At 28.9% G+C, this 72089-nt stretch overlaps 7 protein-coding genes across 7 annotated transcripts; 2 read left to right on the plus strand and 5 right to left on the minus strand.

The window, feature by feature from the left end:
• Window positions 1–5376: 5376 nt before the first annotated feature.
• On the minus strand, window positions 5377–5724 carry LOC113856110. The gene has a single exon (XM_027487786.1). It carries the CDS (start codon window positions 5722–5724, stop codon window positions 5377–5379), a length of 348 nt encoding a protein of 115 aa, XP_027343587.1.
• A 2569-nt stretch (window positions 5725–8293) lies between these two features.
• Window positions 8294–9250, minus strand: LOC113855853 (pentatricopeptide repeat-containing protein At4g21065-like). Its single transcript, XM_027487482.1, has one exon. It carries the CDS (start codon window positions 9248–9250, stop codon window positions 8294–8296), a length of 957 nt encoding a protein of 318 aa, XP_027343283.1.
• A 2520-nt stretch (window positions 9251–11770) lies between these two features.
• Window positions 11771–17123, plus strand: LOC113856109 ((S)-2-hydroxy-acid oxidase GLO1-like). Its single transcript, XM_027487785.1, has 12 exons — window positions 11771–12038; window positions 12815–12996; window positions 13209–13333; window positions 14034–14080; window positions 14257–14334; window positions 14775–14899; window positions 15033–15099; window positions 15213–15275; window positions 15359–15428; window positions 15535–15635; window positions 16149–16253; window positions 16799–17123. The coding sequence occupies exons 2-12, from the start codon at window positions 12857–12859 to the stop codon at window positions 16982–16984; spliced, it is 1107 nt and encodes a 368-aa protein (XP_027343586.1). The 5' UTR covers window positions 11771–12038; window positions 12815–12856; the 3' UTR covers window positions 16985–17123.
• A 4634-nt stretch (window positions 17124–21757) lies between these two features.
• On the minus strand, window positions 21758–23078 carry LOC113855854 (protein TIFY 5A-like). Its single transcript, XM_027487483.1, has 3 exons — window positions 23014–23078; window positions 22764–22881; window positions 21758–21964 (listed from the first exon to the last, which is right to left on the minus strand). The coding sequence occupies exons 1-3, from the start codon at window positions 23076–23078 to the stop codon at window positions 21758–21760; spliced, it is 390 nt and encodes a 129-aa protein (XP_027343284.1).
• Window positions 23079–28316: 5238 nt separating this feature from the next.
• On the plus strand, window positions 28317–31636 carry LOC113854439 (pyruvate dehydrogenase E1 component subunit beta-3, chloroplastic-like). The gene is made up of 4 exons (XM_027485411.1): window positions 28317–28689; window positions 29054–29157; window positions 29269–29309; window positions 30252–31636. The coding sequence occupies exons 1-4, from the start codon at window positions 28587–28589 to the stop codon at window positions 31222–31224; spliced, it is 1221 nt and encodes a 406-aa protein (XP_027341212.1). The 5' UTR covers window positions 28317–28586; the 3' UTR covers window positions 31225–31636.
• Window positions 31637–37592: 5956 nt separating this feature from the next.
• Window positions 37593–39772, minus strand: LOC113855855. The gene is made up of 9 exons (XM_027487484.1): window positions 39637–39772; window positions 39232–39534; window positions 39026–39158; window positions 38904–38916; window positions 38599–38805; window positions 38437–38529; window positions 38259–38360; window positions 37760–38095; window positions 37593–37667 (listed from the first exon to the last, which is right to left on the minus strand). Exons 1-9 carry the CDS (start codon window positions 39770–39772, stop codon window positions 37593–37595), a joined length of 1398 nt encoding a protein of 465 aa, XP_027343285.1.
• A 25537-nt stretch (window positions 39773–65309) lies between these two features.
• On the minus strand, window positions 65310–67200 carry LOC113855143 (9-cis-epoxycarotenoid dioxygenase NCED2, chloroplastic-like). Its single transcript, XM_027486645.1, has one exon. The coding sequence runs from the start codon at window positions 67086–67088 to the stop codon at window positions 65310–65312; it is 1779 nt and encodes a 592-aa protein (XP_027342446.1). The 5' UTR covers window positions 67089–67200.
• Window positions 67201–72089: the final 4889 nt, after the last annotated feature.

The raw sequence follows: 72089 nt of genomic DNA on the forward strand, positions 1-72089 counted from the left end.
TCTGTGAAAAGTTGGGTCACAAATGTCAAGGCCTTCCCCGAGTGTTATTGTCTATTGCAGCCTTTAGGAAAAGTGGCATGCAAGAGTGTCGGTTCTGCATTAATGAGCATGCTGCAACCACCCTGGTTACTGACAACATGAAAAAGATTCCCACATTTTTTATGTGTTGGGAGAGACAGAGAATCTTAGGGGAAATTCTCAATCTTTTTACCCACAACTTGCAAAGTTTAATGAGTAGTGTATAACAGAGAAAACAACAAGGAACAAGAAGGCCAAAGATTTCTCCTGCTCTCCCATTCCCTTCTGTTTGCATTTTCTGAATCTTTGCTTCATATAATTTTGTATGATTTTATGCTAGTGTGCAAGAACTTCACAAGCTATTGTTCAATCTGAAATAGCAATGTTATGTTGTTATTTCATTAAAAAAAATGATTACAGAAATATTGGTAAGACACTTGTGAACACATTACGTTGTTTTTAAAAATACCAAACTACTTATGTCATGAATTAATCAACTTTTAAAAATTACTTTGACATTTTAAAAAACTGATTAATTACATGAAATATATTAAAGAGTGTTCGGAACAGTGTGTTGCTAAATAATAGTTAATCAATTTTTTTAATATCTGATTAGCAGCTTGTCTGTGCCTTAAAAGAATTTTTCATGAAAAAACATGTTTGAATATATTCAATAACCATACAAGTTTTTAAAAAATGAAGTTTTTTTAGTGTTTTTGAGAAGTTGATATCAACATTTGTAAGAAAATTAAAACTATCATAGAATTGTTTTTTCAAACTTAAACAAACGTTTTCTAAATCAGTTAACAAGTGTGAACAAGGAAAATGTAGTGTCTATAATGAATTGATCGTTCAATTAAATCTCTCAAAGGACTCTCTTCGCCACTTTACACGACAGAATTTGTTACTTCACATGCACGATGCATCATTACAAAATAGAACAGAGCTCTATGATGGGATATAGTCATATAGAGCTTACGTTAACTTTATTTTGCAAACTAAATTTGCTAAAAAAAAAGTATATTTAATTGAAGTGCTTTGAGAAGTCTGTAGTATTAATTAAAAATAAATATTTTTTACTAACATTCAATGTTCTCACATATAGAATAATTATCATTTGTTAATTTGATATTAAATATTTGCAGTAGATAATGAGTGTTAGTAATTTATTTAGAAAAAATATAAATATTATTTAATATTTAAGATATTAGAGAAGTCACAAATGTTAATTTAAAAAAAATATACAATATTTAAAAAAGGCACTTTTATTTGTAAAAAAGAAGAAGTTGAGTGTGTAATTACCACAAGATTGTATAGATAATATTTGGTTTATCCGTTTATATATTATAAAAAAATTAAGCGTAGATCAGAGAAACAAGTTGTATCTCTACCGTAAGTAAATAATATTTACTAATATATAAATATTTAAGAAAATTATGTCATTCTTTTTATTAAAAATTTTAGGTCTTTTTTATTTGATTTTTCCAACATATTTTTTGGATTTGAAAATATGTTTGTTTTAGTGTATTGTTTATACAAAAAAAACATTAAAAATTATTTGGGTTATCCATTTTCAACAAATTAAAAGTTAATTTAGAAATATTTTTCTATGAAGTTAAAAAATAAAATTTGAAGAATAGAAATATATATATATATATATATATATTATATTTACTAATAAAATAATATTAATCTATTAGATGTAATCATTTTTATTTTTTTATTTACATAAGATTAATCACTCAAACATAGTATTTGATAATGTCGAAGTCATTCTCAAAGTTTACATCACTATCAATTTAAATATAAATGTACTAGATGGAGACGAAACTTTGATGATCAATAATTGTCACAATATTTATTGTTCATTGGCATAAAAGGAATAAACTCATATAATATTGATAAAAGGTGCGTGCTGTGTAATCCTGAAGTTTTTTTTATGAATATCATACTTAAAAAATTTAAACTAATAAACACAAAATATGTAATAAGTTAAAAAAAATATTATTATATATAATTTATTTAAAATTATATTATTTGCTATATGGTCCTATTATTATATATATATTGAATTTCTTATTTTTTTTTTATAAATTTTAATTTTAAATAAAATATAATTCATATTTAAGTAATTTTTATTTATTATAAATAAAAAATTATAATATAAATATATTAATATAATAATTAAATAATTGAATATTAATAATAAAATTAAAATATGAAAAATATATTAATATTTATTATTTTATTTTTAAATTTAAGTTTGTTTAGTTTAGTTTTTTAAATAAAATATAATTTCTATTTATTATAAATAAAAAGAATTATAACATAATATATTAATATAATAACTAAATAATTAATTATTAATAATAATATAATTAAGAATATAAAAAAGTATTAATATAATAATATTATTTTTTAAAATTTTAATTTGTTTAGTTTTGATTATATCTTGATATGAGCCTTAACTGCTTTTTAGTATATTTAAATGTAATTAATATAATAATTTATTATTAAATAAATTTATTATTTAAATAGATATCTAAATATTATTGATTAGAATTTTAAAAAAAATTTGTCTGAGTATCACAGAATTTACCTTAATAAAATCCTTAATTTTCCCTCCTATTCTTAGAACAAACATGCAATCACTCCTTTCTTATAATAGAACGCAAGCCACCCATTTGAACCAATAATACTTTATTATTACGTTTCCAATGACAAGAGTAAAACTTGTCAATCACCCATCATCTACTTTCTACATTACTGATTCGGCAAAGCAATTTCAGCGTATTAAGTATTAACCAATAGTAGCTTCTCTGAAAGAAGAAGTTGAGAAGTTAATGCAAAGAGGAGCATATGACAATATCAGTTTCTTGATGATCCAGAAATATTTCAGTATCACAATCCTTGTTGCCCATTGATATAAAAGGAAGAAAGTTTTCTAGTGCTGATAAAACCTCTAATTAATAAGAATGCAATACCTCCTTTTTAATAATGAAATTGAAAGCAACACCCTTTTGATCTAATTATACTTCACTTATACATTTCGAATGTGTTTCAAAACGATTTTAGTTGACAGGTTGGTAAATTTTTTAAGTGCACTTATTGATAATTAGATTTGCTTTTAAGGTTCAGACGATGAATTTTGTGAACAAGGTTATTGTTCCATGAAAAATATTGACTTGTGTTTTTTGTGAGACCTCTCATTCTTATTTTAGATTACTTTTCATCCTAACGAGACAAAAAATATTAATGTTTTGAGTCCAATTACCATTTGTGTGTTATATGAATTGGCTACAATAGAAAAGGAATGTGAAAATCAAGTTCTTTGTATAATGGGTTTTCACAAAATGTGAAAGAAAAGATGTATTTTTGTTGGATTTTGTAAACAAGATGCATACTAAAATAGACCCACCTAATTAAGGCCTCATAGAAGACACGCTCTAAACTAGATGTGCCTTCTGCATTCAAAGAGCTTAAAACGCCCAATAGGAGCAATACCCACTTGCAAGCTCACCAAGCTAATCAATACTTCAAATTCTTGCTTATCTAAGATGCTCTCATAGCATCCTTCAAACGTCTTTAGATATTATAGAGAGCGCTTTTGCTGGCTTGCCCTGATTAAGCTTAGACCACTAGCCATCACAATGACAAGAGTAAACTTTATCAATTGCCCATCATCTACAATATACTAATTCAGCAAACCAATTTCTGCATATTAACCAAGAACAGCTTTTGAAGTAGAAATTGAGTTGTTCAAGCAAAGAGGAGAGCATATGATGGTGTCCTAAGTTGAGGAGTAGATCGCCCTGAATTAGCAGCTAGTGGAAGAAATAGAAAGGTTCCTTGAGGAATTATGGAATTTGTGAAGGGAAAAAAATGAATGATTTCAGAGGATGAAGTAGTAGAAGAAGAAGCGATGCACTCAGGGCAAAGATACTCTTTAGGAGGGAAAATATTGACAGATATTAGAGAGAAGAGTGTCATGTACTTTTTTTAAAACTTATTTACAAGTTACCAAATTTTTGTTGTTGTTATTTATAAAATTTTACAGAGAAAACATTACAAATATTTTTTTTCCCCATATTTGAGCCTATGTTTTCAAGAAAATATTTCTCAAAATTCAACCAAACATGTTTTGACTTCATCTTTAGTTTCCGTTAAAATTGGAAATAAAAGAATGGACTAATCAAGCAAAGTCTTAATTAATTAATTGAAACTACAATTTACATAAATAGATTTTTTTCCACAAAATTTTTACAGAGAAGGGAAGTAAATAATTTTAAGTTAGTATTTCCTGTGTTAAAACGAGGGTTTGGTTAAGAAGTTTTTCTCAGTACAGCAGTTAAGATTTTGTTTTTCGTTACAGTTAAACTGGTTTTTTTAGTTTTTTTTTCAACAACTGGTTCTTTTAGGTGAACAATTACTAATTTCATCTGCTAAAAGTTAATGCAAACCCAGCAGAGGGTCCTTCCAAAGGTGAAGCCTGGCATGTCTCTAGGACCTTTGTCATAAATACTCGTTAGAATTTACTATTTTCTCCTAAAATTATTTCTTTTAATAGTTGTAAGGTTGATGTACAGAAGTTGAAAAATATTAATTAATGAAAAAATTACTATACTTTATCTAAAATATTTTTATTATTTATTTCATTTAATTAATTATCCACATAATTATTAAATAAAAATATGACCAAAAACTAATTTTGATCAAGCCTTAAATTAGTAAATTGAGAATAATTTTAAAAAAACTTAAAGAAATAATCATTGTCTACAATATCGTTATACTTTATATTAATCATTATTTTAAGGATAACAATTAAAAATTCAAAAATAAAAAGAGAACGAGCCTTATTAACTAAAATTTATTAATTAAAAATTTTAGTTAAAATTATAAAAAAATTATCTTGATATTTTTTGAACTTTGATTCTTTAATTAATTACTACATTTGTCAAAATAAAACTTTATTAGAAAGTATAATAATTGATATTATCGTTACATCTTTATCATAAATTCTATTAAAAATTTCTATTTATTGAATTTTTCCAATAAACTTATTGTTGGTGAGCAAAGATGGAAACTTAACACGACCACAAAATTTAGCTACAAGGGAAAGAGAAATTACAAGTTTACAGCAAAACATACCCAAATTTAATTTAAGACCCCATTTCACACTGACGGAGAATACACGTTACACTGTTGCAAGTTAACTTAGAAACACCTTCATCATGAGCTAATGATCCTAATAATAATGTACCCATCCATATGAAGTCCAAAATTAAAAGCACCCTACCCCTACCAAGTAACATGCACTTCATTTTGATAGCTGAAAAGTGAAAATATTATAGCCACATGCTAGGAAACAAGATGATGAAGGGAAGGTTGGTAGGAAATGAGAAAGAAAAGGAGGAGAAGAACAAAGGCAACACCCCAAGGAGAACCACCAGCTCTGTGGATAGCACCAGGCTCAGATCCTGGCATGGGAAAGCTTAACTGGGTACCAGTGGAAAGCCAGTGAACAATGATGATTAAGAGCAATGGAGATATTACCAGCAAACGTTGCAGTAACTCAGATGCAGTGGCCATGATGGCGTCATACACTATGTAACCCACAAATCCACAAATGAGAGCAGTGGCTGCCATTATGAGCCAATGCTCTGAGAAGCTGAAACCTGAAGCTGATCTGGTTCCTGAAGAGGCCATGGAGTGGGAAGAAACACTGAAGAAGCAAGTTTGAGTGTTCCAAAGTGCTTCACTTTGTCTTTGTGCTGTGTGGTGTGGGAGTGAACTCAGTACTCACTGTAGAGAGTGTTTGCTCAGGTACAAAGCCAGCTGTCCATTTGTTTTTATTTTCAGTGCATTTCAATGGATTTTATGTATCTTGGTTTGTGACATCAATAGAAACATCCAACTGTTTTCTTTTTCTTTTTTCTATTTTTGAGCTTCTAAAAAACCAATTATTTGACAGATATTTTAAGGAATGTTCACATTTAAATAGAGAAAAATAAATAATTGATTCGGTTAATTTAACTTTAGAATTCAATGTAAGTAATGAAGAATAATATTTTTATTAAAAAATGTTTATTATACTAAAAATATAAAGTGTAATAAATATTTTTAACAAAAACTTACCGTTTTAAATATTTAAACTTAATTTTTAAAAGTTAAGATTAATAAAATAAAGAGATAATAACATCATTAAATTATGAATTTTGTTAAACTAGAGTAAAAAATATGCAGTTAATAATAATAAAATTTTATTTAAAAAAATATTTATTGTGTTTTTATAATTTTAATATAATAATTATGTATTTTTTTTATAAAAAAATTTATTTGAGAATATTTAAATTCAGCTCTGAAAGACTGAAATTAAGAAAATTCTTAAATTATTTACAAACCAAACTTCAACAACTAAAAAAAAGTGTGTAGTTAGTTTAGAAATGATTACTATAAGGTTAAAAAAAACAGGAGAATCTGAGAACTTTGGTGGTTGTTTGCTTTTTATCACGTTTTGATATATTGGGAGTATAAAATGGTCAATGCATTTGCTCTTTTGCATGTGAAGTTGTGAATGTCATTAATATTACTCTGTGAATTTGGACCATTTACCAATTCTCATCGGAAGTGGGAGTTTCAGGGCTTCACCATCACTTGGGAGCTTTTGGATAATTTTTATTAAAAAAATAGTTATAACTTTTAAAAGTTTTAGATTAGTCATTGTTTTTATATTACAGTTTTTTATAATGTTATTTTAATTAAAAGTACCTTTTTATTTTAAAAAAATATTAATGAAGATATTCTTAACCAAGAAACCGTAAAAACCTGTCTCATGCGGATGAATTATTGTATGCGTACAGTACACGCACTGACCCAAGCAGTACCGCTAAATAATGAGAAATAAATTTAATTTTAATTTTAATATTTGAAATTACATAACTATAATATTATATATATATATATATATACAAAAAATAAATGATTAATTTATTAAAATTAAAGACAATTAATTATTAATTACAACTTCGTATTTTATTTTGAAAAATTCATATTAAAAGGATGAGCATTTCGTTGAGACAAATTTTATAATAAAATAAAATATTAAATAATTTTAGTAATATATGTTTTTTAATAATTAAGATAAAAATTATCTTTTATTTTTTATAAAAGAATCGAAGAAAACATAAGTTAATTGTTTTATAATTTTTATTGTTATAAATTTAAACTCAATTAAAATTACAATAATACTACGTATATCAAATACGATAAATAAGATTATATTTGAATTCAAATTTCATACGGAATTCCATGTGTTAAAAATGGAGAAACCTTGTCAGGCAATTACAAACACAACTCTCTTGGATTTTGATCTAAAAATGAATGACTTAATGGCATGTGCGACAAACAAGCAAGAACCAATTGAATTATGAAATGTATGAAGAGAATAACGCAAGCAAATATTAAAAGAAACCAATTTGGGACACAGCCTATTACTTGATCCTCCGAATAATCAACGTGTTATTTCAAATTGACAACAATAACATAATGCATACTTGCAAAGAAACTTCGATAGATACCTTGAAAGAAAGATTTAGATCCTCTTTTTTTGTGGCAGGAATTGACTATTCAGTTTATTTTTAAAGCAAAAAAAACATGATTTAAAAGATGAAAAATAATATAAAATAACTGGATAGTCCAGTCCTCACTACAATGAGAGAGATGATCTGAATCCCTAAAAGAAACCCACTTTTGACGAAAAGTTAAATCTGATCCTAAGGTAAATATTGGGATTTGGAACAAGGAAGGAAGTGCTGATGCTTTATATCTAAGGCCATATCGTGAAAAATTGGAAAGAAAAAAAAAATAAAACATGGTTAATTGTATTTATTTGTTTGGTTAAATGAAAATAAAAAAGAAAAGAAAATTTGATTCTTAAATGCAAAAATTAAAATTTATTCTTTCTTTTGTTTTTATTTACTCTGACTCGTCGCTACAGTAGAGCGCTGTGATTCCCCTTTGTGGCTTTACATATTTTTGCACCCGTCAAAGAAAGTTACTCTTCTGAATATGCCATTCATGCAAAAATTTTTACTGAAACCAGAACAAAATTTACTTGTAAGATTGAAAACTGAGTTATATTCACCTATATTTACAATTCCTGCTCACTCCTAACTCCTAATATTATGCATCTATTTGCAATCAATAATTCACTGAATATAGGAAGAATGTAGAAGGATACTCTCTAGTAGAGCTTCTTTTCAAGATATATTAGACATCAATTTGGCACCTCCACCCAACTAAAACCAGGAATTTTCTTCAACCCCTTTTCTTTCATGGCTAACCTCAAGTCATTGGCATCCTTCCAGGAATCACGGATGGAAAAAATATTAGCAGCAAGAACATAATTTGGCCCCAATTCAGAGTTCGGTTTAGACAGCAGATTATATTCCAAACTTGGAATCCACCCATGATTTCTGCAAGAACTCAGAAAACTCCTCATTATGATATCATTGGGCTCCATGGGCATGTTCTGGATGATATCATAAGCTTCTTGAATCAATCCAGCTCTTCCTAGCAAGTCAACCATGCAACCATAATGCTCAACAGTTGGCTCTATATCATACAATCTCACCATCCGATCAAAATACTTCTTGCCCTCGTAAACAAGTCCCATGTGGCTGCACGCTGAGAGGATCACAGTAAAAGACATACTATCTAGCTGCAACCCCATAGCCTCCATTTGGATAAACAGACAAGTACAATCCTTCCAACGCCCATGATCAGCAAGCACAGAGATCATGATAGTGCAGGATTGCAAGTTCTTCTCATGCATTGAATTGAAAACCAAAAGGGCCTGGTCAATCTTCCCACACTTACCATACATCTCAAATAAAGCCGTGCCCAATGCAACACCCATTTCAACCCAATTCCTTGTAATGTAGCAATGAATGGACCCGCCAGCATTGACATTGAGCATTTGAGTACAAGCAGAAAGCAAACTCAGCAAAGTGACCGAGTTCGGCTTTTCATTAACCACATTCATCTCTCGAAACACACCTAAAGCATCCAAAGGGGAATTGGAGGCAACAGAAGCCACAATCATGGAGCTCCAAGACACAACGTCTCTAACAGGCATTTCATCGAACACGTTTCGTGCAAACAGAAAAGCACCGCAATCAACATACATCTTCAAAAGGGTGTTGCCGATATAGCGATCAGAGGGAAAACCCATCTTGAAAATAAGAGAATGGAGGGTCCCACCATGGGCAATGGAGGAAGAGCGAGCGGAGGCCATGAGAGCGAAGGTGAAGGTGAAGTTGTCGGGGTAAAGTGGAGAAGAATGGAGGCGGCGGAAGAGGGAAAGGGAATGGAGAGGGGTTGGGGTGTGAGCGAAGGCTCTGATGAGAGTGTTCCATGCGAAGATGGGTGGGAGAATGGGGAGAGAGTGGAAGAAGGAAGTGGCGAAAGGGAGGGAAATGGATGATGCTGATAAGAGGAATTGAGATATGAGAAAAGGGTGGTGATTGAAGGAGGTTTTGATGAAGAGAGTGTGGAGTTGAAGAAGATGAGTGAGTGCTGTGGATCTTTGGATGAAGCTCGTTACAACACCAACACTAATCATGGGTACCCCATTCAACTCATTTCTGTGACACTTGAAGAACCAAAATTTTCATCTATTTGTTATTGCTCCACTAAACTACTATATATTACTTGAAGCTCATTGGTCCTATGTTACTTCATTGCTTTGATTCCACTACTTCAGTGTTGCTTCTTCACTTGTTTTATTGTATCCCTAAAACATAAAATATAAGAAACCCTTCCTAAATATTGAGACAAAAAAAATGTAGATTCACCTTATATGAGCAATTCATTTAGTTATATTAATTGTCGATTAAAGAAGCGTAGAACTGATAGTATAGTTTTAGAGAAGCTAATATTGATTGTCTTGCTTAAATGGCACATGACGCTCTTGATAGTTTTTGCTTGATAAATAAGGTTCTTTTTTTTTATCCCTTTACTTGGAATTGATTCTCTCTTTTGTTGATTAGGTTCTATTTATTTGTCTTGATTTTGTAAACCCTTTTAAATATAAAAATATATTATTATTAATTACATTTTCTAACTTTATCTAATATCTGTTTTAAAAAACTGCTTATGTTATTAGTTTTAAACATTTTATTGATAATACGTGTCTTCGTTATTATTGTCAAAAGCTTTTTTAAAATTAAAATAAATTATTTTTTAAAATTAACTATATTACAAGATATATTAAATGATGTAAATATATCATACATTAAAATTACTTTATTATAAAAAGTTAATAAACAATTTTATAGTTCAGAAAACTGAAAAAAAAGTAATTTTAAAAACACTATTATTTTTTGTTTTCTTCCGGTTGTTTTAAAAACCATCCTTAAAACGCCAGTTATAAAATATACAAAGCAGAAACATCTAAAAGCTGTTTTGTCATATATTTTCATTAAAATTTGCGGTGGATAATAATTTTATAATAAAATACACGGAGAACATTTATATTGATGGACAAAAAATTCACCCATTTTTAAAATCCAAAATGTTGTCATGCCAAACAAGCTTTTCATTCATTTTATTTTCAAAAATTGATGTTAAACAAAATTTTAAAATAATTTTAAAATCAAGTTTTGAAAATTGTGAACAAAAATTAAGCAAGGCTAGTCTCTATATACTTTTTTTCTTATTTTAGGCTTTATATAAAAATATATATTTTATTTTATCTGAAATAACATTTATAAATCAATTTTTGACATTTATTAAAGTTACAATGATATTAAATTTTCTTGAATTATTCACTGTATTTGCTGAAATGGCATGATGTCATATAGGATAAAACGTTAAAAAAATTGGTAAAATTTATTTCTATTATCATTTTCACAAATAATAAAGACCCACTTCTAAAATTTCCTACTTAGATATATTAAAACATGTAAGTTTTTTTATGTACGGACAAATATAAGGGCACAATTTTTAATTTAACCTTAATTATTCCAAATATATTCTCCAATTTAATATAAATTTTTAAATTTATATCCAATTTTAATAAATTTAAAAATTTTGCAATACACGTTATACTCAATAGTAGTATGTTAATCCTCCAACCTAAGTCCAACACATTTACAAAAGAATTTCAGCTGCCAATGCTAACCTATGAATTCTTGAAACTTCTGAACGTAAAATTCAACACATTTTTAAGAAATTTCCCAGTCACCAAATTTGACAATTATTTTTGCCTTAATTAATCTTGCCAACCATGAACTCCTTATTCTTCCATAGAAAGTAAGGAACTTTTGCTCAGGGTTTTTATTCAAATAATATAATCTTAAAAATTCATTGAATATATGTTAAAAAAATGACTGAAATATATTCATTTTTATATTTTCATACATTTTTATTTTATAATTTTGATTGCTATATTTATATAATGTATCTATTTCAATCTCATTTCCTATATCTTTATTAATTATATTATTATTTAGCAGTCAGTACAAATCTTAAGTATTGGCTTAAAAAAATTGAAATTTAAAGTAAAAAATATATTAAAGCTTAAAAATAATCTTTTAACATTTTGAAAAAAATGTCTTTAATAAATAAGAAAAGCATTATAATTTGTGCAGAACATACATCGTATCTAACCAGATAGATACTTGTCAATAACATTCGTAGGAATGCATAACCAATGAAAAACAGACAAATGTGCTCGTGGTCAACAGTGCGATTGCACACAGTTCCATGGAGCAGTTTTGTCTCGTTGATCACCTTGCAAAGCCAGTCCAATAGTGCTTGTCTCACTCTTCATATAATTGATGTTTGATGCGATGATAGCGTACTCGTTTCTTTGTCACTACATGCAATACCCTTATTATTTCCCTCCTATGTTTCTTTGGCGCTACTATATACTTTGAGATTTCTTTCACTTTTTCTCGTCAGATTCTCTCACTCCTTAGCTTCATCTCATTCCTTACCTCAGCATCATAAATCAAAGGTTTTCCCCTTCATCTTATATTTGTGTTATTTTCATTCTTCTTGGTAAATGATTTTAATTCCATGTTATTTGCAGCTGTATATAATATAAAGGATCATTATTTTTCATTATGCTAATTAATTAGGATGAATAAGATTAACTTTGTTTTGTGGTCTTAATTACGGTTTCTTCATTTTTGCGCCTAATATTGCAATTTAACGTTCTGGGTACTGTTTAAGGTTTAAACGTTTATAAAGTCTGGACCTTTAATCTCCTGGTTTGCTTTTCATCACGGGTTTCTTCAGAATCTGGTCCCAGCTCACTTTTCAGAATTTCAGTGGGTAGATAAGAACTGAACCTGTTTGTGGAATTACTCATCAATTTCACATAAAGTAAAATGATCCCAGAAAGTGGGGTTATGACATGAAAAGTTCAGAAGTTCTTGCTTTCATGTGGTGGGGACTGATGAATCGTTTATTAGCATGGAATGATAACTCTTTTCCATAAGAAGTCCAGTATCCCTCTCTCTCTCTCTCTCTTTTGGTTTAGGGAAACTCGTAATAGGCCTTGCAAGAAGGAGGGAGAAAGGGGATATAGTAATGGGAAATGAGATCGAATTGATGTTGTCCTAGATTGTACATTGACAGGATTCTAACTAGCATGTTTCTTAGTGTTTTGGAATGAGTCAGTGATACATTCATACATCATACATGCATTTATTGATGCTGCATATTATCTTTGGATTGGAATGCATTTGATATGAATTCATGTTATTTAATCACTATATTTTAGACTCGCTTTCAGCAGATCCTGTGGACATCATAACTAAATATTGTGAAGATGGATAAGATAACTAATGTTACTGAGTATGAGGCAATTGCGAAGGAAAAATTGCCAAAGATGATTTATGACTACTATGCATCAGGGGCAGAGGATCAATGGACTTTGAAAGAGAACCGAAATGCATTCTCAAGGATTCTGTAATCTACTTTTCTTGAGAACCCGTCCTTCTTTTATCTGTTTCTGGCCCTCTAGATGATTCCTTTTCATTCAACATCTATGTTCACCTTTCCTTTAACTGCTATGAGATTGCAACTTATGCTTCCTTTAATTTCTTTCAATTTCCTCTATTACCTTGCATTTTTTTTTCTGAAGCTCTACTCTCAATATCTATTTGGTTTACTTCAAACAGGTTCCGACCACGTATTCTTGTTGATGTAAGCAAGATAGACTTGACTACAACTGTATTGGGCTTCAAAATATCAATGCCTATCATGATTGCTCCTACAGCCATGCAAAAGATGGCTCACCCTGAAGGTATGTGATCAAACTTATTGGTCGGTGTTACATTAAGATATTGCCATCACATCCACTATTTTGTTATTGTTGTGTATATAAATACCGTACTCTCTTAGAGCCAAAAATCACAGAACTATAGATTCCCATACCTCAAGGTGGAATGATTTTAGAATGCTATAATATGTAGCTTCATTGCATTTAATTTAACGAGAATTTATCTTGTGTTTCTTGATATAAAGAGTACGAAGTATTTATATGCTGAAACTGGTAAAGTTTCTGCATGCTAAATATTTGCGATTGCTGAATATGAAGCATAATATCAATGTGAACACCACAGTTTCTCATTGTGCAATCTTAATTTTGTGCTCGGTTTCGTTGGTTTTATTGTAATTTTATCTTTCACTGTCCTTTTTGTGGAGGATATCTTATCCTGCTCTCTTGGTATTTCTCTTCTCTATAAATGAATTTCGCTTTTGTACAAAGTGGAAATAAAAGAAACATAAAGCATCATAACAGTGCTTCATTCTTGACATCATCTGACTATTTTGTTTGTTATTTAAAGAATATGCTACAAATTATAAAATTCTTTAATATTAAACTTAAACTTGGCAGTTTTTGTCAACGCATAAGTCCCGGATTCTTAATTTAAAATTTTTTTTTTTTACCGCCATTGTGAAAAAAAGTGTAAACTAAAACAAAATATACAACTTTTTTGCAGGAGAATACGCTACTGCTAGAGCAGCATCAGCAGCTGGCACAATCATGGTTTAGTTGTCACCATATTCGTCCTCTAGTTTTATTTCCAAACAACAACTATATTTTTCCTTGTAGTTCTCTTATTTATTCGACTCTAATATTAAATGGCATAGACCTACTTCCTTGCATGCATTTGTTGTACTTATTTCCTTTCCCGAAAATTAATTTTCATATTTTTTTTACAGACACTGTCCTCATGGGCTACTTCTAGTGTTGAGGAGGTTGCTTCAACAGGACCCGGCATTCGTTTTTTCCAACTTTATGTGGGTATATGAGTATATTGTCCCTAATTCTTCTTTTCATGATTTCATGTTCTGTGATGTGTTTTACAAGTCTCCCCCTTGAATACAATATCATTTCCCTGTCAACCAAACATATCCATGCAACTTAGTATGAGACAAGAATTCACTTTTGATATTTTGAGATATGAATTGCCGGTATATAACTTTTTTGTTTGCACTTTCACTGCTGCTCTAATGTGATGGAATTGCTAGCATTTTGTTTCCAATTATTCTTACCAGAAATAACCATAACAGTTTCACAAATCACTCTTTTCCTTTCACTATAATTTCCTTCATACTTCCTTTTAATAAAGAAATAGTATTCTCCTTGCTTGAGTTAAGCAAGCACTAATAAATTTATCCAAAATTCTCAACAACCTTGTGTTAATACCTAATATGTTGATGTTCTTTTCTTCTTTTAGGTGCTTAAAGACAGAAACGTGGTTACTCAGCTTGTGAGAAGAGCTGAAAGAGCTGGTTTCAAGGCAATTGCTCTTACCGTGGACACTCCAGTTCTTGGTCGTAGAGAGGCTGACATTAAAAACAGGTTGGCAACTGTTTGGAAATTTCAATGGGAATAGTCCTTTTACAAAACTTGACACGGGTCATCAAGGTCAAATTGATAAATCTTCTACTTTAAAGTATATAACTACTGGCTTGTTTGATGGGGTATTGTACAGGTTTACATTGCCACCGCACCTCATATTGAAGAATTTTGAAGGATTGGATCTTGGAAAGTTGGACAAGGTTAGTGACTAATTTATTAGTATGAAATTTTGAAATCAGGTTGTTTTTCCCATTATTGGTCATCCTATTGTTGTTGATGTTGTTGCTATTTACTGTTTGGGATCACCTTGCAGACTAATGACTCTGGTCTTGCCTCTTATGTTGCTGGGCAAATGGATCGATCACTCAACTGGAAGGTGATTTTAGATCTTTTATATATATAAATTTCCTAATCTATGACATCGAATATGGAAGTAATACTGTAGTAACCTTCTTACAGGATGTCAAATGGCTTAAAACAATCACTTCATTGCCAATTTTAGTGAAGGGTGTACTTACTGCTGAAGATAGTAAGCCCATCAGACAGATACATTCTGTTTCTCCCCTGTCTATTTATCTGTTAGGATTGTTTTCTCTGTCATGAATGTAATCCCACATCTTGTGCTAATAATGTAGCAAGGATCGCCATACAAGCTGGAGTTGCTGGAATCATTGTTTCCAATCATGGAGCTCGCCAACTCGACTATGTCCCAGCAACTATTATGGCTTTGGAAGAGGTACTACATCCTAATCGTTTCTCGAAATTTCTCACATTAATTGAAACAGGGTTGAACTACTTCTAGTGCTATCTTTCTTGGTAGTGGAACTAAGTCCTGCTAATTGTCTGTGTAATTTTAGTTAATCAGGCATTTTGCATTAAATCTTCTAGTTAATCAAGCATTATGTATTAAAACTTCAAAGCTGTTATATTTGAATCTTTCCTGGATTCTTTTTCATTGCCTTGTTTACTTAATCGTAATTATTGCAGGTTTTTTTTTTTTTTTTCATTTTTGGGTCCTATTATGTGATGTCCTCTTTCAATTTATTAACATGCTGGAATATTGTTGCTACTGATTTTCCATCTTTCTTCATCCCTTAGTTATGTTGAGGAACTTTTTTTTATGGTCATATTTTCTCGTATCTCAACATTGCATGGATGTTTTATCCCCCAGAAAGAAAATACAAAACATTGAAGAAATATTTGTTTTATTTACTTTTATGAGGCTTTGGTTGCGCTTGCCTTTAAATAGGTTGTGAAGGCTGCAGCAGGAAAAGTTCCTGTTTTTCTGGATGGTGGAGTTCGCCGAGGGACAGATGTTTTTAAAGCACTGGCTCTTGGAGCAGCTGGTGTATTTGTAAGTATATGAAAGTTTGATCCCCATCCTATCAAATTAAACTGTTGAGCGCTACACTGTGCTGGTTTGCCTTACTGAAGCATACATGCATCACTGAGATGTAATTCCCAAGTTCCACAGAGAAGCATATGATCCTGATATTAGAAGTTTCCTCAAATATGAATTTACCACAAATGCCAAGGAAACTTAGGATTTTGCTTTTCGTTTTTATTTTATTAACTGTGGCTTTTAGGGGGAAATTTAAGCATCCAAAGTACTAATTTTTTATTGGAAAATGAAGTATTTAATAGTTAGAGATATAAAAGTACAATATATATATATATAATAAAAATTGACTACTTTTGGATGCTTAAATTTAGCCTTGAAGGGTTAAGGTTAACAATATCATTCTTTCTTTTGATGGGTTGAACATCTTATATGAAGACCAGCTTGGCCAATTTGACCAAAAGATCAGAGGCTTCAGAAAATGTTAAATAATCTAATCAGGGTCATGGTTAACAGGTGTTCCTGCTATTTTTATATTTACCTTTCATCTCAAATTTCAGATTGGAAGACCTGTGGTGTTCTCTTTGGCTGCTGATGGTGAGGCTGGTGTAAGAAAAGTACTTCAGATGCTTCGTGATGAGTTTGAACTGACTATGGCACTAAGTGGTTGCCGTTCACTTAAGGAGATAACTCGTGACCATGTTGTGACAGAGTGGGATACCCCAAGAATTGCTCCCAGGTTATGAGATGACATTCGTTCAGCTTGTTTACCTATATGGTTGGAGCCTAAGAGGTTTCACATCAAGAACCTGATAATAGTAGGAAATTTAGAATGAGCTTTCTTCTTATTTCATGCTTCAATAGAAAACTGTGTTAAAATCATAAATGCATGAGTCATTCATTAGTAATTACTACTTTTTAGTCAATGTACAGAATAAATTTCTCCCAACTGAACTCATTTCATTGGCTGGTGCTGGGATTTGGCAAACTCTTTGAAAAGTCAAACAGTTTTAGTTTAATCTAACTTTATCAAATAAAGCCTAAATTCAATTATTAATTTAGTGTACCTAAATCCAACTATAAAACATTCAACACAAGAGGATTCACTACCCAGCATTTCAGATTCTTTTGACAACACTTGCACCATTGCTAATGGTGTTTTTGAGGGTAGGACCAGAAAGGGTAAAGGATTTATTAATTGTTTGTTACATAGAGACCTTGAAACACAACATCAATCACATGTGCCCAATGCTTTAAAAATTGCTTTTTTTATACTATTTCACTTTATATCATATTATTAAATTTTTATTATTTTAATATTTTGTGTAAATTTTTAAAAATAAAATAGTGTGATTGTTTTATAATTAAAAATAAATTTAATAAAAAAAGTATATCATATTTTTAAAAATTAAATAGCTCTTCATATTTTGAAAATTTTTCATTTATATTTTGTTTAGATGAGATGTTTTGTATAAATAAAATAAGATGATTGATTTTATGTAAAATTTTTAATTTTACTTATTCGTAACTTCAGTTCTTTAACCAAAGAATGGAAAATGGGGAGGTAGGTCTTTTTTTCTCTCTCCTCTCCCGTCTAGGTGTGATCTTGGAAGATGAAGGGGACTTTAATTTTTATTTTCTTAATTTAGTTTACCTTAATATTAAATAAAATTTTAAAATATTAAGAAAATTATTTTAATTTTTTATTAAATTATTATTACTATTAAAATATTTTTATATAATTTACTTTTTTTATTTATTCAAATAGACAGATTTTTTTTTGCTAGTAGATTTTTACTTTTTAATAGCTTATTTTTATTTATCTAAATAATATAATTTTTTATAATATTTTAAAAATACTTCAAATAAAATATAAAATATCAAATTATAATATTATACTTTTATAATAATATAACAAAATTATTTAGGTAAATAAAATTCTAGTGTTATATATTTGTTTACAATATATGTGTTTATATGTATTTATTTTATATATAACAGTGAGGACAAATAGTATAAATATTGTAATATATATCAGTTAATTATTTAACATACCCATGTAATTGTTTAACATAACTGATTCTCATTGATGCTCTTGCTTAGCAGTATGGGGTTTATGATGAATGTTAAACTTTCAGATTTTATTTACTTTCTGTCTCAAATTTAGTTCTGGAAAAACTCTTTCTCTTCTCCTTTTTTTCTCTCCTGTCTTATCTTTCAGACCTTTTTATTTCTGCTCCCTTTAAACTACCAAACAGATCTTAAGAAAAAATGCCTTATTAAATGCATAAATGTCATTTCATCTGCAGTACAAATAGATTCTAACGCTACGTTTTGTGTAAATGAAAATGAAGGGGATTGAAATAGTAAGAGTTTAAATGGAAGGAGTTTTAACATTTTCGAGGTTTGGTTTAACTAAAATTTAAGGTTGAAATATGCTAATTTCTGTGAGAAACACACAATACCATTTCCAGTCTTGTTAAGCGTGAAATGCAGTTGCAATTTTTTTATTTAATTATTTAAATTAATATTTTATAGAAAAATATATAAAAAATTAATAATTTTATATCAATACAATAAAAATTTCAACTTTTTTTAAGTTAAATATATTTTTTAAAATATTTTTATATAATTTTATTTTTTTTATTCTCATTTTCACTCATCTAAACAAGCAGAAGTAAGTAACTTTTTTTTAAAAATAATTTCTACTCTATTTCTTTTTTATTTACATCATTTCTATTTCATTTTTTCATTTCTCTTTATTTTTCTTCTCATCCAAAACAAATCATAAATGATACAGACTATAATATACTACATAAGTTGTAGATATTTTTATTTATATAACAGTAAACTTTTTCATTCTTATTTAATGTAGAGTTTGTTCAGTCATGTTAGAGTTGAACACAAAGTTATGACATCAACACAAGGAGGAATCAGAATTTAGAAAATACACCAAATTCAATTAATTAAGAACACACCTCAGTTTATCCCTATACTCTTATGTTTTAATTAACAACGTAGAGCATGTATATTCTTATTCTAGCTTACTAATAGAGAAAATACTCATATTGTTGTTCAGTCCCAATGAATAATGAAAGCTAAGCATGTACAACTAATGATAGTAAATTCAGTTCCTCAAATGCTATTCTGATGAAACGTTTTCATCCTTTATCTCAAGGAAACAAAGAAGACACTTGTTTGATCTGCTACCGTGGTTCCCGTTTTCAAGGTCTGTGTGTGTCACTGTCCTTTGGAGCAGTGCAATTTCAATCCTTAAAAGGTTCATAAAAATTCTGGGTAGATTCATTGATAGGTTTCTGGATCTAAGAACTGGGAAAATACCTAGTTTGACGAATCGGAAGAGTGATGTGACACAGTATAAATTTAAAAAACGTTTTACTGAAGTGAAGTGTCAAGTGGGATACAAAGGTCCCATGAGTGTTCCCCCCCACACCCTACTTCATGATTTTTAAGTGTCTTTTGTGTCATGAGATATTATGGCACATGTAATACAAATATTCATAAACTGGTCTCTTTTAATGTAAATTGGAAAAAAAAATTAAAAATCATATTACCTAAAGATTTAAAAGTGTAAAAATTATTTTTTTTATTCTTAGATTAATTTTTAAAGCAAACAATTTAATGCTAATTTAATTGATATATATATATATATAATTATTTTTCATAGTTTATTTTTAAAGTTATATCTTATTATTTTTTTAGAAATGTATTTTATTATTCAAATATTTTTATTTTAGATTAACGAATTTTTTTAAAATTATTATAATTTCAAACAATTTTAAATTTAATTTTATTGTTAAATTATGAATTTTGATGCTTCATATTAATAAAGCATATGTGATTTTATCTAAATAATTTATTTTTACAATTTTATCTTTATTTTAAAAAAATATCTTATTAAATTATCCATATCATAAAATAAATATTCAGCCAGCATTTGTAGCAAAATTATTTACTACTACTATTTTTTATGCATTTTTATTTATAATTTTTACTTAAATTAAAATACACTCGTATAGTAGCTCCAGAAACTTGCAAGTTGATACAACAAAAATATTTAAAACTCATGCAAATAAAAAAAGATAAAATAAATGATGTGATAAAAAGAGATAAAGTGAAAAAAAAAAGTGTAGAATTTTGTGGTGTAATCATGACATCTCTGGTATTATTTAAAAGGTTGAAAAGAATATATTAGTTTTTTAATTTTCGTCTTTTATCCAGAATTTTTACAAACTAAACTAATTGCTTTAAATCTTTTAATTCCTCACAAGTCATTATTAAAGCATCATAATTTATTTAAAATAAAAATCTCAAATTTTGTTTATTTTTTTAAAATCACGTGTTACATATTATACATAATTAAGATAAACAAGAAAGGCATTACATATTTCAAAGGAGAGAGAAGAGATGGGAAGGAAAGAATAGATCGACAAGATAACGAAAGAAAAAAAGCGGAGTTAAAACATTAACACGTGGAGCAATCAGAATTTGGGATATAACCCGAATTCATTCATGTTTTAATTAACAACGTAGAGGCTGTATATTCTTGTTCAGTCTAAGCATCACAGTAAGTTCAGTTCCTCAAATGCTATTCTCATGAAACGTTTTCATCCTTTATCTCAAGTAAATAATGAAGATACTTGTGTTTGATCTGCTACTGTGGTTCCCAAACGGCGTTTTCAAGGTTTGTGCGTGTCACTGTCCTCTGTCTGGACCAGTGCATTTTTCAATCCTAAACGTTTTTGTATAAAATAGCAAAAGCTTCATGAAAAATCTGGTCACAACATTCATACAATCGACAAATGTGTCTCTGTACATTAATCACTACGTTCGCACAGTCCAAATCTCACGCCAAAAGGAGCAAAGCACCGGAAGATGGAAATCCAAATGCAAATGGGTCAAGTTATAATTCATTATAACTAATTGATTAAAATAATTAAAAAGTATACATAATACTTAATATAATAATTCATATTATATAACTGTTGATACATTTAAGCAAACTTTGCTACATAACTCTAATATGATCGATAATCAACTACTTGTTCGGTTATGATTCTTTAATTAATTTTACCAAATAAATTTTAAATATAGCCTAAATAAATACATAATTAGACTATTTATTAAAAAAAAACACGCACTATTGATTATCCAAAATTTTAAAAAAATTATTAATGTTACCGTGCTCTATTTATTCAAGCAATTGAAAAAAAAAACATGCACTATCATTTTGATTGGAACATAAACTAAAGTGCGTTTTACCATTTGAGAAAGGGAAAAGCCATATGCTAAATCTTCAACTAACATATAGAAAAAGGGATGTACACACTAAAAACCCAAACAGTTTCACAACTGTACTTAATTTACAAGCCCATAACACACATAGGTGTGTGTTGGGAAACGGGTAATCAATTCATCGCAGTCTATTACAAGCAACCAACCAACCAAAATTTTCATTTGTGATTAACCCTTTCACTAATTTGCTCTTTTAACCTTAGCTAATGATCATGGTATGGGGATGTTTCTTGGACCCGATTCTTCCTCTTCTGAAGAAACCTCTGCAGAGATCTTTTCATGGAAAGTCCAGAGCCTGGGCTGTACAAGTTATGATGTGATTGCAGTAATGGTGATGATGGTTCTGACCCAGTTGGTGTCCTCACCCTTTCCTCCGTCTCTTTGTTTGCAAGCATTAGAATGGATCTGGCCTGCATGCAGTTCACACGACCCTACTTATAATTCTCTCTTTTTTCATGTTCAAAATAATTGACCTCTTGAGTCAGGCAGCACGTGGAAATTCAGCACCTAAAATAAACGTTGGGTCTACGTGCCTACTAATTAACAAATTTGACTCGTTCGTTATTTGTCTTTGTATAGTATGAAATAAGGTGACATGAAAAAAGAAAACGCTCTCGAGAAAAACATGCACCAAAAGTGTCAATCGGTACCACAGCTTTGCCCAAATTTCTTAGTCCAAATAATGGGTCTAGCATTCATACACCAAAACTTCTTGGAAGCTAGCCAAGTTCCAAATCATACAGTCAAATATTATTACAACAACCAAGTTTTGATGTTGACAAGACAATATGGTTTGTTTTTGCACTAGCTTCTCACCAACTTGTCTGTAACCACTTTCGCCCTTTAAAGCCTTTCTTCTCTCTTCGCTCCTTCTCTTTCAGGGTAGGCATGTATTCATTGTACTTTTGTTACAGTCGTTACTAAGTATCATATTATAAATTCTATCAAATGGATCTACCACAGTAATTAGTGATAATCAAAACGCTCACTCTATCTTATATATACTGGGAATCTAAAAGCCAAATTATTATTAACCAAAACAACAGATAATGGATATGTATATATATTTGGTTCCTAATAACTTAACTAATCCGTCAAGTTAACAAATTAAATGTTCCAGTAGCTGCTTCTTTTTTATAACTCTCCCCCTCCCCCCAAATGGAAAATAAAAAAATAAAGAAGAATGATCAACAAAACATGCATATATACCTGATGCTCGGTGACATCAGAAACGCAAATCTTGCCATCATAGAAAATGGTTAACGGATGGTGCTGTTGCTGTTGTTGGTCCAGTTGTTGTGGGCTCTCATTCAATTCTGCCTCCATTCTTCACAGAAAAAGAACCAAAAGGGAAAAAAAAAAACTAAGAAAGGAATCAAAGAATAAGGGGTTGTTTAAAAACAGACACATATCAGAACTCACAAAAAGTGGAAGAGAGAGAGAGAGAAGATGGGGTTACATGGGGCGAAGATCGGAGTGGGAGGGAGGAAAAAGGCGAAGTTCCAAGTTGCAGTTCCTCCTCATCTTGCGTGTGTGCGTGTGTGTACACTACACAGAAGGAAAAAGAAATGGGGAATGGGAAGTATAAATAATAAAAAAAATGAGTGAAGAAAATAGGGAGTTAACGAATTAAACACGTAAAGCACCACAAAAATAAAAAGTTTGGCTTCAGAGGGGAAACAGGCAAGTGTAGGCAAAGATGAGTTGAGAGAGATTATTATTATTATTATTATTACTGTTTTAATTTAAGCACATGTTCCACGCTTTTTAAAGCGACGGCGTGATGAGTTGAGAGAGATGACGCACATCCCTTGAAGCGGTGCTGTGGGCGACACTCCATCCGTTTGTCAATGTCATCGCACCGCTTCAAAATCACGTGCTCTCCATTAAATAAATCTTCTATTTTCCTTTTTCTTTGCCCCGCTAACAAAACTTATGACTTTAAAATAATATTTTTTAAAATATATTTTTTATCACATCAACAACTATTTTATCTATCATACAAATAAAATTATTATTTTTAATTAAGATAAAATTATGTTGGTGTACCACGTATTATCGTTTAATAAATTTCATGTGATATATGGACAAAACCTCTAAGAACTAAGTGTCATAGGTGAATTTTTAGATACACTCATTCTCTCTTTTTTAAGTCAAGTTTTTACTATTAGATTAACATGACAAGTAGTATAATTTTGTGAGTTTCATTTATGTAATAAAAAAAAGTTATCAGACGATGACACATAGATAATCATGTAATTTTGTTTTTAATAAAAATAAAATTTAATTAAAAAATAAAGAAAAATTAAATTTATTTTTATGGTAGACAAAACAAGTACAGTGGCAAAAAAGTTTTAAAAAGAGAATGTGTTTTAAAAAAATATTATTTTAAGAATTTTTTAAAAAATATAAAAAAATAAAAAACTCAATATATATATATATATAATATTTTATTAATAATCATATTAGATAATATTTAATCTATAAAATTTTATTATATTAAAATTTATACTAAATGCTACATGTTTAATGATTTTTATTTTATTTTTCATTCTTTTAATTTTTATTCTTTAATTAGTATTTTTAAGATGACACTTTCTTCTTTTATTTATATACTTCTTTTGTTCTTTTAATTAAGAAAAAAATTGAAGTAAAAAAATATATTTATACGATAATTTATTTTATATTATTTATTTTAATATTTAAATAATCAATTTTATAAAATAAATATTTTTATTCTAATTTACAAATAACTGGCACTTTCTCAATGTTAATTTATTTTGAAATTAAGTTAATTATTTTTTTAAATTTTCAAAATTAATATTATTTTTATACTAAAAATACTATTATTATTAGTTTAATGTAATGTGACGTATTAAAATACAAAAATTACTTTTTATTCATATTAACATTAAATTAAAATATTAATTAAATAAATAAAAATACAAATATTAATAATTTCCAAAAGTAATTTAAAATATTTTTCTTCAAAAAATACATTTAGGGAAATTATTAAAAATGTATAATTTTTTAAAATTATTTTTTTAATGTTTTCACTTAATTGAAGGGGAGACATTGACTAAACAGAAAATAATACTATCAAATGAAATTAAATTATATATATTTTTAAAATATGAACATTAAAAACACTTTTTACTATTTAAAAATACAATGAAAAATATTTTTAAATTTTGATACATTATCTCCTAAAAATTTTATTACATATAATATTTATTTTTACATGATTTTAAAAATCAGATCAGACTAATCGATTAGGTCGATATTCATTTAAAAATTACTTAACTCAATATTTTTTTTAATTTGACACTAATTCATTATTCAATTGATTATATAATATTAACATATAATTTAATCGGTTGAAGTTGCCAAGATAGCAGTTTAAAATTCAACCGATCATTAATTTCATTTAAAAAGCGTTATCTTTGTTCAAACTTCGTAGTCGGCAAAAAGGATCCACGTTGTTTTCCACAATATTTTATTTTATATGCTGTTTAACGTTTAAAATAACTTTATGAGAGTCCGTACGGAGATTATTTGTTTATGTATTAATTTCAGTTTTTAGAATTGAAGATAAATAATTAATAATAATAAAATTTTATTAGAAGAAAAAATATTTATTATATTTTTATAATTTTAATATAATAATTATATACTTTTTTATAAAAAAAATTATTTGTGAATGTTTAAATTCAATTTTAAGAGTTGAAGTTAATAATTTTTTTTATATATAGTATTTAAAATTTTATACTGAAATAAGAGATTTAAAAAATTATAAAAATTTAAAATTTAAAAATCGTTGGTATTTTTTTGGGGTATATATTTAAAGAACCAGAAATTTAACAATACAAATTTATGTATACAAAATTATTAAAAATAAAAAATACTAAAAATGTAATTGATGATATTTAATAATTTTTACACCAAAAATTGTTATTTGTGATTTAAAAAAATATATGCTTTGATAATTTTTTTTATAAATTTTATATTTTAGTATTTAAATTTGTTTTCATATATGAAAAAATCATCGGTATGAATAATTGAAATGAAATTGAAAATTTTACATAAAAATTTCAATTAGATATTGTAATTAAATTGTTAATTTAAATTAATTTATATTTTATAATTAAAGTATTTAGTTTCATAGACAGCTGATATCAAAATTAATTTGTAAGTAAAAAATATTTTAAAATAATTTAGGAATATTTAATTTTATTCAATTGATAGACGAAGACAACTTTTTACAGTATAAATATGAATATTTTCTAAAAATTTAATAATCACACGTCCAAACTTAAATATACTGTTTTGAAAGACAAATTGTTTTTATTATTTAAAAAAATATTTTGAGAGAATAAAAATTATCTAACATAATTTATTAATGTCCTAATTAATTCTTTATCTCACAAAAGTGATTTTAACTGTACGCAAACAAACACTTGGAGAGCTTACATTACAGTATCGAGGTAAAGTTACTGTTTCTGACCGCTAAATTTAATTTACGTTTTAATTTGGTCATTTAATTTACTTTTTCTATTTTAAACTATTTTTTTCAGTTTATTTTATTGAATTTACTAATATTTTTAAAAATAATTTTTATGGAAAAGTTGATGTTTTTATTAGTTCAGAATACAATTTAGTGTTTAGTGCTTAACGTGAATATAGATTGATAATAAAAATACATGGAGGCATGGAGTTTCGCTAATAGTAGTAGCTTTTAAATAGATTTTAAGTGTCTTAAGTAGAAAACAAAATAAGGACTGTGTTTACGTGACAGGGGTAGTTTGTACCTAACACATCCCAATTGATTTTTACGGCATATGCATTACATGCGCATGGGATTTTTTTTTTCTAAAATTATGTGTAAAAAATTAAATAACCAGAGAGTCTTTTTTAAATTTAAATATTTATTTTTGTTAATAAAAATCGCTTTTATTTTTTAGCGGCTAATTTTTTATTTATTTTTTAATAAATTAGATTCAAAACTCAAACAACAACAAAAATTTAGATAATAGGTTTAAAGGGACAAAATTTAAAAAATAAGAAGGCATCGCATTATCAGCCCTAACCTTAACTAACCAATCAGCACAACTATTATTAACTGGGAAGCTCTGAAAAATTGCATGGATAGGACTTAGGAGGTGCCTCATCCAATAAAAATGTAAGAAAATTATTTAAAATTAATTTCATCTTTTAGAGTTTTTTAAAATAAAGAAAGGTAATTAAATATTATTATGTTAAGTTTTCTATCAACCATTAAAATTGTTTGATATTCCCTTTTAAATGCAAATATTGAAACAACTATTTCATATACGAGCCATTAGGTAAGTATGATTAAAATAAACTTTTGTGGAGTTACAATTTTTTTATAATGTCTTTTTTTAAATCATTTTTTGTTTGAATATTTTTATAATAAAAAAATGGAGAGACGTTAAAGTTGGACACACTTGTATCAGGGTTTTGGGTGGAAAAATAACTGTTTACATACATTTGAATTTTATTGCTTAAAAAAGATTAAAGTTTTGATTATTTAAATAATAAAGAAAATCTTCTTTAAATAAGTTTATAATTAATTATTATTAATTAGATTTAATTTAAATATAATATAATAATCAAGTATTATATTAACAATAATTATTAATTTTTATAGTAATTAATATCAAAATTTTATTTATGATAAATTTCAATTATTTAATAATATAAAAAAATTTAATATTAATAATACACGGGAACTAAACTTTTATTTTAACTATTTTTAGAAATTTTTTATTTTTATTCTTACTTTAATAATTAAATTTTTTAAAATATAAAATTAGCTATGATACATAATTTCATATATTCTTTATTTTATTCTAATATTTTTAAATTTTCATGATATAAAAATAATAAATTATTTCAAAACTACTTTTCACCTAATATATCTAAACGTGTAATTTATTTCATATAAATAATTATTACAATAATCAATAATGATAAATAAATTATTAAAATAATTTATTTTCTCAAGTTAATCTTAATACACACACAAATTAGATATCGAAATTCACATCAAATTATTCCTGGCGTTGATTAGCGTTTTAATCACCATTAGTAGATTTAATCGTCGAGTGTACTATCAAAGAGTTGAAGTTGTTAAAGGATAAAACTATTTCTAAAAAGACTAAATTAAAAACAATTGTATTTTTAAATATTGACTAACATAATTTTATTCTGTTAATTCCATGAAAGTTTAATTTAAAACATTATAAAACATTGAATAAAAATAACAGTTAAATTACATAATAAACATCAAAGACACGTGCTTGTATTTTTTAAATTTAGTTGAAATATTCCGATAGTGTAATTTTTTTACAATATTATTTAATTAATATTATCATATTAGCAATAATTATCAATTTTTATAATAATTAATTTACAATTTATACCTATCATATATTTTAATTAATTGGTAATATAAAAGATTACACAAAATAGTACATAAATATTTAACTCTAAATATATTTTATAATAAATATTCTACGAGAAGTGGGTATTCTTTTTTATTTGGTCAACTATGACTAGTGGATATGGATATGCTGATATCAGAGTATGATCACTCCAAACAAGTAAACATATGGTCATAGTGGAAGCATTAAAAACTAATTGGGCCAGAACCGAAGGGCTGAGCCCAACCCAAGAAACATGGTCTGGTAAGAACCCATTGGAAATTAGGCCACCAACACCAAACAAACAAGGCATGACAGCCACAAGAAAGATCGGTGCTGGCGATGGAAACTATGCAATTCTGCATTTTTGTTAAGGCTAACTGACAAGTGAGGGTGAGCAAACAAAACATCAATAACTATTAACTAACAAAATAAAGAAACAAAGAAGCTTTGTGACTGCGAACATAGATGTACAGACACACAACACAACACAAACTACAAACGTAGCTTATTGTTATTTTTCCTTAATTTCTCCGCCTACAGATAAATTCTTTGGTTCTCTACATTTCCATCCTTCTCGGGTGATCCAATGGCGACCCTTTTCCAGGGATTGGGAGCTGTCACGGCATTCTCTCCCTCCAATTCATTTGACTCCAACACCTTCCTCCTTCCTTCTCGTAGATCCCTCTCAGGTTTGCTTCTTCAGTTTTTTTCCTTTTCCCTTTTTTACAAATACTTTGGTTTTATTAAGATATTGTCTTCAATTCACCTAAATTTTTGTTCTTTCATTTTGATTCAATCCATTCTGTAACGTGTTGCTGGTGGGGTGACTTTATTTTTTTATACTAGTTTTTGAATCGTTGACTGCTCTTTGATTTTTGCTTTCTCGAGTTAGTTAACTGGGTTCTTGTGTATTCTGGGAAACCTGGTTTGGGGTTTTGATTTCAAATTTTTTGTTCCTTTTCTTTTGATTAGGTAGTTTCCTTTTGAAGGGCTAGTATTATTGACTTTAAATGTTGTTTCTTTCAATTTGTGTGCAATATTTGATTGATTCAGAGAGGAAGGCTGGGATTTTTGTTGTCAGATCTGATGCAAGGGTAAGCCAAGTCCTGAAGACAGGAGTTCGAAAGCATGAATTGTTGGTTACTAATGCAGTTGCAGTATGTTATCTCATCAATCTCATTCAATTTCCTTTTTTTGCAGTTTGGTTTGGGATCAATGGGATAGGGTGTTATCAAGTTTGTAAACTGTGTTTGTTACTTTTTTTGTAGACAAAGGGAGGCAGTTCCGTGGCTTCTACATCAAAACCTGGGTATGTTTATTTCTGCTATCACTTGCTGTTGTTTTTCCATCTTATATAAAATTTAATCATTTTTTAATTTCTTTAATGTGACATGATGTGTTTACTCTTTTACTAATAGATCAACTTCTTTGTTTAAGTGAAAAGCTATAAATTAATATCTATGTTTCAGTTTCCTAAAATAACGTGTAAAAATAATTTAACATGATATTGTCTATCAAGACTCGGGTTATGGTTGTATGGCGAGTGGAAGTAGCAACATATTTTGCATAAAAATTCTTAGGTCAGGAGTTAAAATTTTGCTTTTTATCGGCCAATGATCAGAGTACCCTTGTTACTATCAAAGTAAATTACTTTACTGGATGGGATTTTCACTGTTTTATGGCCTTTCAGAAATGAGGGATTTAAGGCTTAGGGGTTGTTAACTTAGCTCCTTTTGTGCCACAATGGCCTTAGAGCTATGTACTGAAGGTCATTGCTGATGCTATCAAGATGACGCTTTTGGACCTCTTGACTCCTCCCCTGTGCTAGGGAGTATCAGTAGTAGGAGACTTAAAAGTCTAAAAGGCAACCTTTTGACTGCCCATTGGTGTCCAGACTTCTAGGATGTTTTGTTCTCCCCGTAGTCTCTGAGTATGTACAAGCTTCATAAAGTTGTCAACTTTTTGATACATCACAGATTATGTCAAGCACCATGAGTTAGGTAATGATATTTAGTATTAGATTTTGAAGCACTTAGAAGACTACTAGAAGCCCCAAGAAGTAATTGTTTTGGGTTGAGAATTGAAAACCTTTGGGACATTCTTATAACACTTAATTCAGAATGTTTAACACATGAAGTTGCTAGAGAATGATGTGGGTTTTTTTTTTTTTTTAAATCTCTTATTGGCTGCACTTATTATAGAGTTATGATCAATTATAATAGAATTCACCAGATGTACATTTTATTTTTAGGCATGAACTTCTCCTTTTTGAAGCCCTACGTGAAGGCTTGGAAGAAGAAATGGAGAGGGATCCTTGTGTATGTGTCATGGGTGAAGATGTAGGTCATTACGGAGGATCTTACAAGGTGACTAAAGGACTGGCCGAAAAGTTTGGTGACCTTAGAGTTTTGGACACCCCTATTGCTGAAAACTCATTCACAGGCATGGGCATTGGAGCTGCCATGACTGGTCTGAGGCCAGTTGTTGAAGGCATGAACATGGGGTTTCTACTTCTGGCATTTAACCAGATCTCTAACAATTGTGGTATGCTCCATTACACCTCTGGAGGCCAGTTTAAGATACCAATTGTCATTCGTGGACCTGGTGGAGTTGGGCGGCAACTTGGAGCAGAGCACTCACAGAGACTGGAGTCATATTTTCAGTCAATCCCTGGAATCCAGATGGTAGCTTGCTCAACTCCTTACAATGCCAAGGGCTTGATGAAAGCTGCAATCCGAAGTGAGAATCCTGTGATTTTATTTGAGCATGTTTTACTTTATAACCTCAAGGAGAGAATTCCAGATGAAGAGTATGTATTGTCACTTGAAGAAGCTGAGATGGTTAGGCCTGGGGAGCATGTCACAATATTGACCTATTCCAGGATGAGGTATCATGTTATGCAAGCTGCCAAGACACTGGTGAACAAGGGGTATGACCCTGAAGTAATTGATATCAGGTCTTTGAAACCATTTGATCTTTACACTATTGGGAATTCGGTGAAGAAGACGCATCGGGTGTTGATTGTGGAAGAGTGCATGCGGACAGGTGGAATTGGTGCTAGTCTGACAGCTGCTATCACTGAAAATTTCAATGACTATTTGGATGCTCCTATTGTATGTTTATCCTCTCAAGATGTGCCAACCCCTTATGCTGGAACATTGGAGGAATGGACAGTAGTTCAACCTGCTCAGATTGTGACAGCAGTTGAGCAGCTTTGCCGGTGATTACTACAAAAACACATACAATTAGGACATAATTTTTTGGTAAAGCTGTTGTGCTTGTTAAGTTAATCTAGAACTTTCATCGTGATTTCTCTTTCTTTCCTTTTCTTTCACTTCTGAAGTCTAAACCTCCAAAACTTTGAATTGTTATTTAATTTCTGTTATCCTTTGCAATTTTGTTAAAGAATATTTAGAACTGTCATCCCTATCCAACTCTTTCTCAATTTGTTCATCTGCATCATTGTTTAGTGTGTAAGAGTTAGGTAAAGCCCTATAACTAGGAAGGTATTTGTAATCAATGCTGAAGGCAGCAAATGTTTGCTATAGACTTAGTTTATTTTGAATTCATTTGTATGGATGTAGTTTGCTTTCACGGATTTTGAATTTATTATATTGAATTTTAAGAGTTAGACTTCTGACTGCTTTTGTATTCTTATTAGAAGGTCCAGACTAATAAATGGGTTGCATTAGATTAACATTTATTTATTGGATAGATAATGCATTATCTAATATATTTTGTAATCCATTGAATTAAGTAGTTCAAAGGCTATTAGTTGTGTATGTCTTTAGAAACTATGTATATTAAACTTTATTTTATAAAAATATTTTCTTTAAAATATACACTTTAAATGTATGGTTTGAATATTTATTTATAAAAAAAATTAATAGATGAAATTTGGATTTTTTTTAATTAAATAAGCTATGGATGAATTTATTTTTAATACAATTTGAATAGATTACAAATGAATTAACATTTATTTTCTATCCATCTCTTATAATTTAATTTAAAATTTATCTAATCTATCTAACACTCCTAGTCCGATTTCACTTGCAGACCTTGGTAAACATTTTTCTTGCTATTTCCTCAACGACTAACTTTAAGCTCTTCAACAAACTTATGCATGAGTGTTTTGTTTTTCTGATCCAAAGCATATGCATGAGTGTTAAGCTGCTATTGCACAGCTTAATGTTCCGCACAAGGCCACAAATACCAATATAAAACAACCATGAGAGAACACGGGTTGTGTTAAGAGTAAAGGGAACTTGCCCAGTAGTCTTCAGTGTTGTTCCTTTCCTTTTCTTTCCATTTGTGATACGAAATATGTCAAAGGAGATACGAAATATGAACCAAAACTATGACGACTCGGTAAGAAAGACATCTGCAAGTGAGGGTGAAAGTAGATAGTAAACAGTATATTTTAGTAAATGGCTTATTGCATGTACCAAGTTGTTCTTTCTTTTTTGACTGAAAGTTAGCCCAACTTTGATAAGGTTTTGTTACTAGTTGGTGCTGCCTTAATTTAATCAAACGTCAAAAAGAGATATAAAGGAACAACTTCATCAAACAGTTGCATTGCAATAACAAAGAAGCCTTGGTGAACTAAGATAATGTCGAAGCTACTTTTTACTTTTTGGTCTTTTTTTTTGTCAAATCTTTTTGGTCTTATATATATATATATGAACCGTAAGGTGTTAACATAATAAACTCATAAAGGCCAGGTGCCGTCAGGCCCAAAATTTCAAAGCCCGTCTGCAGTCTATGTCTATAGGCATTGGTATAGACGATGTGGACTCTTGACCCCAAAAAATAAAAATGGTGATGAGAGATGCACTATATTTATGTGATTTGCGAATTGCGAGCCTAATTAAGAGTTGAGAATTCACTGTCTTGTGTATAATTTTTAATATTGCTTCTAATATATAGTTAATAATTTTTAATAAAAAATTTAAAATATTAATTGATGGATAATATTTAGAAGTCTTTTTTACAAAATATATACTGTTTGAATTATTATAAAATAGATTTTTTTATGTTAAAAATTAGGTTTTATATAAAAAAAAATAAGACTCTTATTAAATTTTAAATTAGTGTTTTATAATGCACTTTAGGAGTCTATTTATGTTGTGGTTCACCATATGATTTTCCCTCTTGACCATGACAACGCGTAGTTAAATTCAAAGTCCAATCTGGATATAAGTTTATTCATACAAAATTTAGGTTACTAATTGAGGGACACTTCATGGTTGATTATCTTTCCTTTTACCCTTCAAATAGTTATTAGGAGGTAAAATTAAACATACTCTTCTTACGCAGTGTTTAGTTGCAATTTAAGCTTCGCTGATATACTTCCAAAACAATTTAATTTGGTCTATATAATCACGTATATCTGCAACCGTAATTTTGCACATAGAGTTATATTCTTCACACTCATGTTTTTATATCACCTTTTTATAACTTTTTTATTTCTCTTCATCACATCACTTATCTCACACTTTTTTTTCTCTTATCTTTCTTTTAGTTATAGAAAACATTGCATGAGTAGATTTTTTCTTGTACAAAATAGCTAGCTCACTATGGCAACAATATTTGGCTTTAATATGTGTAAACGTGCTTTCTAAGTTCTTGATAAGATCTGCGAATTTTATTGCATGCATAAATAAGTTAAAAATGAATATTTGTATAAAAAAACATAAAGAGGTAAATTGAATCAACTTTTTTTTGTTTAAAATAAACATATATAATTTAAAATCTCTCCTATTAATTTTTTTTTAAAAATGAGATGTATAAAATAAATTTAATTTAAAAAATATTCATTTATTTTTCCTCTTTATTTTTTTTATAAATACTTATCTAAAAATTATTTAAATTAGGCCTAATTCTGCTAAGTTCTAATACAATATTATTATTATTATTATTATTATTTCGAAGGCGCTTGAGACTCACTTGAAAAACTTTCTCTGTGACTGTCGCAATGATGGCAACTAAGCTAGTGAAGTTTAATATACAGCCTTAGTCAAATTCAGAGGGATGTACTTTCTTTCAGTAAACAAATAAGCTTAGCAGAGGAGGCAAATAACAATAATATCTTGGAGATTATAATAAATTATTCTTCATATTCTCCTCTTGTCGGAGTTTTCCTTTAAAAGATAAATTTGTTTTTCTTGTTTCTTTGGTGGCACTGATCAATATAATCCTTCTTTTATTTATTTAAATATCAACAAATTGAATTCCAACATAAAAGGATGATAACAAAATAATTTCTTTTTAACCTATGTTTGAAAAGTATATTGATATATAATATGTTGCATCAAAACCTGTGTCTGATTCCAGGTCATGGCCGAGACATGCTCAAACATGTTCTCCTAAATTTTGAAACTGTACATGTATTTGGTCTAAGAATAATTGGAGGAATGCTAATTTTTTATTGGGCCAAATAATTAATATGCCTAATCAACTGAAATTTAGTTAATATCTTGAAGCCAAGATGGCTTCCCTTTTCCGATTTATTGGCAACTGTTTTCTGCTAGGTAGCATTCAAATCTATCCATGTGGAAAAATGAAGGAATAATATCATAATGTGATTTGGTTTGGCACTACAGCTTTGGTTCGATATACCTTTGGGACAATTATTCACACTAAGGAAATATCATTTGCGAAGTGTGTTTCATTGTCAGCCACAAATATAGTTTAACAGGTAAATTGTCTCATTCCCCATTGATATGACAGAGTACACACAACCAGTCAACGTGAGATCGGGTTTTAAATTCACAGCTTATGGGAAATATACAATGCAACTTTGCTATTGAATTTGGGTATCCGATATATGGAACTAATATTCAATACAATAATGCATCTTAAAGTTATACCTAGCAGACAATGATATGATCATAAAGATTACAATCTTAGAATTAGACTTCAATCTAGCGGATTAGATTACAATTTATGCACACCACAAATGTTTCTAAACCATGGTTTTGTGTGCCAGAAATGACTTTTCTATGAAATTCATGTTCTTTGTTCTCCGAGTGACATTTTTTAACGTACAGTTTGTATAATATGTGAAATACTATACAAAATAATATATTTATATTAGAAAATGTAATATTTAATAATATTAAGACATTGAATTACACTAAATTTTGTAATTTTTAATAAAAATTTACTACATATATAAGTTCTTAACGTTGGATAAGATAAACAAAACTCTTTTAAAAGGCATTTGCACAGCTAGTCTATATTCATGATCAATAGGTATACAGAATATTAAAAACTGCAAAAAAAAAAATGGATGAAATATCATTCAATTTTCAAGGCTTCAAACATACTTTATGATGTTTAGGTCCATGAATTCTCTAACCACCATAATAAAAGAATCTGCTTATCAAGCATTTATTCAGTTAATGCAGAAAGACATGTTGGCGCTGGCATCAACAGAATTTCTTCCTACATCTTTGTTGATAACTTCGCCTAACTTTACAATGAAGCCAAGGAGACGTTAAAGGGGTACTTATAATTGGTTTACATTCACATATATTATGATTAATAGATGATTCTTATGAACTCGTCAAAGGGCCTGTAGGCATAAAACTCTTCCCTGATCACTTTGAACTTCTTATAATAAGCTAGTAGGTTGTGTTCATCTTATGCAAATGATGAGAGTTTAGACATGAAGCGGGTTAGTCAAATGCAGCTCTTTAATTCACAACATGCAATGTATCTTGCTCATGAAATAGTTTTGCACATGCCTTTATGGTACAATGCTTGTTGATTCGCAAAAATTAATGCAATACTAGATTTCTTTATCACGTAATAACTTTTTTAAAAGTATAAAAATAATACTAAAATTGACGGCCTGCTGCAGAAAATCCTTTCAGATATGATTTGTCTCCTTTCTTGTCCTTGTGCGGCTCTAAAGTTAATTAGTCGCATGTGAAAAACATGTGGTTCCAACATTCATGTTGACTAATAAAAGTGTGTATATATATCTTGTATCATTTCATAATGAAAAATATATGTTCACACTCAATATTTAAGGTGTTAAATGGGCAGGAGAAGAGGTAAAAAAAAAAAAGAGAATAGAGAGTAATGTAAGAAAAAATGAGTGTAGATATATAAAAATTGTTTGTCAAGTAATTTGTCAAAATTCAACTTTTTCATTATTTTCTTTAACTTTCATTTTTTATGCAATAAATAATAAAAGTATAGTAAATACTTAAGAAACTGTATTTTTTATATTGATTATCAAACGTCATTAACGGACCTTTAATAAAATTAGTCTTGTCGTGGATTTATGCTTAGATCGACAGAATTGGAGGGTATTCGATGGAGTGTAAAAGAAAATGACATATTGAGAGCGCGGTACTAATTTCGTGGATATTCTATCAATCTTGATATCGCCGGTACATAAATTCTTTTGTGTTAAACTAGACGTGGAATTCGAATTATGAGAAAAAAAAAAGTGACTCGTTTAATCTGTAAATTATGCGATAATCAGTTTCAACGGCAAAGTCATACTTTGTTGTGAAAAGCAAAAGATTAAAGCAATGACAAGAAAGATTTGAAGCAAGAGAGCTATTAGAAGTGACTATTGAAAGTTGTATCGTTTGTAGATATTCAAATATCAAACATCGTTGTTGTCATTGTACCAAAATTGGAACACAATCAGGAAATATTTTCACTGTTCCATTCACTTACATGTGATTAATTATATGCATAAACACTCTGCAGAAATAAGCAATCCTGTCCAGCAAATTGTATTGTGAGGACAACTTGACATGATCTTACGCTACAAGAAAATTATGGTTTACCAATGGTTAATTATAACATTAACGAGGGTTTAAACTGTCGTAAATGACATTACCCGCGGTTGATAAAACCGTAGTTAATTTAAGCGTGGCAAACAGATTACCGGCGGTTTTAAACAACCGCAGGTAAATTTGGTATTTGTCGCGGTTAAACCAACCTCTGTTAATTAACAACGGTTTCAGATAACCTTCGTAAATTGCCGGCGGTTCAGTAACCATCGTTAATTGCCTGCGGTTCATTAACCATTGTTAATTGCCTGCGGTTCATTAACCATCGTTAATTGCCCGCGGTTCATTAACTATCGTTAATCGCCCGCGGTTCATTAACCATCGTTAATTACTTACGGTTTAGTAACCGTCGTTAAATTCTCGCGGTTCATAAACCGTTGTTAGTTAGCCTGGGTTTGGTAACCGTCGTAAAATACCTGCATTTTATACCATTAAATTTCGCATGGATTACCCGCGGTTTAAAACCCCCGTTAATTTGCCAGAATTGCCAGCAGTTTTGAAACCCCCGTTAAATGCATGTGAATATATATAATTTGAATAATTAAAATATAGCTTATTTTTAATTCACCTGTATATCATATAATATTACATAAAATTCAAATAATTTTGTTTAATTGATAAACATAACAAATTTTAAAAACCACAAACACTTGTATAAAATCAAAAGTGATACATAAAGATCTTATAATACAAACTTATAATAATATTCTAATTAAAATAAAACATGTCATGTCTTTCATTCATAGATGAACTACTGCTATAAATCCCTAAGAAAACTACTCTTCAGCTGGAGAATTTGAAGGAGAATGATCAGTTACATTAGTTGGTTGTGCACTTCCTTGATTAGACACCTGAAATATAGTAATTAAGAACAAGTTCAAAATTTGAATTGTATGTAATTTATTTAATACATTATTAAAACAATTAAATTTAAAAGGATTACCGGTGAACTTTGAAACATAGCTAAGTCTGGAGGTAGTTGACCTTGAAAGTTCTGAATGAAAAAATTCATCATTACATCAAATTTTTTATTTTGTTCATCCATTTGAGACTTTAAAACAGTTACTTGATTCTGCAATTCCCTATAAGAAGAAAGAGATGAGGACATTCCACTATATGAACGAGCAGGATATCCAAAGACTTGAGACGGACAAGGACCCAATCCCAAACCTCGGACACGGCCACAATGCTCTTTACTTCCTAAAACATGAGCTAATGAATCTTGAGTAGATATTTCTTGGGATAAAGATCTGCTTGATTCATATTCTTGAATTTTTTCCTACAATAGCACCATTAAAATAGTCAAGCTCAAATTACACAAATAACCAAATGTTAATGTTAATATACTTGTGTTTTGTGTTTAAAGATAAAAGCAACATATCTCAATACCAAATATAAAAGTGTATATCATGTAGCAAGTAGTTCAATAAAACATAACATACACTAATTTCTTTGGCTTCCTGGCTAACAAAATGTCCATTTGCATGTTTATGTGTAACAGTCCATACTTCTCCCCTGCTAACTTTTCGACCAGACTCTAGTTCCTACAAAGTTAAAAAAGAATGTGAATTTTACGTTAACAGCAAAATTATATTTTTATTATTTATAATTTATGCTTACCAGCTCTGCCCTCTTTCGTGCAATGCTTTTAGATCCACTAGTGTGAGGAATTATTTGTTTCTTTCTATTATCTCTATTTTTCTGGGCATTTTCCTAATAATCAACAATGAAAATATTATTCTCAATCACAAAAATCATAAGGTAATAAATATGTTATTTTACCTTTGTTTTTGAACTTAGACGGTAATCAACAAAAGAAGCCCAATGGTCTCTATTTACTCCTTCTGGGACTATCTCAATCAACTGATCTCTGTTACGTGTACTATCATCCCTTTGTTGCCACAATTCTTGTTTATACTCTCTCCACTTTGAGTTAAGTGATTTGAAGATATAACTCTTATAAAGGTCAGAGTCAACTTCAAACTTAGGCTGCAAAATAAAATAAAAAGTAATTGATGTTCATAATATTTTATAATTGAGGCTCAAATTATTAAAACATAAGGTTTGGTTTAGCATGTGTGAATTACCAGTAATTCTAACCTGAATGGTGTGATTGAATACATATTCTTTGTAATCTTTGGGAACTTTTTTCTAGCTAGTATAATTGATTGGGAATAGTTGAAAGTCCCTTGCAACAGGACCTAAGAACCTATTCAACAATCCTGCACTATCTCCAATTGGTTGTCCTTCATCATTCCAATTCAATATGATTTTTTCATTGGGAGGAAGACACCAAACATCATTGACTGTGAGTTGTTTTGTCTTTCTTGTGCCGTTTTCATCTGTGAATCAAAAGTTAGCACATAGATTTAAAAATATTAACAATAAGTGCATTATAATAAGTAGCAATTTTACCAACTGTGTCAACAAGCCAAGCTCTTTTACGCAATGTTGATTGTGAAGGTTGCACTTGGGACTCTATTTCTCCTTCCTCTTCACTGTCATACTGTAACTCTATTGAAGGTTGAGCACTAGATTGAGGTACATGTGTAAATGAAGACTGAGCGTGCAACTGTGGTGTGGGTACTGAAGGAGGCTGAATATGTAACTGTGGTGCAGATGGAGGCTCAATATTCAACTGAGGTGCAGTTGGAGGTTGAGTATGAAACTGTTGTGCTGAATTACTCCTTTTGTTAAAAACCGGCTTCGAGTGAATTCCTATAAAGCAACAAGTAGTGTCACCATTAGTAACTTGTTATGAGAAATATTCATTATATAAATTGATTGAATTGTCTTTATAAGAGCATAAAGGAATTATACTGTCATGAGATGTAGGTGAAGGCTGTGTGTCAGACTGAGTTGTAAATGGAGATATTGTACTTGTCTTGGGTGCAGATGGAGGCATTCTACTTGATTGAGGTGCTGAATTAGTCTTCGTGGTAGAAAATACCTTCATGTTTGTAATTCCTAAAAAGCAATAAATACATTGGTAAAACATTATTCAATCAATGCACATAACTATTAAGATCTCAGTAGTTGAATATATAGATGAAGTATCCCTTAAAATGCACATAGCTTTTGGGTTTGATTTAAGTTTAATCAGTTTCGGATTCTGTCAGGACATCAAATCCTATTCTAGTCCTGTTGTTGGGTCAGCCATAGACATCCAATCCTATCAATGTCATGTTCTATGTGTCTACTTTTAGGTGAATAGGTAGAGGGTTTAAGATTCACCTTTGGTTGAGTATGTAGACAAAGTACCCTAACCATTTGACAATTCTCTTCCCTCTAGCTAGCTTTTGGCGCTGATTTAGGCATGTACATTCCGAATTGTAACATAAGACTTTAATCAATCAGTAGTGAAATGAGAAATGTTGCTATCATGGGCAAACCTATATATGATGACTCTGGTCTACTAGAGATGTTAAGGAAATAATATTAGAGTAGCATGCCAATCAAACAGAGGTCCCTCCACAATAAACTTTCAAGATTATCCCATCCAATGATATAATTGGACATATGCGGAAGTGGAAAAGTGTTTATACAAATGATAAATATAGAATGACACACAAAGAACGGTTAAACGCAATTGTGTTTAGATGCATCTATTGAAAGTGATCTAAGAGACTACAGAAAAATGAGAGCACAAGATGCAAAGGGAAAACAAAGATGTTGATCCCTGTACAATGAAGTGCTATAAGTTTTTTCAAACGAAAACTGTATCATGTTGGTATAATAAATAAAGTTTTAATTTCTAACCTTGACTTGGAAACCAAAATTCTTGGCAGTGATGATAAAAGAGTGACATATCCATGTGACAGAGGTAAGGAGAACATGGACAACAAGCATAATATAACAGCCTAATCAATAGTTTTAATTTCTATTCTAACCTTGACTTAGAAACGAAGAATCCAAGCAAGGATGATTAAAAGAGTAACAGAGCCATGTGTAACAGATAAAGAAGACATGGACAACAACCATAATAGTAACAGAAACATGTAGAGGATGATATTAAAGAAATAAGCTTGAGGTACTGAACGAGAAAGTAGGAATGCCATCAGCACAAAAGCACAAATGGAAGAACACAGTCAATTAATCAGTTCTAGCAATTAGTATATGATAAATATAGGACTAAATAGGATAAATCCTTGCCTCATAAAACTGATGATTCCTCCACAGTAAATGTTACTAATAGCTATGGCAAAGCTACTTTGAAAATGAATATGAAAGGTTTAAGCTTGAAAACACATTAATAGATGGACCAAGTAAAGAAAAAATTGCAATTGAGAAAAGGAAAAATCTAAAGATATATCTCTAATTACGCATTGAAAGAAATAGCAGTGTCACAAGTTGACATGGTGGATGAGACAAAAATTTTAGTGGGGCTAAATGTATATGGAAAATGTATAGACAAAAAAAATTATATTTTCTTTCTTAACATAACATAATCACCTGACAGTACTCTTTTCGAACATAACACATAACTCTACCAAAAAAAAATCTTGAATTTAGAATAGTTTTAATTTTTAAACTTGACTATGTTCAAGGAAGCTATGTGTCCCTTTCAAGATATGTATAAAGTTTGAAGAAAAGCTCTTGCCCCTTCTACTCTAAATTTCTTATTGAAACACTATAATTTTTACCTGTTATTTAAAGTCATTTTACGCTGTTAAAAATTAATTAATATTTCTATTTATTATTTTATTTTTAATTTTATTTTACTATTTAAAGTTATTTATTGGTGGAGTTATAACATAATTTTTCAATGATAAAAACATGTTTTAAAAAAATGTAATTATATAGTTATTTGTATTACATGCTTTGAAGTGCAGGAAACGAAGACATAATTAATCCTAATCCTGACATGTATTTAGCAAGCACAGTATAGTTAAGGTTAGAAAAAGAACTATATTTCACCAACATAAGAAACTTTCATTTACACCATCTAATTTGATCATCATGCATGCTACATGAAAAAATAAATAATAAGGTAACACGTCTAATTTGAAACAGGGCTTCAGTATGGTCCAAAAGCTTGTTGTGGATATGGAGGGGGTGACTACAACTTTGATCCTAAAGTTTACTGTAGCAATACCAGAGAGATAAATGGCAGCACAGTGACAACAATAGCCTGTGATGATCCCTATAACTACGTGAGTTGGGATGGAATTCATGCAACAGAAGCTGCAAACAAGTTTACTACCTATGCCATTCTAAATGGATCATATTCTGATCCCCTTTTCCTATTTCAGGAACACTGTGATCTTCAACCTATAGGTTGATCCATTTCCTTCAGGGTTGTTTCATAATTAACAAATGACGAAGGTCTTACCTCAAGATGTTAAAAAAATAATTTTCAACAAAAAATCAAATCATACTTGAATAAATTACATAACTTTCAATACCGAATAAAAACAAGCTTGTGAGCTGTTCATTATCTACTAGCTTATAATTCAGCATTCATTTGCATGATGTTAATAGTACAAACTATAATTGATTTTAGCCCAAAACAACTAAAGTAGAGGCAGGCTTTAGTCTAAGTGGTCACATATTTCTAATTTTTATATGTTTCTTAAAAAAATCTCACTTCATTCAACTCTCAATAGATTCATCCAGTCAACTAAGTTAATCATTTAGTCTTGTTGCTTTTCTCATTGTGTAACCAGATTTCGAAAGCAATCATAGATTGCTTGATCTCACTTTAATAACAGCTAATTACACCACGAACACGTTTTGTGATGAGTATCCTAAGGATTATCAAAAAACCAATTTTAAGTCATTCAAATTGATAAGTTTTTATCAGAAGAAAAAACCAATTTTATAAGCAATTATCATCAGCTCTAAGATTTTTCTTATTAAATAAGTTCACTCATTTTTATCCTATTTTCTAATTAAGTGTAGTCTTATTGTTTTTTTTCTTTGTGGAGTTCTTATTATCAAAAAGTTATTTAATTTTTTGACGAATCTAGTTAACCGCGATAAATTTATTTAATCAATAAAATTATTTCACTGTCAATTTTTTTTTTAGTTCATAACATAACACTCCAATATAAAATATTCTTTTAAAAAAATTACTACTTTCAGCCAGAAGCCTTAGTCAAAGACGATTGTTTTTATCACCTACTGGAACAAATTTGCTTGCTTGAGTTTTCAGAATTTTAATTATGAAATATAGTACATGCTACAAGACACAAATTACTAATCATTTGTACCTAATTAAGGATAATATTAATTCTAAAATATTATACCCATTACCTACATCTAAAAATCCACATTAGAGTTACATTTTGTTATAAAATGTGTTAATTATTGACATTAACAATGTTTATCAGATAATTAATATATATTGTAAAAAATATATCTTACCAACATGAGGTACATTTGAAGGTACCGATTGAGTGTTAAAAGATCCACCTTGTGATGCTACATTAGACTTCTTGCTAGAGAATCGCTTCATCATCGGGGATCCTGGAAGGCACAGAATAATATAAATAAAACTAGTGAAATATATAAAATTAAACATGAAAAATATTAAGGACAATAATAAAACATGAATATAATGACTAAATTGAGTTTCAATAATATGAAAAATATTAAGGACAATAATAAAACATAAATAATAGCTAAACTAATAATTATAAATAACACCTTGCTAATGGTATATTCCCTTCCCCATCTAGAAATAAAGTTTCCAAGTTTTGTTGTTGATATGGCTCACATTCATGAAAAGTGTCATCGTCATCACCCATGTCATACAAGTCTCGTGGCTTTAGATGTACAGGTATGCTCCAATTTTTATCTAACTCATCTTCTACATAATAAACCATTTGAGCCTCTGAAGCCTGAATGTATGGCTCATCATCTTCATGGTCACCAGTGTGTATCAAACTTGCAAAATTTACTGAAGTAAATCCTAAGTCATCAGTTATAATTCCTCGCTGATTAGTTGTATTAGCCCACATACATTTGAATAAAGTAATTGAGAATCAACCATGATAGTTAATCTCAATAATTTCTGTCAATTTTCCATAATAAGGAACACCACCAAATTGCATCTGATTATCACTACTATTTGCATAGCTTCTTGTTCCAAATGTTCCAAACACTCCACTGTTTTGTGTTTTAAGCCCTTGGTCTCGTTCCAATATACGAAACTTTAATCCGTTAACATTGTATGCACTATAACGCTTTGCGCAATCAATTGGACCCATAGCTAAGAACTTAAAATCTTCAGAATAGGATTCGTTTGGTGCATCTTTTATCTATAATAAAAAAAAATAAAGTGAGAAAATATTACTGTTCAATGAGATTAAATGACAAGAATATAATTAAACTTACTCGATAAGAAAACCATTGAACAAATTCTCTATAAACCCTCCTATCTATCTCAGAGGACGATCGTGTGCGACTTCTTAATTGTCGACGCAATACATTTCTAAATTCCCTACATAAAACACACAGATAATTGCATATTCGTACTTTAAGAAAGTATGGTTTTATAATAAATTATCAAATAAGATTACTTACTGAAGAAATGGCTCAACTTCTGTACAATTGGTCAATACATGACGATGTGCTTGTAATTTTTCCTTTGAAGATAAAGTGAAGTAGCTAAAGGCACCAATTGGATTTCTGATCAGTGGAAATAAAGAGTTTGCACTAGATAATTCTACATTTGGCTGATCATCAACACGACCCATTCGATTAAAGACAGTCTCAATTCCTTCCAAATACCTAGAGCAAAATGTCAAAACCTCTTCAGCTATATATCCTTCAGCTATAGACCCTTCCGGTTGTGCTTTATTACGAACATAAGACTTTAATTTTCCTAGGTACCTCTTAATAGGGTACATCCATCGATATTGGACAGGTCCTCCAACCTTGGCTTCTTCAATTAAGTGTACAATCAAATGAACCATGACTGTAAAAAATGAAGGTGGAAATAACATTTCCATATGACATAATGTGAGAATAATTCTGCTTTGCAATTGGTCAAGTTCATTGACAAGTAAAACTTTGCTACACAATTGTCTGAAAAATGAACACAAATCAATTAACACTGCTGATACTTGGCTTGGGAGTGTCTTCCTCATTGCTAAAGGCAACAATTGCTCTATTAAAACATGTGAATCATGACTTTTTAATCCACCAATCTTTCATTGCCTGATATCAATACATCTACTAATATTACTTGAGTAGCCATCTGGAACAATAATGCTTTTTAATGTCTTTAAAAACAGCTCTTTGTTTGTACTTGTTAATGTGAATAAAGCTGGAAGATATTTGCCATTTTCATTAGGCCATAAATCAGATCTTATGCCCTACTCTTGCAAGTCTCTCCGTGCATTAAATGGTCTTTTGATTTTTCAGAATCATTTAACAAAGTAAATACCACATTATCACATACATTTTTCTCAATGTGCATGACATCAAGATTATGACGCAATAAATTATTCACCCAATAAGGAAGTTCAAAAAAGATACTCCTCTTACGCCATTGTGAAGGTTCAGCTTGTGTCCCACCAACTCGACGCACTTTTTTTGCCCTTCCTTCAACATCTAAATCTTTTCCAAACACCACATTAATCATCTGAACTTGTTGCCATATAGGTGCACCGGTTATTGCTACAGGAGGGTTTCTATTTTCTACATTTCCATCAAATCGACTTCGAGCTAATCTAAATTTGTGCCCTTCATTCAAAAATCGACAATGACCCATGAAACACCACTTTCGACTATGAGGAAGTTGGCTGGGAACTGAGTCAAAATTACAAGTAGGACATGCTAACCAAGTATATGTATTCCATCCAGATAAGGTTCCAAGACCAGGAAAATCACTAATAGTCCACATCACAGCTGCATGCATGTTAGAAACTTCATTGCTATATGAATCAAAAGTTCTAACACCAGTAGTCCATAAATCTTTCAATTCTTCTATTAATGGTTGAAGATATACATCAATGTCATTTCTCGGTGCTTGCTTACCAGGAATGATCATCGACAGGATAAATGAACTCTATTTCATGCACATCCAAGGAGGAAGGTTGTACGGTATGAGCATAACTGGCCAAATACTATAACTCATGCTCAAATTCCCGAAAGGATTAAAGCCATAAGTAGCCAACCCAAGATGTACATTTCGAGAGTATGAAGCAAATTGAGGATACATTAAGTCAAATTTCTTCCATGCTTCTGAGTCTCTTGGATGCCTTAATATGCCTTCAGTAGTACTTTCCAATCCATGCCATCGCATATGCTCAGCAGTTTTTGAAGACATAAACAACCTCTGCAAACGTGGCTTTAAAGGAAAATATCTCAAAACTTTTGCAGGCACCTTTTTTCGTTTATCAGTAGTATTAGTATTTGCACCCTTATCTTTTGACTTCCACCTAGATTATTTGCATGTCTTACAAGTATCTCTATTTGCATCTTCTCCAAAGTATAACATACAATCCCTCGGACAGGCATGAATTTTGGTGTAATTAAGGCCAAGTTTGGCAATAGTTTTCTTCGCTTCATAGAATGAAGATGGAATATTAGCATGTTCAAAAGCATCAGCCAATAGCTCTAGGATCATTGACATTGCCTTGTCACTTACTTTACAAAGACATTTAATATGATAAAGCTTGACTAAGAATGAAAGTTTTGAATATTTATCACATCCTTCGTACAAACTTTGTTGACCATCCCTAATTAACTCCAAAAATTCTGCATTGTTATCAGGCAAGGCTTGGTTTGATTGTGGACAAATATCATCATTTTCTTGCATATCATCGCAACTTATATGATTTCTAAATACATCATTGACCATATCACATATAGGATCACTAGCAATAATTGTATCTTCAATCTCCTGAGACATTGAAGGTGTTTCAACTGTAGTATCTGCATGACTTATCTCTCCGTGTCTTAACCAAACTGTATACCCTTTCGGAAAAGGTTTTACAATCAAATGGTCATATACTTCTTCTCGAGGTTTCCATCTATTAAACTTGCATTTAGGACATGGACATATTATCCTACCTTCAACACTTCCATTGGCAAATGCAAAATTTAAAAAGCTATTCAATCCTTCCACATATTGTGGTGTATTTCGAGGCATGTTAATCCATGATTTATCCATTATTTCTGAGAAGCAAATATAATGAGTAAATTAAGATTCAATAATACTAAGTATAAGCACCCATAAACAAGAGAGAATCAATTTATAAAAATATATTCTTAAATAGATCAAATACTCCTTTATCTATATATATATGTAGGTCGATTGAAAACATGTTACGTTACTAACTACTTGAAAAATTGCATATAAATAATATTCCTTAAAGTGGTAATGATACACAAGTTATAACTATCAGCAATTATCACAAGTTAACCTCAAAATAAATCTTCAAATAATGCTAACTTTGAAATGTAGCTAATATACACTTACCAAGATGGAAAATTTTCTAACTTTGAAATGTCCTTGTTTGTAAATAGAAACTCAACAAACAATTTTAATCGCCAAGCCACCAAAGGAGGGAAATTAGCCTGCAAAATTGTATAGTGACAATGAATAAGCCTGCAAAAATTGTATTGTCATAAATAAACTAGTTCACACAACAGTGACACTTGTAAATTCATTCCTTCACACTACAACAACACCAATAACTCAAAAATTAAACAATGCACTACAACTTCAAATACTTTCACGTGAATTATTGGATAATATCTATCGTACCATAACTTTTTGGCAAATGGTCTTGTACTGTAAATATTTAGAGTCACATCTCTCAATTTGATATTAGTAGTCGCAGCATTACAAATTAAGGTATAGTTAAATGGTCAATTTTTATATTTCTACATTTTTTTAAAAAGATTTAACTAGTTCCCAAACAATGTTTTGATTTTTCAATTCTATATAAAAAGATAATTACAAACTCGTAATTCAAATGTAGATGTGGGCTTACGAGTTGTTAACTAATAAATTGCCTAGCACTAACTTATTTGTAGTTTTTAATTCAATTGGTTAACTGAATTTTAAGGGAAAAAGGAGCTAAAAATCCAAAGTCAAAAATAATATTTTGATCACAATATAATAGTAATCAAGCAACTTAATGACTCGGCCACTTGACAAGTTTAACAGAGGAAAGTGGTGGTTTCTATTTGCCAACTCTGCAGCAATCTTATGTCTATTGAATAGTATTTAAAACTGAACGTAACCTAAAGACGCCTGCTATTTTATATGAAGTGTTTCCTGTTATTCTTGTCAGTTTAGTGTTTACCAACTTCCAAAATCATTTTCTCAATCTGTCAACAATATTATATCCCCCTAACCACCACTATATTCCAAACTTTACATGTACCTCAGTTGCAAACAATGATAGAGTCAATCAAAATGGATATGCAAGTGAACACAAATTATTTTTCATGACATTGGTTTTGATAAGAAAAATACTGAAATACTATAGCTTTTCTTAAGTGGCATGTTCTAACCATGTTCAAAGTGATTAGTATATATAAGGATCAGCCCTCAATGTTACGCATTTAATTATTTTTTGTGGATTTAGCATTAATCATTATGATGAATAACATGTAATCAGACAAGGGTCTAAAGCCAATAGTATTTTGCTTTATCATTTACACTACAATTTGATATTTTATTATATATCTTTAGACATATGTTAAAAACATCATTATTTTATTAAAGTTATAAATTATGAACGTTTTAAAATTTTTAGATCTGTGAATTTTTAATATGAATTGCATATCTTGTGAGGAAAAATAATCTACTGCAGGGGATCCTGTTCCAAATTGTCCCATGTTCCAAATTGTAAAATAGTTGTGTAGTAACAGTACATTGAAAAGGAATGATGGAAACACAACTGATATTAAATAGCAAATTTTGTGACCCCTTTTCTTTTTTGGCTCAATGCTGAACCAGTTTCAGCTCTCTCTTATTTTCTTTTGAGCTTAAACCACTTTGCTTTTTCTTTCATAAACAACTATCAGGATACATTTGAGTGTAAACTTTACTGCACAAGCTTTGAAAGTAAACACTACCTGAACACAAGATCTACCAGTTTACATCAGCTGAACATGATAGCATGCATAAAAAGAATTGGCTTCTTATTTCTTCAAACAAAAGAAAAATAAAGTTTATATTTGTATGAGGTATTCAGCAAAGCTTTGATTCAGAATTCAGCTCAACAATGAAGTTTTGGGCCAGTGAGGTTTTCAATGGGAAGTACTACACAACACTAAACACACTAAACACTCCCAAAAGTTTTGTCTTATTACCATTCACTCTATTTCTCATAATTCTTCCTCTTTCTCTTATGATATTCTCACATGAAACATACCCAAAGATATCTACTATCACTACTTTGAACAGCACAAAAGCAAAACAATGTGAAATTTTTTATGGGAGATGGATTCGTTATCCTAAAGGACCTTACAACAGCAACAAAACATGCCATTTCATTATAGACACACAAAATCGCATCATGTTTGGGAGGCCGGATAAAGATACGTAAATTTGAGATGGAAATCAGATAAACGTTATCTTCCACTCTTCAATGCAACTCAATACTGAAAACTTATTAGTGGAAAGAAAATCGCATCTGTTAGAGACTTAGTGGCCAGAAATCAGATGCAGTCTTTGTTGTGCCTCCTTAATCATCAACTAAGTTATCAAACCTTGTTTTATTTCTCGATTAATCATCCATATTATAAACGCAACCAAAACAATTGCAAACAAAACAATTATAAATGTTCATCTAAAACCCTAAACATAAAACTCCAAACATAAAACAAAAAGCATACCTTCGTACGACAATGAGAGCAAAATAACAACACCAAATTGATTCGAAGAGAGACGCCAATTTGTAAGCACAGGGAAGAGAGGATTTGTGAGCGGTGGAAACGTTAGGCAAGGGACTTTCAGAAAGAGGGCTTTTGTTTCACTTTTTTGGAGAGAGACATTTCTAAGCGCGAAAGCTGATAAATTTTTTTTTTTAACATTTAGTGAGGGTTTTCTTAACCGTCGTTATTTAACAACGGTTACAATACAAAACCGCAGGGAATATTTATATTTTACTACGGTTATTTAAACTGCGGGTAAAATTCAAATTTAACAATGGTTATATGAACCGCGGGAAAAAAATCGTGGGAAAAATTCTTAATTCTAGTAGTGTTAGTGTTCTATTTTTGAAAGTTAAAAGTGGCAAAAAGTGTGGTAATTGTTCCTATTGGTATATTAATTCAAGCATATTGAGCCACTTGAAGGATGCTTCAGACAGCTCTAAAAAATTTAATGGCTGTGCATGTGTGTGTCTCATTAATGAACACGTGCTCTGGATTCTCTAAATGTATTGGAACAACTACCTGCGGCTATAAATATTTACCTTTATTTGTAAGTTTTTTTACTATATATATAGATCACAATAGTTGTCAAAGCCAGTGCCCCTTCATGCATGAAGATACCATCAAATTATATTATACGGTTAGTAAGTTGCTGAAATGCAGCTTTGTCTATGGTTAAAGTCAACCACTACATGTAGGATAAAGTGACTGTTGTTATATAAGAAGTTTAAGTTGTTAATGAAATGCAGCTTTGTCTATGATTAAAGACAGGCATAATTTTTTTTTATCGCAGTAATTCAAGAACCATATGAATACTTTACTTAATAAACATTGCGTATTCAAAGTGATGTTAATCTATAGAATGATGCTAGCTTGATTTGGTCAACAACATTACAAAGAATTGTCCACCAATTTGGCTGCTTAGCTTTGCATCCAAATCCCATGTGAAGACTCATGGAATCATATGACAAGCTGGCTTTAGATATTTGGATAATTTAATATGATATGTTTTGTTCCTGGTTGCACTAATCAGCTAGCTCCCATGAGTTAATTGCATTTGTTTATGGGTAGTCTTCCTTTGTCACAGAATCTGCTTATTGGATTCTAAATTCTCCTTTGATAGCCCTTTAAGAAATTCGTCTGATAAATATATAATTTTTTTTTAAACATACAAGGATACATTATTTTTAATTTATAAAAAATTATTTATTTTTTACACTAAATTTTCTTCTCTGATGCAAACTTATAACATCGATCCGTCGATCTCTCTAAAAAGGAAAGGTAAATGATGAGCAAGTTTTCTAAGATTGAAGCAAAAATATCTACACTTTACTATGTTATTATGGAGTAAGTTTTTCTGAAGTAATTAAAATTCGATATCGTTGCGTTAATAATTAGTTATCGGCGATTGGTGTAAATAACTAAAATGTATAAAAGGTCTACAAACAGTGTATATTTATATTCCGAGTAAAACCAAAGGTTGCTCCTGGGGACCATTAATCACATGGAAGGTACTTGATTAACATGATACACCGGAAAATTATGGTAGTTGCAATGAAAGGAACCCGCAAACCATCTTTTGATAGTGTGGGTAACTATTTTTCTTGGTTCTGGGATACGCATAATTAAAATATGAGCTCTTCGTAATATTTTAGTTGGAATACCTTTAATTTAAATCATTGTATTTTTTGGTTTTTAGATAAGCACAAGAAAATAGGGAAATTTCATTGATGGAAAAAGGATAAACATAGGAGAACCAAACATAAACGACGTGAAAATGGACGGCGACCGTTAGGACAAAGGCTCATCTAGCAAATATAATCTGTCATGTCAGGAAGATGAAAGGATGTATTCCTCATAATTAAATAGATATAACATGTTAGGAAATGATAAATAATTATTTATAAAATTTTTAATAAATTAATGAAAACATAATTTTAAAATAATATAAATCAAACCTAAAAGCGAAGTCAATGTGCAACCAAAATAACCTCAATTAAATTTGATTTAGGATCAACTGTAACTGGTGCTAGCTGAGTACAGCTCTTGACCACAGATCGATCGACTTATATCAATACAAGTCTTTCAGGATATTATATTTATGTATGTTATTATATATAGATATTATAGGAAGCAATATATATGTATTTTATTTATATATTAATAATTAAAAATAATTTTATTAAATATCTCAATTTCTAAATAAAATATTCTATCAATTTTTTCGAACTGCGTCAAAGTTGTAATAAGAGTGTAGAGAAAGAGGGATAAAAAAAAAGTGATAGTTTTACGTTGGTTAAATACATGCGAAGTGGTGGAATAAAACAGAGAAGTAATAATAAAAAAAGAGACATAGATAACGATAGAAGAAACAAAATAAGTTATACAAATTAATAATATGACAATTTTAGTATATTTTTGTTAATTATGAAATTTTGAGGTGAGAGATTTAACGTGTATTTGGATGAGATTATTTTTGTTGATTATGTAATAAAATGAAAAGTGTAACATGTTTTCCTTGATTTCACTTCATTACTCAACTCGTCATTGGGCTATTGAAAATAAAATTTAAAACACAATTATAAAATCATAACTAAAAATACTAACATGCGAAAAACTGCACAACATGGGCAATTCAAACTATAGGGTTGGAGTAAATGAGTAGGAACAAAGGTCGTTGAAAGACAAAAGATATAATGGCGAAGGTTGCCAGAAGTTGGAATCGGTGGATGCATGCATGCATGCATGCCTAGCAACGGTGACCAAATGTCTCCAACAGCCACGTAACTAGTTTCCGCAACAACCATTGCCAGACATAACACAATTATTATTTTTTATTTCATCGGTTTAATTCGAATTCATCTTAAGTAGGACACTTAAATATGATAGGTAAATTTATTATTAAAATTTTTTTTCATACACAAAACTCAAACTCAAACCTTTAGTTAAGTAATATTGAATCATTTGCCACTTAAACTAACCTATATCGTTAACACAACTATTTTTAAAAGCATGTACAAAAGAAAAATATAATAAAAATTATATTTAAGTTTAATTTATAGTATTTAAAATTTTAATTTTAAGCTAATATTTGAATATGATATAAACTAAACATCTTTAATTCCTTTGAATTAGAATTCGAATCTCAAATTTAATACATATGTTAAATAAAATAATTATAATTACGAGATTCAATTCCAAGATCAAATGTCACCGTATTTTTAATATATGTTTTTGTCATATCACATTATTTTTTTACTTCTTTGGTTTTCAAAGTAGTTTTGGAAAAGAAATTATGAAGATAACATGTTTTTTTACCAATTTTACAAAATATTAAAAAAACAACAAACTAAACAAAAATAATATTTTTATAATCATTTAAAAATATATATCATATTGAAATGAAAAAAAAACTTTTAATATTAGTTTCTGTTGTTTTGTAGATTTTTTTATAAGCAAAATAAGTTTTATTAAAAGAGACTATACCAACAGTATTCAATGCTTACAAATCTTTTAATCTATTTCAATTAAAGAAAATCATATGAAAAACATTGTATACGAGGACTATTAGTCAAATTTTCCTTTTTGTTTGTTCTTAGAGAATAAGATAGAGATTAGCTTCTAAGATATAATTAGATGTTAAAATCAGATTTCGTCTAAACCGTATTTTTTTATACACATAAATTTCAAAATCAAATTCAGTTCCACATCTTTGAAGTATTCAAACTCCTTCCACTCGAAGGAAGACACATATTGATACATCTTAATATTAGGGTGGTAGAGCACAAATTTAAATTTTGACCAGCGACTTAACATATGTACTATATGGCTGAATTTAAGAGGCAACCCTATTACTACTATTTTCAAATTAGTGAATTTTTCTAAAATATTTATACTATTCATTTTAGTAATTAAGAATAAAAAATGTTTTTTTAAATAATAATAATAATAATAATAATAAGAAACACGTAAGAAATGGCGATAAACATTCTTCTCCTTTAAATATAAAAGTTTGAAAATTGAATTATAGGTTGGAGCCAACCAAACTTTCTTCTACATTCTATACTTGGTAGACTGTGGCTGAACCTTTCTATGATCCAAGGGGCAAACTAACCTCATGATTCCTGAGAGTGCCTCTTCTGTCTCCTAAATTTTTGGATGCTAGGTCATCCTCAGTTGTCATTCGAAACTTGACGTCCTTAATCTAATTCCCAGTTAACAGGAAACCTTTCGAGCTTCAACATACTACACCGGTCTCTCTCTTCCTTTTGATGCATATTTGTTGGATCTTCAACGTAATATGGGATATGGGGCTTACATAAGAGAATCACTGTCTACATTTTTTTTATTTTTCTCTGTATAAACGCATACCTAACTCGTAAATGACACGTCTCTTGTATTCTTTTATTCAATATATATATATATATATATATATATATATATATATAAAGAGTACGTGATGTCATTTTATTTTTTTGGAAATTTTTTTAAGTGTAAAATGGGTGGAGGAAGAAAAAAATAAATAGAGAGAATAAGACATGCACTTGATGATATATTTTTTATTATAAAAAATGCTAAGGTATAATTAAAAAATTATAAATATGTTAATAAAATCAACTATTTACTGCTTATGAAAAATATGTGAAAATCCAAAACTTATCGATTTTAGAAACATCAAGCTTATTTATAGAATTACCACAATTTATATTTAGTAGACGAAAAATATGTCTTATGCCATTTTATATCTTTCAAAACAATCTTTAATTTATGTATCAACAGTTGTTCCATAACAAAATTTTAAAAATTGTCCCAAGCTTCTAACTTATACATAAGAGGGGGTTAGTATTCAACTATCAGAAGCATGAAGATCAAAGTGCCACAGTGATTGACATTTGGCATAATAAAAGGCTAACATAGTTATGAGTTTATTTTAAGTATAGTAGTAAAATATTAGTAATAAATAGATTCGACCATGATAGAAATAATAATGTTGGATTCATGAGAAGTATCGAAGATAATAGTTGCAGTATTATTAGTAGCAAAGCAAAGAGAATGTGTACAATAAGTATAAGTTTACATTTGCATAATTTGTGTAGCGATTAATAGTTTGAAAGTCGAATGATAATAATTTAGATTTTATCAATAGCAATTTATGTTTAAAAACACTTATAAAAATCGCTTTCTAAATGATATTTAAAAAGTGGTTATGAATTTATTTTTAAGTGCATCTAACTTTATATAACACTTATTAGAGGGATTTAAACTACTTCTCAAGATGACATAAAACTACTTTTTAATATATTTTTAATATAGTTAAAAAAGATAAAAAAAATATATAAAAGTTGAAGAAAAAATAGTGTAAAAATATACAATTCCTACTTTTTTTTTATCAATTAGCTATCAGTTTTTTTAGTTTTAGTAGTGTAACTAATTATAACCATTTCTTTAATTTAGATTACATGTATATATTCTAAATTATAATATATTATTTTTTTATAATTTACATATATATATAAAGTAATAAATAAAAATAAACAATGCATTTATTATTTATTATTTAATTTTTTAATTCATGTCTCTGTTCTCTAGTTTTTAATTTTCTCAGCAAACCAACTTTGAACTTTAGTCTCATTGAGTTACTCTTTTGATCTAATTAAAATTAATACGAAAATAAATTAAAAAATACTCAAAAATAAATCACAAAAGATCAATACATTTAAATTAAATTATATTTAAGTGTTAGTTTAATTTAAAGATAAATAGATAACTGATTTTGAATAAATTATTTTGAAAATATTAAATATAATTAAAAGATGAATTTAAATTATATATTTGTATGTAAATGTATATTTTTCATTAAAACAATAAATCATTTAGCTTTAAAACAAATAAATAGAACTTAAATAAAATAAAATTACTATGCCAAGATAAAACTCCGGCCAATGATGTCATAGACCAATGAACAATTTTCCTTTAAGTACATTTTTTCCCACCACAGTTTTTGTGGCATTGTTATACTCTGTATGTAGACGTATTTCATTTTCTATCATTTTCTATCACAGTACGAAAATGGTTTTAAGTTGGTTTATACCCATTATTATTGAAGGGGATTAGCCGAAATGTGTTTATGACTGCATGAATGATAGTATACGTGGATACCTAAGTTGAAGGACACGAGCATGTTACGTGCTTTGTCCACTTGTTTCACTCTTTTAAAGCAGTGGGACTCCAATTGCAACGTAGCAGAGGGAAAGGCATGCCAGCGACGACATAATCAACGTTTGCATGCATGCAGGTTTAAGCAACACTGAACAGTGGGCTATAGCTGGATCATCGAAAACGTTAGTTTAATACATTAATCTTTTTCCTCAAATTCTCGATATTAAAAATTTACACTTTATTTTGATTAATTAAGTACTTCCAAGTTTTAATTTTATTCCGTCCAAGTTTCGCAAGTTGAGTTCAACAAATGTGAAGTATTATTTGTTTATGATGTTCTTAGGCCTCGTAATTTTGTTTTTAAAAATGTTTCAACGAATTAAAGGAGATATCGGTATTTATAAACTACTTTTGATTTTGACTCAAGAGATGAAAAAAATTTTCAAACTCAAAATTTTATTTAAAATAACAAAAAAAAAAACCTATCACTTAAATCAAGGTGATATTTACAATTGAATATATTAATTTGATGTCAAATATTTCTTATTTATTTTCAGAATTAAATCAAGGTGATTCCATTTAAACTTTAGTCAAGAGAAAATAATGCTTGAATTATCGTGGACTTTCATCCGGGGGGACCCTGTTTTCGTTTAACTGTGGAATTTGCTTGTTTTGAGTTTGGGACCATTTGGTGTCATCTGAATGTGGAATTCTAGGGGCTCATAAATAGTTTTGACGAGCTTAAGATTTCGAGACCAGCTGTTTCTTCAAGCATATATCTGTTTTATTTGCACAGGTTTTAATACATTTGGTTTCATTTACTAACTTCTCCCTTACCTCACAGAACACATTCCTAAACAGCATTTACAAATCCGAAAGTTATTATTATTAGGAAGGATATTGTTAACTAGAGATTTTAGGACAATGGTTAAAAAATTAATAAATGGTAAATTTTTATTAAAAATAATGTTAAATATTAAACATTATGATTTAAAATAAATTTAATTTATTTATTAATTATTTTTTAAAATTTAAATGTTAGCTGGAAAAATAGGCCAGGATGATCCAATTAGCCTGATAAAATATAAATATTGAAACATGCAGATAAGGCACTTAACGGGGTTGATTATAATAATACTATTATTTGACCCACCAGAAGCAGGGCACAACTTTTGGACATTCTTTTGGGTTAATTTAATCCTTGATCTGGTGCTTGTCAATGCCCCCTATTCCAAGTGCATAATTTTTTAAATATATTTTTAATTATTAATTAACAATTATTTAAAGTTATAAAGATTATGCAATTTTTTAAAATATTTTTATAAAAGTATGTTAAAAAAAATTATATGTTTAGTAATCTTCTTTATTTTATTATCCTTAAAAAATAAATTTTAAAATTTCAGCGTATACATCACCCGGTTCGTCATAGTCCATCTCTCAACCTAATATACCCATAAAATATTTCTTGAATCATTATGAAGTCCAAGAAAAACAAATTACTATAGACTTTTTAATATAAAAAAATTTCATTATTAAAAATAATATAAAACGCAAGAATTAAAAGATTTTGCCGCTTCGTCTGAGCAAAACATAAGACATTGTTATCATCGTATAACGGAAGTTCTACACTTTTCCTTTCTCTACTTTAAGTCTGCAATCTGTGTTTATTTGTTACCCCTTTTCTTTACACATGTCACGTGAAGTTCACCTGAAGTCCATATCTTTTCTTCACATTCATTTGAAATAACTTTGAATATAAGCTGAGGAAGTATGGAGTTTATAAAATATATTATATTTTCAAATAAAAATATTAAATTGATAAGTTTGTTTTTATCAATGTCTAAAGTTTATGTAATAAAACTAAATTATTAATGTGAGAAACATTATATATTCATTTTCTATTATAACAAATTATTAGGTAATATAATATATTTTATTGTTACTATAAAATTATATTATTTTTATTAAATCATATAATTTCAAGTTTTATTATTTGAATATTTAAAATATTATAAAATAAAAAACAAACATACCCTTAATAATTTTTTTTGGGTCTAATTTGAAGGTATAAAATGGAATTGGTAATTTTTATTCTATTATAATTAAATTCAAATGAAAATACGATTATTTTATTATATTAAAATGCTTTCTATTCTAATTCATATCCGAAAAATAGTATAATTAAGAACTAAAAAATACATTTAATTATCTCATTTTAAAAAAAGTATTATAAAATTTGTTATTATATCTATTTTAAATTTGTTTATGCAATAAATGAATAAAAAAATAAAAAGTAAATTGAAATAATAATTATCACAAGATAAAATTAGAAAAAAATTATTTTTTATCTTAAAATTGTAAAATTATTATTTAAAAAAAATAAAATTAGTTAAAAATACTATATTTTAGAGATGAAATATATAATATCAATTAGAATATAGTAAAAATAATAAAATATCAAAAAATATTTAAACAACATGAAATTTTATAAACTTAAATTACTTTATAAGAATTTTAAGTTGAAAAATTAAATTAGCAAATTTTTTTAATAACCAATTATTAAAGACATTAAATTTAACACTTAACTTTATTTCACCTTTAGAATCACACGTGCATTCCACGGGATGCTCTTATATTTTATCTACGACTAACTCGTATCTATACATTCTTTAGAATCACACGTTATTTTTTACAACGGCATGCATTACTTCACTAAATAAGCTTGCACACACACACACATATAAGTAACCATACGTCCCTCTTACAAATCTAGTAAACTGCTTATAATAAAACATCATATTACAACCAATTAAAAGTGTGATAGATATAATTTGAAAAATAATAAATATAATTTTTAATAATATTTATATAATAACTTGTATTTTAATATTTTTAATTAAATTTGAGTATTGAATGGGAGTGAATTTAACTAGTTAAAGTTAATTGTCTTTAAAGAGATGTTTGATAAGAAACTCTTTTAAGTTTTTAAAAAAATCTGAAGTTAAAAAGAATAAAATTCACACATTTAGTATGAATACTTTAAAAATATTTGCAAAAAAAAAAAAACATTTTTAAAATTATTTTATATGAGGGTAAGAATCTAAATTGATTGTAAAAATTAAAAAAAATATAAAATATAGTTATACTTTTAATATTTTTAAATATACTTATATATTATACATACATATATACATACTTGTATTGCTAAAAGGAACTTTATAACATTCACATAAAAAATAAAATTAATAATTTTAAATGTGTCTAAAGATATATATAAAATTTTATTAAATATAATAATATTAAATACTATAAATTTAATAAAAAATTAATATTTTTCACTAAAAATATTATAAAACAAATGATTGGCAAGGTTCCGTTTACATATTTTTTTATCATCTAATAATTAGATCTTTAATAATCACAAAGTACACTAGTTAGTTTAATCATACTCATAATCACTACGTAGCTAAAAGTACTTGTTTAATCATAAATCTGATTCTCAAGTTTGAACCTTTTATTTGAGTTTAACTATTTAACATTTAAAAAAAAAACATATATATTTATATTTTATTACATTTATTTATTTTCTCTCTCTTTATCATTTTTTTGTTTTTATTTAGTTCTTACCTTGAAACTTCTATGAAAACTGTAAAGGATTGTTAATTATAGAGTTTGTCCTTAATATGACATGAAAATTGATTTGACTAAACAATTAAGAAGACAACTAATATTCCATAAACTATTAATTAGACGTCTGGTTTGTCTCCCTTGATCGATATAAATTTTGTTTAGCAAAAAATATTTAAATTATTAATATAAATATATTGTGAATTTACATTAATAATGCAATGTATCGCATTAATAGTTTTATTTCTATTAGACTAAGCCATAGTACGAAGTGGAACAAGCTTAATAATTAATCATTAATACGCAGATCGATGTTAGAGGAATTCCATCTTTATTGCTCAATAAAAAATAATATTTTTTATTTTTTCAAAAATCTTTTTAAAAATAGAAACAAACATGCTCTAAATCATGGACGCTATCATCTTCTAATTGATAGGAAAAAAACAACCTTTCCATAAAGTTCAAATCATCGAATTAAATAATCATGCAGTGCATTACTCAAGGGATAAGTATATATATATATTAGATTTCTTTTTCTTTTCTTGTAGAATGATGGATGTATACGTTTCAGAGGGCCTACAAATTGTGTTTTGTTCTAAACAAATTAAAGACTTAACGTGGAAAATGAAATGATGGGTTAAAATACGAACAAAGCGATTTAAGATTGATTTAAACCAATTAATAATTTTCAAAGAGATATGGTTCTAATAAATTTTAATTATGACAAGTTTCAAATGAGCCATAGTAATTTGTTCACTAAACAAAAAATGAAAATTAACAGGGGTTTATATATGGGAGGTTGAGCAAAATATTTCTTGGCGTACGTATATAATTATATAATAATTAAGACGAAACTTAGATTAACGTGGAAATTAAAAGTGGATGCAGAGAGAAATGGTAAGTGAGAAGCATCCAATCAAAATCAACGTGTCATAAAAAGGATCAAGGAAAAGCACAAAGAATAACAACAAGTGAAAAATTGGCTTTTTGGGGCTCCATCACTGAAGTGGTCTTTTAGGTTGCAGTAGAAGAAAGACGACTTTCTTTGACAACAAACCTACGATAAAGGCTAGTGGGACTTTTTGTCCCCATTTTCTTCTTTCTTTAGACATGTAACTTTCAATACGTCTTAATAAACCTTTTGCAAAGTTATGGCCAATATTGCTTCTTCGGCAAAATGAAAATTTATATTATTTCAATTACAATAAACTTAGACAAAACAAATTATAATATTCATATTAATACATTATTTGCCACCATTTTCCTATTGCTCATGCTCTCTCATTATTGTCAAAGTCACGTTTTCTTATGTTTTTTGCTTTTTATTTTGACAAACATTTTTTGATGCTTTTGAAACACAGACTTTTTCTGTGGTGAATATTACGCCTAAAGTAAGGAAATATTGACAAATAAAATTCACCTAATTCGAACAAACCGACAAACGATATTGACGACCTTGTGGTTCTGCAACTTTCTTCAAGTACTTCCATGCATGGGATATACAAAAAAGCTTTGGTAAAACATTTCTTATTAATCAATAAACCGAAGATAATTAAAATACTCATATGTAGGGTTTGGTGGTCTTCTTACTTTTTCTTTCTTGGAAGAGAGAGAATTAATATTTTAAAATTTTCATGCCACTTGAGTTTTAGACTTGATTAGGTTTTTTTATATAATAAAGTGTCATGGTCTTGTACTTCTAAACTTATATTTATTAAAAAAGTTACAAAAAAGACACCTCTTATTAGACTTAAATAAATTTAAAAACTCGAAGACTTTGAAGTTTGATAACTCCGTGAATATAAAAATTATACCTTTTGCAATTTATTGGAAGCATAATCTTTCTTATTTACTTATACACCATCATGTTTTTCTATCTTAAGTTAACTTAAAATTCTTCTTCTTGAATCTATTTGCCCCAATCCTCTCTAATGTATCACCTATAATAGCTTATCTTAAAGATAAATGATATTTTAGTTTTAGACAAACTTTTTTTTGTAAGTGAAAAATATTTGTATATTAATTTTTGTACATAAATTTATTATTAATTTTTCTCTCTATCATTATACTACATTATAAAAATATTAGTTCTCTATCTTATATTCTATACAAAAATATTTTTTGTAATTTAGTCCATCATTTTTAAAGGAATATTCTGAAACTTCTAAAGAAGTTTTATATTTTATTTTATATATTTTCAATTCATGACATCAACCTTCATTGTATATATTAATGTTTCTTCATTTTAATTAAATTCATATAAGAAGTATTCTAAGAAAGCTTTATGTATTGATTTGAGTTTACATAAATATTACATTTAGTATTTTTATTTTAAATATCACTACTTGATTAGCTCATCATATTTCCATAATAATCCTAAAACTTTCTCCTATCATCTTTATTCTATTATTATATTTTTTAAGATAATGAATATGTAATTACAAAAATAAATAAAAATAATGATAATAATGGTAATTTAAAAAACAATTATAATTTTCTTACAAATGTATTAAAGATACAAAGGAAGAAATTTTTTGACTTTAAGTATGACTCAAAGAGATATAGTTGAGATTCAAGATATTGAATAAGGATAATAGGAGAATGAATGATAATTATGATTAGATACATATGAGCATATAAATAGTGATATTGAACATGAAAATACTTAGATGTAATGTTCAGTTAAAGATGAATTAAGATATGAAGTTAGATATAAAAGAAATATAAAAAAATACAAGGTCTATTTGAAGAATTTTAAATACTCTTCTTAAGATGATGAAAAAATGTTACTTGAAATGAAATTATCACCATAATAATAGAAATAAAATTAAAAATAATTTTTTTATTGGGACTAAATTTTTTATTTATAAAAACTAAATTATAAAAAAAGAGTTTTATATGAAGACTAAAAAATAGTTTAAATTTATCACATTAAATCTAGAGAAAACTAATATTGTTATAAAGTGTCATAATTACAAATATAAAATTAAAAAATAAATCTTTGTAAATAAATTGATATATAAATGTTTTATCTATATAAACTAATTATAAAAATGAATTTTATTTAGGAACTAAAATATTATTTATCTCCTTATGGTAATAGCACAATGGTTTTTTTGTCTTACATCACAGGTTAGGCAATTTTAAAAAATGGTTTCTATAAATTTTTTGTGTTTACAAATTTAGTGATTAATTTTATTTTCTTTAAAGCTTGAAAGAGTGGTGATTTTATGCATAAAACGAAATGCAAGTGTAAAAAAATCATATATCATTTGCCATCTTAGTTTTTGTGTACACCCTTTATATTATTTTAAAAATTGAATCAAATTAAATTGAACCACGCTATTTATAATATATTATTATATTTTCCCCTTCTACCCTCAATAAAAACAAAATAATCATTCCTTATAAGTTAATGAAAGTGAACATCAAAATCAATATCTTTACATTGAAGTAGTCATTAAAGACAAACAAATCGTTGAAAGTAGCTAGTTCTTTAAGAAAAAGTAAAACGATTAAATAAAAGGCGCAAAAGGCAAAATGTGTAGTGTGCTATTTAAGATTTTTTCTATCCAAATAATTTAATTTCTTTTAACTTTTTTAAAAATAATATCATTCAAAAATTAAATATTAAAATAGATAACACAATAATAATAAGTTCTACCTCTCAGTGTTAGAATTTACATTTAAGTTTTAAGTTTTAAATTTAATTTTTTTCTCTCGTTTTGACTGAGTTTTAAAATTTAAATTCAAATTTTAGTTTTATTTTATATTAATTTAAATTTAAAATTTGATTTTATTTACATTAATTAAATTTTGAATTAAAATTAAAATTTTAGTTTCCCTCTTACTTTAATTAAAGTTTAAATTAAAATTAATGTCCTTTACTTTTGTCAAATATTTTTTAAGTAATGTTGAATTAAATTTTTGTAATTAATTTTTAAATAATATTATTTTGATAAATAATTATTAAAATCATATTATTATGATTAAAAATCAGTTATTTAATAATATCAATAGGTTAATATATTATTTTAAATAATATTTATATAAATAAATATGAAAAAAAATACTGAATGATTCAGATTAAAATGCTTTTTATCATGTTGAATTAAAATTAGTATGATATTTAAATTGAGTGATAAATAGTCTTCAAATAGGGGCGTTTTCTTTTTGATATAGAAGATGAGATGGACATTTATTATATCTATAGTCTAAGCTGTTCCTTTTTTCAAATGTTTCATAGAGTTTTAGTAATTATTTCGTGTGAAATTCCTTGCGGTTTTTTAATGATTAACTTGTGTTTTTTACCCTTTATTTTTTATTTCTCATAAATTTTTAAATTTCGTCTTGGAATTTCTCAACTAGTTTTAGGTTAATTTTATTCATTAAGTGTTAATTTTTATTTTTATTTTTATAAACATTACTAGTTTCTCAATTATTTTTTAAACATGTAAATACCAAACAGACAAGGTAAATAGAAGTCTAACGAATAAATTACGCAAAACTGTTTTATTTATAAATTATATAGCACATTTTAAAAATAAAAAGTTAAATTTAACCTCTCTTTGTTTCAACTTATTGAACCATTGTAACCTCATTAATAATTTTTATTTATTTTTGCATAAAGTCATGGTATAATTAATTGAGTTGAATGTTTTTAGTACGCATTTTTAACACTTTTTATTTATTTATTAGTTTAGTAGCCTGCGTAGTATAATAAATATATATATATAATTAAATATTAAATTATATATTTTATAAATAATTAAATATATAATAAAATTATATTAAATGATATTTTTAAACACTATTTTGATTTAACTTTATAACTATAAATAATATGCATCAAAATAATAAAAAATTAATAAAATATTTTTTAAATATAATTTATTTCATATTATTTTTTATCATATAAGGTTAAATTTTAATTAAATATTAATAATAATTATATATTAATAACCATAAATTTGAAATAAAAAAAATAAAAAATTTATAAGCTAATAATAAAAAATTAAGAAAAAGTTTTAAAATTTCAAAATGTGCATATGACAAATTCTAAATGTACATGACAAAATGTGAAAGAGACGAATTCTGATTTATAATACAAAGGTCGATTATCTATAAAAGATAATTATTAAATTTTAGAAAATAATTAATGATAAAAATTATGTTTGAGATAGCATATTAAAATAATGTTATTAACATTTTGATGTTTTTAATACATAAGTAAACATTGTGTGGCGTGACGTAAATGGGTCCCCGTCTGGTGATGCAATCGGGTCACTTAACAAGTGGGCTACAAGGCTTTGACCGTGCGGTTCTTTTACAATATTTTCTATTTATCAATCCTAATGTTGGTCTAATTAATCAGTGGTATTATATTAATTATAAAATTAATGTCAAACATGAGTTTAAAGAAAAAACAATATTTGTCATTGGATCACTACACACTGCACATCAAATAATTTAGCAGCTCGTTTAAACAAAAAAGAGTTCTCAGAAATGAATAAAAGCGAAGAGAAGAGTTAACGAGGGAAAGGCAAACATAACTGTAAATATAGAAAGAAAAAGAGAAACAGAAAGCAGCTGAGCTCCATCTACATACAGAGTCCAAAGCTACAAGCTGATTTCTGAAACTGGAAGCATATGCACACTCACTCACTCACTCTCTCTCACTCTCTAGATGGTAATACCAATAAATAAAAGCACAGAACCTATTAATAATATTAATACCAACAAAATCTTTGTTGAGAAGAACCCGGGGACCTGTCTACTGGCCATCCCTCTGGTCAAATTATCCTTTTTCTGATATCCCTCTTTACCGAATAAAATAAAAACTGAACAAGACATGCAATTGTGGGTCATTTCATAGCGCTAGCTTGCACAAAAGTACCATGAAAACCATAAGGCACTCGCGATGGGAGTTCCACGGTGGCTTCCAATTTCAAGTCCACGGCGTTGACAATCTGTAACTCTGATTTCCACGTTCTCTCATCATGCACCAACGCCATAATGTACCCTTCATCTTCTTCGTATTCATCTCCGTCACCTCTCGGCAAAAAGAACGGTTCTCCACCGAACCTTGTATCTCCATAATTGTGCTGTTTCATTTCTCCACTCAAAAGGTCCACCTTCGCGAAACCACACACCTTCGGCCACGGTTCTGCAACGGCTAAGTATGCGAACCGGGTTTTTCTACCAAGCCGGTTCCGGTTCACCATCCCTGCCTCCAGGTTCACTTGAGGAATCAGGCTTCGGCGCGTGGACTCACGGCTCCTGACGTTCAGCCTTATCTCCGTCAACACGCTCCTAAGACTCTCGTCGCTCTCGTTGAAGATCGAATCCGGCGGCGTCATGCAGGACCCGATCACCACCACCTCATCGGTTTCGGGTTCCTCCCAAGCGTTCCAGAGATGGAAGCAGAACGTGTCCGGCGACTCAACCCACACGATGCTCGACGCGTCCGTAGCGTACTTCGGGAGAACGCCGAACCTCGATTTTTTCTCGCCGTCGTACATCACCGGCGACCCTCCCTTCATCATCTCTCCCAGCTTGAACACCACCTGCTGATCGGGGATCACCACGAAATTCTCGGTGATCGCGAAGTCGTGCGTCATCGTCGGAACGTCAAGGTGTATTTCGACGTCCGGCGACTTTTTCCCTTCCGGCGAGAAGCGGAAGTAGTTGAGATTGGGCCTGGTGACGTCGTAGCTGAGGGCGAAGAGCTCGCCGGAGACAGGGTCGATTTTAGGGTGCGCGATCATGCTGGAATTGAGTTGGTTTTGGAAGCTGTAACGGCCAATTGTTCGGAGGTCGCCGGAGGGAGTGATTCGGAGCTCGTAGGGGAGGTCGTCTTCGGACATGGCGAGGAGTTTGCCGTTGAAGTAGACGAGGCCGGCGTTGGCAACGCCGACGCCGCGACGGTGGTCAACGATGCCGAACAAGCCCCTGGCGTAAAAGAGGAGCAGTTTGGCGATGCCGGAATGGCCGTGGAGTTCGCCGATGGCTTTGGGGAACATTGGTCTTCCGAGTTCTCGCTCTTGAACGAGCCTCTCTGTTTCGGTGAAGCGGCACGCGTAGCTAGCGGCGCCGTCATTGATGGTGACGGCGTGAACCATGCCGTCGCCGTCGAAGAGATGGTGTCCCGCTATGGGTTCGAACATTGGGTTGGCGCCGTTACGGAGGTAGACGCCGTTTACGCAATTGGGGATTGTGCCGGTGACGGGGAGGGAGTGAATTACGGGTTGTTCCGGAACGGGAGCGAAGTTTCCGGCGATTTGAACACGTGGGTCCGCGGTTTTAGGGAGCGGTTGCTGGTACTCGCGTGCGAGCAACGCGCTCTCGAACATGTCGAGGGCCTTTGCTGCGGCTTTTTGGAATGGGTTCCACTGAGGCTTTGCAGGGACGCTGTTTTCTTCGGTAATTAGGGGTTTGTTGTAGGGTTCTTTTGGAAAATGGAATACCGAGGGAGAGTGTAGAGCACAATCTATCTTTTTAATGGGCTTCTTCTTCAATCCCAATCCCATGGTGGACTTTGTGGTGAAGCCCAAATCGATTAATGAAGATGAAGACGATGATAAAGGGTGAGGTTTAGCCCAAGTACTAGAGTTTAGTGCTGCTGAGGAAGGTGCCATGATCATGGAGATTTTGGTGTTCTCAAGGGGAGGGAGGGATGGAGTGTAGTGCTTTGATTCGTTTCTTTTTTTTCAAGAAGACAATGAAAGAAAGAGATTGAAAGTGAAAAAGAGTTTTGGGGGGTATAAATAGTGCGGGCGAGGTGAATTAAAAGAACAATGAGTTATTTTTATTTTTTAATTTCATTTTTTTTGAGGGTGTGTCTATGGAGGTCCACCTCAGACATGTGAGAGAAGACCACGTGGTTCTTTTGTGCATTTGTTTGTGGCTTCCAATTTGTACGTGGATGTGGGGGCGCCCTTTTCTCCTTCCATGCCACCCACTCTCACCCTCCCTCTGTTACCGCTGCAATATCTATTTCTACTCTCCAACCAATTTTCCTTTACAAAAAAATTATTTAACTTGAAAATATTATTAATAAGACAAAATAATAAAAATATTATTAGTTGGTAACGTATATAGGCCTTTAATGCTAATGAAAGATATTTAAAGCTCACTTTCTGTGTTTTAGCCATAACTTCCTGTGTTAACATTTTACATAAAAGAAAAGAGAATTGTTTAAGGAAAATGAATTGCGTACAAGTTACAGATATTTACTTTGGCTGTGATACAACTAAGCCGCATGACAATCCCACAGCATTTCGGCCATCTGTTGCACGTCTTCTTCATCTGTCAGCCTCGATCTCGGCTCTCCACCAGACCTTGCCAGGTTGTCATGAATGAGTCGAAACCTTGTTCCCTCAGAATCACGAGTATACTGCTACCAAATTGTAACACTCCATTCCTTGTAAATAAAGGTTATAAACCAAGTTTACTGCCAAACGTTAGCCCAAGTTTGTCGCACTTTTCCTCCCAACTCAACTATCTTCTTGTTCGAATTGCTTCTGCTCATTATATCATAGCCTCCTTCTTGCTTTTGAAACCACTCATAGTTTAATCCCTTCTTTTTCGGATACCCATCATTTCCTTAGTTTTATTCTACCTATCTTCCATTTTGTTTTTGTTTTATTAAGCATTACTTAAATATGTAAGCATTTAAGTTTTTTTTTTTTACCCCAACTTAGTTTTTGTTCTTTTATTTTTACAATATTTTTGTTTTGATACCTATGATTGATGTAGATTGATTAAAAAAAATTTGACATATATTAATCTTTTAACGAATCATATCAATAAAAGAGATTAAAATAAAAAAAATTTAAATATAAGAACTATTTTTATATTTAAGTCATTAAAAGTTAATTTTAATACACTTTTATGATAATTTTTAATATACTATAAATGTATTTACAATTGAAATTTGTTATTTATTAACTTTAATAGTAAGACCATTATTTCAGTACGAATACAACAATGCAATTGTTAGGACATTATTTTTAACATTTTTTTTTTGTTGTTGGGTAAAATTTATATGAAAAAATTTGAGGACGACTTATTAATCAATGTGTATTATTTGGTCATACTTAATTAGAGTTTATCTAATAATTAAAAATGTGTTGAAATAAATGTGTTATTGTAATTTTTTTTTATATACAAATATTTCTAATTGAAGAAAAAGAAAAGACAAGTCGTTGAGCTAAATAAAATAAAATACATTACATCAAATATTTATTTCAAGCAATCAAAATATTACAATGTAGCATCATTTTATATCACTCTACTTGATTTTATTAACAAAAAGCAACCTAAGCCTAATCAAGAAAAATTATTAGCCTTTTCCAAATACATAATCCAGAAGAATTTCAATTATGTGATTAAGCAATGTTTTTAAAGTTGATGTCTACTCTTAGGTGAGAAATATCATAACCTGTATCATTCTATCATAAATTTCTAAAATTCTAACTTTCTTGAATATAGTGTGGTTTATTTAAGAGTCAAATAAAGGCAGACTGAGATGCACATGCAACCATTAAAAGTAGGATGAAAATGATATGTAAGAGAAGTGAATGAGAGGAGAGACACAATATTACCTGCATGCATGTTAAGGCTCATTCGGTTTTTGCCTTTCATTTTTTTCCCATCCTTTTCAGTTATCTGATTGATCAGTTGCACGTCTTGAATACCCAAGGGATCAAGAAGCATATATATATATATATAGGAGCAGTAGCAGTGTTATGTTAATTATATGAACACCTATTTGTTTTCAACCACGATTCTGAGTCACATCATTAATACCCGCATGCTATAGTCACCCAAATATACAAAAACTTTAATTGCCATCGATCTCACTGTTTCTTCCTTCTCCTGTTACTTCATACAAAGTCTGGTGAGACCCATACAAATGGATTACTACCTATCAACGTCTCTGGCCCCCGCTGTTTTCTTCAGCTCACAGATATTCAAAATTCCATAACCCAAAAAGTGTCACCACAAGGTACTTGTCAATAGGAGTAGAAATGAATTAAATTAACTGTCCTTTGTTTAATATCAATTAAATTAACTATCTTAGACATTATAAGACTTGAACTTATTTTTTAATTCTCTAGTCTGAATTTGACTTATTTATTGAATATAATGTTGTAAGGTTTATTACTTATAAAATTTTAATTAATATACTCTTTTTAAAAGCTTAGTCTAATATAAAAATACACGTTTAGAATAATCTTTTTAAAATAAATATATAAACCTATAAATAAGTAAATAGAGTTAAACTTGTATATAAATTGACGAGTTTATTCCTTTAAGTAAATTAATTGATATATAGTCTTAAAATATTATAATAAAAATTAGCTTGTGTTTTTTAACTAAATTATTTCTTTTATAAAATATATTCTTAAGAGTTATAACATGTATGATTAATTTTTTTAAAAATTTAGGAACTATAGTTATTATGAACGTTTTAAATTTATAAACATAAAATAGCTTTTTTTTTCACTTCCTCACAAACTATTCTCAATAATCTTTCACATTTGAAATTTAATTTTTATTCTCTTTTACTAAATATAAATTTTTTTATTGTGACATCATTGTTTTAAAATTTTACAAGATATTAGGTTCCCTAAAATTTTGTTCAAGTTCAGTCATCGAAGCTTTACAAAAGATAGTTTCCCTCCCTTCGCCTAGCAAATGTCACTGTGAGGAGTAATTTTTAAGATTTATTTATTTTTGAATTATAGAATGTATCTATATGGTATAATATTAATAGTTAGAACTACATAGCTCATATCACTTAATAATAAGCGCCTTATTCATTCTCTCTCTCTCTCTCTCTCTCTCTCTCTCTCTCTCTCTCTCTCTCATTTTTATTTATTATTAAATTTAACTCACTTTTATAAATTGTGTATAAAAAAAATTACAAGGAAAACTTTCTTTATTTTGATTTGATATTTTAACATTACTTAAAACTTTATACATTAAAGATACAATATTAAATATGTTGTATTCAAATACAATAAAGGAAAATAAAAAAAATAAAAAAAAATTAAGAAATGAGAAAAAGAAACTGATATTTTTTGAAAAATTGGATGATATAAAAGATTATAGAAAATGAAAATTTTTCTTGAATTTTATAATAAAAATATTTTTTTAAAATTTATTTTTGCAGTAAAAAAAGTAACTTTTTTAAGATTTGATGAAAATTTTTAAAAATTAATTGATGACAAAAATAAAGGAAAACATAAAAAAAATATAGAAAAATTTTCCTTTAATTTTTTTATCATTACTTAAGAGCAACTCAAATTACATTAATTAATTAAATAATCACCCTCATGCAATAATATTAGAGTTCGGCCTGGCTGGCCCAATTTGATGCAAATGTAGGCTTGTGTGTACTGGATTAAAAACAAGTATAATTATTTAAAATTTTTAAATAGTAATTCAAGTTCAATTTTATTTGGGCGGGCTTATGATGGTATTTTTTTCTAAAAAAATTATTTTATTTAGTTACACCTATATTTTAAACATACAACATTCAATCCAATAAATTTTTTAAAAAATATAACCCATTAAAACTTAATATCATTAACCTATCCAACATATTAGAAATAAATTTTTTTTATCAGTCCATCTAATAAATCTAAAATAAATACTCTAAGCTGTCTCAATTATTTAAATGTAAAAGGTAACATTCAAATTTATTTGGTTTGCATTTTGTTTTTCTTGGCAATTATTTTGTTTCCACTTAAGAAAAGAAACAAAGAATTGTGAGCAGCTCTGACCCACACTAGCCCGCATAAAGCCTACATGAATACCAAGCTTTATTAAGTTGGACTGTAAAAATTATATTTATTTGGATCTTTAAAATTAAGTTTCAAACTTTTTTTTTTCTTTTGCACATTTATTAATCAAAATATTCACATTGAATGATCAACATTGTGTGGAAGATATGTTGAATTTAAATTTTATAAGCATAAATTATTTTAAAAATCAAGTTAATGAAGACTCATTTTAATTTGAAAACAAAACTCAAAAAAATTATAAAATCGTTAAAAATAATTTAGTCAACAAACATAATTGGTAGCATTTAAAAAATTAATCATTGTAACAGTATTTCAAAGTTTAAAAATTATTTTTTTAGTTTAAAAATACGGGTATCTTTCATACAACTTCACTCAAGTGAAATAGTATATACATACTTAAACTCAAAATCAATAATTAGGTTAGAATAATTTCATATTAATTATTTATATGATCAATTATAATAAAAAGATAATTACAAAAAAGATAAAAAAATTTGAGTAAATTATAAACTAATCAAATTTTAAAAAAAATATTTGATATATAAAAAAAATCCATATAGCACATTTAAAAAAAATTATAAAGTCATTTTTATCCTTCTTTAAGTCATTTTTTTAAAAACTACTCTTAAATATTAATATTTTTAAAAATTATTATTTTTTCATTATATTAAGCTTTATATATATATATATATATATATATATATATATATATATATATATATAATATCTGTGACTTGTCACTAAAATCATTTTTTTACAATATTTATAATATAAAATTAATAAAAAAATAAAGTAATTGATATCAATAATATAATGTACATAAATTAATTT

This window comes from Abrus precatorius, unplaced genomic scaffold (assembly GCF_003935025.1).
Source record: "Abrus precatorius isolate BTA unplaced genomic scaffold, Abrus_2018 Scaffold11, whole genome shotgun sequence".
Classification (NCBI taxonomy): domain Eukaryota; kingdom Viridiplantae; phylum Streptophyta; class Magnoliopsida; order Fabales; family Fabaceae; genus Abrus; species Abrus precatorius.

Bases quoted from the DNA above. Each gene is read 5' to 3' on its own strand.
- LOC113854439 (XM_027485411.1), top strand. From the start codon at position 28,587: ATGGCGACCCTTTTCCAGGGATTGGGAGCTGTCACGGCATTCTCTCCC. The intron at 28,690-29,053 runs GTTTGCTTCTTC...TGATTGATTCAG, and splicing joins TTCTCGTAGATCCCTCTCAG to AGAGGAAGGCTGGGATTTTT. The intron at 29,310-30,251 runs GTATGTTTATTT...TTTTATTTTTAG, and splicing joins GCTTCTACATCAAAACCTGG to GCATGAACTTCTCCTTTTTG.
- LOC113855853 (XM_027487482.1), bottom strand. From the start codon at position 9,250: ATGGGTTTTCCCTCTGATCGCTATATCGGCAACACCCTTTTGAAGATG.
- LOC113855854 (XM_027487483.1), bottom strand. From the start codon at position 23,078: ATGAGGAGGAACTGCAACTTGGAACTTCGCCTTTTTCCTCCCTCCCAC. The intron at 22,882-23,013 runs GTAACCCCATCT...TTTTCTGTGAAG, and splicing joins CACTCCGATCTTCGCCCCAT to AATGGAGGCAGAATTGAATG. The intron at 21,965-22,763 runs GTATATATGCAT...AACTGCATGCAG, and splicing joins CTGATGTCACCGAGCATCAG to GCCAGATCCATTCTAATGCT.
- LOC113855143 (XM_027486645.1), bottom strand. From the start codon at position 67,088: ATGATCATGGCACCTTCCTCAGCAGCACTAAACTCTAGTACTTGGGCT.
- LOC113856110 (XM_027487786.1), bottom strand. From the start codon at position 5,724: ATGGCCTCTTCAGGAACCAGATCAGCTTCAGGTTTCAGCTTCTCAGAG.
- LOC113855855 (XM_027487484.1), bottom strand. From the start codon at position 39,772: ATGAAGGTATTTTCTACCACGAAGACTAATTCAGCACCTCAATCAAGT. The intron at 39,159-39,231 runs GTAAAATTGCTA...TTTGATTCACAG, and splicing joins TTGGCTTGTTGACACAGTTG to ATGAAAACGGCACAAGAAAG. The intron at 38,361-38,436 runs GTAAGCATAAAT...TTAACTTTGTAG, and splicing joins CACGAAAGAGGGCAGAGCTG to GAACTAGAGTCTGGTCGAAA.
- LOC113856109 (XM_027487785.1), top strand. From the start codon at position 12,857: ATGGATAAGATAACTAATGTTACTGAGTATGAGGCAATTGCGAAGGAA. The intron at 14,081-14,256 runs GTTTAGTTGTCA...TTTTTTTTACAG, and splicing joins CAGCAGCTGGCACAATCATG to ACACTGTCCTCATGGGCTAC. The intron at 15,276-15,358 runs GTGATTTTAGAT...ACCTTCTTACAG, and splicing joins ATCGATCACTCAACTGGAAG to GATGTCAAATGGCTTAAAAC.